This window comes from Puntigrus tetrazona, unplaced genomic scaffold (assembly GCF_018831695.1).
Source record: "Puntigrus tetrazona isolate hp1 unplaced genomic scaffold, ASM1883169v1 S000000716, whole genome shotgun sequence".
NCBI lineage: Eukaryota > Metazoa > Chordata > Actinopteri > Cypriniformes > Cyprinidae > Puntigrus > Puntigrus tetrazona.
In genome coordinates, this window is record NW_025048328.1 from 58,163 (window position 1) to 130,251 (window position 72,089).

The following is a 72,089-nucleotide window of genomic DNA, read 5'->3' on the forward strand; positions in this document are numbered from 1 at the left end:
GAAAATCATGTTAGAAAATAAATATCTAGTCACAATGGCCACAAATATTGGTACCCTTTAGATATTCTAATGATTAATATATAGTATATAGTATTAATATATAAAGTATAGTCCCAATACCAAAATATAAATATTAAAAACTGAATATATATATATATATATATATATATATATATATATATATATATATATATATATATATATATATATATATATATATATATTCAGGGAGAGAGAGAGTTTATCTAATATTTAATATGACTAAATTGTGATATTATAGATCTCATTATGGATCTGCATTTAACCCTATGCACTGATACTATAGTGGTGCTAAACATCAGTAAAATAAAAATGAATTGAATCACTATTATCATGTTCATACTTGTTACTTCCTTTGTGATTTTGGGCATCACAATTTGTGCTCCTTCCTCACTGCAGTCTACAGAGGCGGAGTTTTTTTTTAGTACATAAATTCTGATCCCACTGTCCTGTGATATAATTTAAGCTTTACTGAACAGGGATACACAATGGAGATCTACACACCAACTGCATGTATGACAGCATGCATACTTTTTTCTGCATTACCTAGTATTTGTTGGATTTTTTTATTTATTTATTAAATCATTACTTTGTATTTTTTATTGCAGGTGTAGTGACAATCTTGTACATTTTTGCCACATCCTCTGCCCAAGGTAAGTGATGGAACATTATAATTATACTTTAGATGCTGGCATGCAATTATTATTATTAGTTTTATTTTACTTATTTAGACTAGTTATTTTTACGAGTGGATATTCAATAGTTAATTACGCGAGGCTAACTATTCTAAATAATATATGAGAAACTGGCTGTAAAGTAGATGGACAATCTTTTTTTTTAATGGAGGCGGAGATGTTTGACTCTTGAGTTTCCATTCGTCGAGCTCGCGCGTGAGAGCGTTCACGAGCTGTGCTCGTGCACTGTGCTTTTTCTCAATTTTGCTTGACGAGGTGCCTGGCCGTGAAGCGCAAAGCCCCAAAACTAAAAACTGCGTATGAGGTTTAAAAACTTCGGAGAACCTCTAATAAAGAAAATGTTAGAACAAAACACTGTTACACGCCCACCGACTGAATGCCGCTTTGAATGGGCGGCGAGGGACAGAGATGAGGAACTGTGGTAACCGTAGTTCTTCGGTATAACTCAATCTGGATCTTTTGTAATGAATTCCGTTTTGTTTTATTTCAATACATATTTTGTTTGGTTCGTTTGTTGATTACGATGAACGACTGTTTTAGGCAGTTCGTTACCACGTTGTTTTTGGTGGAGTGGGGGAAAACGCTATAAGGATTGTGTGATGTTTTTTTCTTCTTCTTCTTCTGTGAAACAGTAAAAAATGTGTTCAGAAGAGAGAGTAGTTTTAGTGATGTGATAAATGACCAGACATTTTTAATACCTGATGCTAATTTTTCAAATATAAAGTCAAAATATTTTAATAGTTAGATTACATTGAATTCAGTGATAAATAAATGATAAATGAGGGCAAGTTTTACTCCATAGAAAAAGTAATTCTAAAAATATAATTATAGTTTTATTAAATAACACATACTCCCTATCTACAGGCCCTACTGTCCTCATATCATATATCTGATTCGGCTTTTTTTCTTTTGATGTTTTACCCCACTCTGCCCATACCCATACATAACAAATACAGATCTGTTTTAAAAATATAAATAGCCTCTTAAAATATCAAAACCGCCTTTCTTCCAGAATTTAAGTCCTTTTATCTAGCCAGTTGGGAACTGTTAACTGTTAACATGTGCCTTTTTACACCCCATTTATCATAACAGCATCAACAAAAAAGCAAAGTCAGAGGCAGAAAAAGTTAATGCCTTTTGATTTTGAGATTACAATACATTTGCGCTGATAAATTTGCACCAAGACCAGGAACTTGCATGAAATCAATGTCATATTCATGTTGAGTTGCAAATAAGGCTAGATTCCACATTTCATAATAAATCATGTCTTTCTTTCTCAGGAATTTGCCATCATGACAGAGGGAACCAGTGAGTGACCTAACAAAGAACCTTAACGTTTCATAAAATATTTTATTATTTTTTTTTATTATTATTACATTTTATCATAGACCACTTAAATGTATACTAACAGAATGATTTGTAAAAATTAAATAAGAGTGATATGTCTTGATGTTATTAGAAAAGTAGGTTTCAGTGGAAGGATGGAAGGCCACCATCATCTGCACCGCTGTGGGAATGTGTCTTACAAAATCTCTGGAAGTTCCTGCTGTAATGGTAGGAGAGATTCTTGTAGCTGTGATACTGTGGTTGCTGAAGCACTAAAAGTAAAGAATGTGAATTGTAATGAGTTTAGGACATATATAAACAGATTTAAAACTTTTAGATTGTATTTCAATGTGTTGCAGATAATATCACTCTGGGATTAAGCCAGCTGGTGGCTGACTGCTGTGGTTCTGTAGCTTACAATCCCCTTAATGAGATTTGCTGTAGTGGCAGAATTCTGACTCAAAGCAGCACTAATGTGAAATGCTGTGGCAAAGGTAGCTGATTCACTTCATGTAACATCAACACCTTGTTCAGATTTGACATATTTTTGTTGAGGTTGACTGATCTTTATACCATTAGATCAAGAAAACTTCTCTTACACTCATTTACAGGCATGTACGTGACAACGACTCATGTTTGTTGTGGTGGCAACAATATATTACAACGGAAGGAAAATCATGCTTGTTGTGGCAAGGAAATGTTTGACGTGACAACCCACTGCTGCTGTGCTAACCCTGAACTAGAAGTAAAGCCTAAAAATGAAGCTTGCTGTCCAAAAGCAACAGGTGTGTGTAAACAGATCATATAATGATTAATAGATCGAATAATTAATAAATAATTTTAAGAAATGTGGTGCAAGTGGCCACTAAAAGTAAAGAATGTGAGTCATACCTACTATTGTCTTTCATGTGGTTTAGTCATACAGTAATAGATCTGTTTGTTTTAGTAGGTTATAATCAGATTTTGTTTTTTTTTGTTTTTTTCACAGATGAAGGAAAATTTCAGCAAGTCTCTCCTCACACTCGGTGAGTCAAACAGACAAGTAACAGCTACATTTATTCACAGCATTTCTTTCTCAGTGGCTAAACATTTTCATTTGACATAATTTTGTCTACATTTGAAAGTTACTTTGGATGAAAAGGTCGGCTAAATGCCTAATGCAAATATACATTCAGGTCCATTTAAATTGGGAAATTAACACAATGATTATAATAAGATTTGCAACCATTTTTATACACATTCATTTGCTGTTTGTTTGTATATATTTCAGCGTTTAGTTTTGTCTTCAGCATGTGAAATGCATGCTCAATGGGATTGAGATCAGGAGATTGACTTTTTTTACTTTCAAAAACTCCTGAGTTTTTGCTGTACGTTTTGGGTCATAGTCCATTTGTACTATGAAGTGTCGTCCAATCAACGTTGCTCAATTTGACTGTATCTGTGCAGACAGTATATTCCTGTACACTTCAGAATTCTTCTGGCTGCTTCTGTCCTCTGTAATATCATCAATAAACACCAGTAACCCAGTGCCGCTGTGATCCATGCATGCTCATGATCACACTTCTACACCATTTTTCACAGATGATGTTGTTTGCTTTGGATCATGATATGTTCCAAGCACTCTGGATACTTTTTTCCTTTTCTTTCTTTCTCAATTTCAGCCATCCAAAGAATGGTCTTTGCAAAGTCTGACCTGGCCTTGTTTGCACCTTATGGTGAACCCTCTGTATTTGCTCTTTTGAAGTCTTCTCTTGATTGTAGACTTGTGACATGTCTACCTCCTGGAGAGTGTTCTTCACTTGGCTGGAGGTAATGAAAGGTTATGAATGTTTTTTCTGTACCATGAAGAGGATCCTCTGATCATCCACCACTTTTGTACTTTGTGAGAACGTCAATGCTGAGCTCACCAGTGCATTCTATTTTTCTCAGAATGTACCAAACTGTTGATTTGGCTACTCCCATTGTTCCAGCTATATCTCTGATGGATTAAATTTGTTTTTAAGGCCTAGTAATTGTCTGTTTTGTCTGCATGGTGTCACGAATCTTCCAGGCTCTTCCACCAGCCAACCACCATCCAGCACACCCATCAGCCAACCGCAACGCAGAGTACTAATCAGTCACACATGCACATCATCATCACCATCATCAACCCCAGCATAAAAGCACACACCACAGTTTCCTCAGTGCCTGGTCTTGTTGCTACACAAAGAATACTGCTGAAGTGCTATTGAGTCTAAGTCTATTGACACATACCTCTTGTCGTCTCCTCCCGTCCAGTGCGTTCTGGTCTCAGTGTGTGGTGTGTGCTCCAGGTCCTTCGTGTCGAGATTCAAGCTCCTGTCAATACAGAAAGTCAAATCAAGTCATTGTCATTTGCAAATGAGACTTCCTAAAGGCTTTCCTTTCCTTTCCTTTCCTTTCCTTTATATGTATATATATGTTTGTCTGACCTCAGCAGTATCTGTTCCATGTAGACTACTGTTGAAAATATATATAACATATATAATATATAACAGTTTTTTTATGTTTGTATTTACGTGTCACTGGAAATCTCAAGCACAATCCCCAAAAACTCAGGTAAAGCACTTGGCATTCTCATTGTGTATTAATATTTTTACAAACCTCTCTTTGGTCAGATAATTATCTTTTGTCAGATTCAGTGTCTATTGATAGTGCGTTCAGTTTAAACTTGCTTAACCTGTCATGAATATTGGAAATTCTAGATATTAGTTACATACTTATAAAAGTTTATTAATTACTGTTGCAATATTGTTTTAATAATTATTGTTGCAATAATCTCACACTCATTCTGTTCTAGACTTGGATCAGTGTGGAACAGAAACCTACAATCCCCGTGAACAAATTTGTTGCTCAGGGAAGCCGCATAAAAAGGAATCATCACTCACTAAGGTATTGGCCTTATTTACCTGAAGCTTAAATATACATGGAGATTTATATAAACACTGGGATTTTCTGTAAAATGTGCTTATGAAGTATTTGGAGAAATGACAGTATATTCAAAAACTCTGCACACATCATTTTACAGTATTATGTATATCTGTGTCTTTCAGTGCTGTGGCGTAGATGCTTACACTCTGTCAGATGACAATGTGCTGTGCTGTAATGGAATCCTTCATATCAATGTTCCTGAGCACTCAGAGTGTGTTGGAGGTGTTATATATTCTCCAGAAAACACTACTTGCCAAATGTTGACCCGTCCTCGTCTTGGTGAACACTGCTGTGGAAGACAAACCTTCAATCCTCACACACATATTTGCTGTAATGGACACAGGTATGCCCACAGAGTACAAAGATTTCATGTGATTTAAAGGCAAACTTAGTGTCAGATTTAACAGTCTGAACTAGTGCAAACCTTCTTTTGCCATCAAAAAACTGCTGTCCAGATATACTAAAGACAGTGTGAAACTATAAAAAGGTGTAGACAGTTATTTTTTTCAGCTTATGGGCCATCTACAATTCCACATTTATTTTTTTCACAATGTAGAGCTACTTGTGATGTTTGATTCTGTAGATCCAGATGTAAGGGTCCCCCCTTTCCTGAAGAACGGGATCCAGAGGCCCTGGTCGAAGGTTAATGTGCATTCGGTCTTTTCCTTGCGTTTCTTTAAAAATCACTTATATTTATTAATCTTTTGCTTTTACAATTTAAATTTTGACCCTTCACATAATTTTATGTGAACTCCAATCTTTCGTGATTTTATTTATATTTAAATGTAACTGCTGATCCCTCTAGTTGTGATTAAATTTGGATCATTAACTATAATATTTCCTAGTTTCGACTTATCGTTCGTTAGGAGTCTGGGTCTCTTAGAGACCTTGTTTGGCCAGAACAGACTCACCACACATCTGGGCTAGTCCTTAGTCAGAGGCTACCCCGTAGATCGCTTACCTTAATGCAGCCATTTCCTCAATAGACTCAAAAAGAGTAATTTTTTATGCGTTCCCTAAGTAATAGCATGCTAAGCCAGTTTGGTGGCCAGAAGTCAAGATCTCAAAAATGTGCCCCCGGCTCCATCCATCGATTGTTGACTCACCCCAGCACGCCAACAATGTGGAAAACCTCAGAAGTCACAAACCTACTAAAATAATGATTTCAGATAATATTATAAATTAACCAAGATTAACGTTTATTTTGCCAGGTAAGAATATATTCAAAATTGGTTGAATTCATAAACATTTGTACAACTGATCAGCAGTACAGAAACAAAACAAAATAAAAAAATCTTGATCTTGAGAAAGTACATAGTGTGGTGTATGGAGACACCGATCTATGCTACATCTAGCTACGTCACGCCTTGTTAAGTTTTGTCACTTTCCTTATATACTCAGACCAGACAAAGCGATCCTAGATTCAGTTGTAAAAACCTTTTGGTGTTTAGGTTCCCGTGCTCCAGTGTCACACCTGGCTGGAACACGTTCAGAGACTCAGAAGGAGGACACACCTCCCTCTCAACAGAACACAGTTCTACCAAGTTCTTAATCTATTCCATAATATAAGTGATGATATTATGAAATAGAGACCAATTTACCAATCACACAGAGACCTTTCAAATGAGACCAAACATGAGAGTGAAGAACAATAGACACATGACATGTAATGTTTTTAATGAATTATTCTTAATGAATCTTAAGCCAACTCTTTGGGCAGAAGGAGGGGAAGCAGGAAGAGCAGAAGTGGAGAGGGTGTCGTAAAAAAACAGGGAGAGATGACAAAAAACAGGGGTGTCGTTTACCTAAGTCCTTTTGTTCCTTTGGATATCCCTTCTCAGAATAGTTTTATTGCATTGCAGGTTTTTGAATTTGCTCCTTACACAGAATAATTACAAGTATGGGATACACGGGCTATGATGACCAACCGACCCTTGACCCTTGACTCTTAATCTTAACAGCATAACCATCATGATGGGATGATGTGTCTTATGTAGACCATATTTGTCACAAGTATATATGTGACCCTCGACCACAAAATGTAAAAAAATGTAAATTAGCTTAGATAAAACCATTTGAAAATAAGGATAAATAACCTTTAAAGTTGTCCAAGTTATGTCTTAGCAATGCATATTACTAATGAAACAAAAAAACAAACAAAAAAAGTTTTAATATATTTACAGTAGGAAATTTACAAACTAACTTAATGAAACATGATTTTTACCCAATACCCTAATGACTTTTGGCAAAATTTTAATCAATAATAATTTTAATCAATAGTTTTGTTACTCACTGTTCTTTCTTTGCATGTTTCAAACAGGAAAAACTGGTCAGGAAATAGGAATACCTCTGTGAATCTCAGAAAATCTAGTAGCTTTAGGAAAAATATGATTTCATGAAGTCTCTAACCACACTGTCTTGACAAATGAGGCTTTTTCTGTAACTGAGAAATCAAATGTTATATGCTGAGACTCCATAGAAATGTGCTTTCTGGCACTGCATTTTCTGCAGAAGATTATCGGTTAAACTCTCAGTTAAACTCCACCAGATAAATTCTCAAGACAAGCTGCCCAGTGCAGTTTCTGTGTTGGTTGACTTTTCTATTCTTCTGTTTAGCCACAGCAAGAAGAATGGCAAATTCTGTTGTGGTTCAGAAGTCTATGATCACCGCAAGAAGTTCTTGAGATGCTGCTCAGGTCATCTCTACAACCTAACCCATTTACATGAAAAAGCAGAGTGCTGTGGAAACCTATTGCTGCAATATAACAACAATCAGACTTGCTGTTCTTCCGCAACCAATTCCATCATTTATGAAACCAAACCAAACCACCATTGTTGTGGGCATTACTACTACAACACTTCCCTGTGGAGCTGCTGTGCTGAACATCTCAAACCAACACCAAAACCTAACAGCTCTCCTGCAGAATACAGACTTAAACCACTAATGGACCTGATCCCTGAAATGTGCAAAGAAACAGGTGATGTTCTTGAACATTTATAGAGGTTCAAACTAAAATAGCATTTTTTGGGAAGCAGACTAAATAAGATCTTCTTTTTGTGTGTGTGTTTCTAGTGTTCTTTGGCAAAGTGGAAAGTGTGGCACTTAAAAACGATCAACGTCATGTTGTGTTGAAAGTTGTTGGGCAGGTCGATGTAAAATCAGAAAAGGTCATCAAAGACCCTTGGCTTCATGTGTCCCTGGATCACTGCAGCTCTCCTGCTACAGAAAACAACATGACCTACCTTTGGGAGCAAAACCACAATGGAAAGTACAAGCTTCTCTCTCACCCTGTTGACCTAACCTCTGACATTCACATGTTCTATTTTGTATGTTACCAAAAGAAGGGATAGACATGGATTGGGATCTATTTCCTATGGTTTCCAAAGCATGCTGGTTTTCATAGTATTTCTGTTCTGAAGAGAATTTGTATCCTAACACTACTTTATCATTAATGCTAAATGACTCTAGTATGTGAATGGCCACTGTATTTGAAAGCTAAGAACTTTTATCCCTTTAAGACAAGTCCAAAGTCTCTACTGTGTGCAGTGTTAAAGCAGAGGCATCACATATCTGTGAATTTTGCATCGTTGGTTAATTTTATTTCAACCTAATAATGGATTAACACTGTATGGAGTGTGCAAAAGGGATAGTTTTCCCAAAATAGAAAAAGTACTGCTAATTTACTAATTTACTCTGCATTACATCTTAACCATTTAATTCTACAAAAGAGTCACCTATATCTTGGATGGCTTGAGAGCGAGTAAATTAACAGCAAATTTTCAGTTTCGGGTTAACTATTTCATTAAGCTATTTGGCTAAATGTGTCTGCCAAATTAAGAAATATATTAAATGAATAAATGTAATCAATTTTAGTTTTTAGGTTTGTGTAGTTAACAGGAAAATGTGAAAATTAGAATCAAACAGAAAACTTTTTTCATTTAACCTTTAAAACTTGTTTAAATCTAAATTGCTGTGCAAGGCCAGTATTACTAAACAGGGCAAATTAGTCATTCCTAAATATCTCAGATGGGCGTGGGAATTTCTGTGGGTGATTTACTAACAATGCGCAAATTATCATCTCGTTTACATATTGACCAACACAATACACCAAGCGCAATACAAATTAGCATAGTAACAAATAAATTAAAAATAACATGGGTTGGCAAACAATATGTTCAGATAATGCGCTTTCTTGGCATTCCAAATAATTATTTTTGTTGCTGTTACGTGACGTAGTGGTGTCTGACTAGGTGATGACATCATTTCGCAAAATATTGATTGGCTGTCCAAATTAAACTGCAAGAGTGTCGTTTTCAGATTTATACACTCTGGGACGCAGTAAAAAAATTGGTTTCATTCTCCCAAAACGCTCGATCTTTGTGGATGAAACGCCAATACACATCTCCATGTAGATGAAGTCTATGACACGCTCTTTTGGGGCATGAAATAATGGGGCAAATACCAGTAATTTGACGAGCACAAACATTAGTAAATCGTGTTCCTTATTCAGTAAGGTCAGGCAAATGTACTTGCCTTTTAAACACGCATTCTACACTGCTTGTTTTTAGTGAATCCTGACAGTTCTTTTTTAACGCCAAAAAATTGTTGTTCATAAAGCAGGCCTGTAATTTTATATGTTAAAACACACTGCATCACTTAATAAGCATTTTTTGTACTGTATTTAGATTTTTTTTAAAATCTCAGGTCTATTTCAATTTCTGTTCCAGGTTTTAATATTATTTTTGCATGAAGCAGGGCCTTTATATACTATAGATGAAAGGTGCTTTTAACATCTAATAGTGATTGTTGGTTTAAAAACAACATCAGCTCAAATATAAGCTTAAATTATGTATTTTTATTATTAGTATTTTTATTTCTTTTCATGAATGACAAATATATATGTTTGTTACATTCATTACAAATGCTCAATCTGTGTGTTAAATCTGCATAGAAATATTTTAAGCATGGTTTTACACATTTGCACTAAAATTTGCACTGTTCTGTCTCTGTGAAAAAAAAAATAATAAAAGAAAATATATATATACAATATATATTATATATATATATATATTATTTATATATATATATATAATAAAGGTAGCCTATATATATGCATTTGTGATTGTATATGAATTATATTGACAGTATCAAACACATCTTAAAAAAGGTTCTATATAGCAAATGCATTTCTTTGGTCATATGTAATGACATAGGAAACACTTTTAGTGCTATTTCTATCGATAGCACCAAAAGGTGTTATATAGCACCTTTAGGGAAACAATTTTAGTATATAGAACTACATTGCAGTGGTTCCTTGGCTTGTTATCATAGTGGAACCTTTTTGGTACTTTATAGAACATATTCTTAAAAATAAATATAATTTATAATTCATAATTTGGTATATTTCTGTCAAAAACAGAACCATTGATGTATTATAAATGACTATCATAGATGAGCCAGTATGTTTCTAAATGTGCATTCTGCAACCAGATTTCATAATTGGTTAGAAATTTGAAAACTTTTTAAATTAATAATACACAACAAACTGCAAACTAAGTGGCATACACTGAAGTACAGCAGTGTCTTTCACTCTTTTTACTGTCACCAGCATATTAACATCAGCAGCATTGTAAGACCTTCAGGATTTAAAAAACAATATAAACTGCAAGTAAACCTGAAGGAGGCCGAGAAATAGAGACTATTGACTTTCAGTGACAGGAAGTAATGTAAGTTTGTGAATGAATGTTCAGTGTAGAGTCAGTCAGAGCGCATAATGAAGTGCAAAACCGCTGCTTTAGGATACTGGATTCAAACACAAAATACAAACACAGGAGGAGGGGTCCCAGCGCCATCAAAATATTTTCGGCTCTACTCTCTGATTAACTGTCTATCCAACCTGTGGTCATAATGAACGAGATAACCCTGGGTCCTCTTTAAACAGAGCAGGCATGAACATAATAGATGCTTCCAACTGCAAGGGTCCAGCCCTGTCTGAAAGAATTGAATCCAGGGGCCCTGGTCGAAAGACTTAATGCGCATTCGTCCAAATTTAGTTTTGATTTTGATCTTGCTCCGTGCTTAATCTCCACTTTCATGTGATTGTTAATTTTAGTTACCATTCATATTTACAAATTGTGAAATTTTTTTATATTTGAATTATTATAGAAAACCCATCATTTTAGTCATCTTTTCATTACGGAGCCAGTGTCGCTTAGGAATTCAGGCGGCTGTTTAACTGAACCCTCGACATGGCTGGACAGTTCTAACATTACTCAGAGGATGAAGGGTGGTTATAATGTCTTAAGTGAACTACCCACTGGCATGTTCTAAACAAAGAGGACATTAGCGCTCGCCATACCATGGGTTAATTATGCTCTGTCCTGCCACTATACCGTGGACACACTGGACTGCACATTAATCTAATTTCAGAGATTCAGAATAAATAAAATATAACAGTCTTATTATTAGTCAGGTAAGGTTGTATCATGACAATTACACAAACATTTAGAAGCCAATTTAGAGTTAAATTTATGTCAGTACAAAAATTCTCAAAGATAAAAGTACAGTAAATAATGCATACCTGACCTTTAGAAAGTGTATGGAGATACACATACACTACTGGGCCCGCACAGTTAAACATTGGCTACAGAATCACTCTCCTTATATACTCAGACCAGACAAAGAGATCTTAAGATCAAGACCTTTTGGTGTTTAGGTTCTAGTACTTCAGGGTTTCACCTGGCTGGAACATTTTCACTGGCTGGAACAGTTTCTTCCCACAAGCCATCAGACTGCTCAATAACCACACCTGAATGGACTTCCTGTTCCATGAGCATTCTTGCACGTCATATTTATTGTTGTGCACTTCTTATTTATTGTTATTTGTATTCTGTGTTCTTGCACTAATTTTGTATTTGCACTGTTTGCACTAGTTTGCATATTGGGTTTGCACTCTAATCCCCTGCTGTTTGCACTAGTCTGCACACTTTCACTGTCTTAGGTCAATATGTGAGTTCTTTTGTATTGTGTTGTAAGTGTGACTTCATGTAGCACAAGTTCCTGGAGAAATGTTGTCTCATTTCACTATGTACTGCACAGCTATATGTAGTTGAAATGACAATAAAAAGCCACTTGAATTGACTTGACTTCAGAGACCCTAAAGGATGGAGACCAATTTCCCAATCACGCTGGGACCTTTCAAATGAGACCAACCATGAAGGAAGACACATGGTATATAATGCCTTATTCTTTTGGGAGGAAGAGGCAGGAAGGGCACATTGTCCCCTTTGGGAGTGAGGCAGGAAGGGCACAGGGTGAACAGGGGTGTCGAAAAACAACGGGGAGAAAGGGTGTTGTTTGCTCTTTTTGAAGTCTTTTGTTTCTTTGGAGATCCCTTTTCAGATTAGTTTTATTGCATGACAGGGTTTTGGTTTAATAACCAAATAAATAAATTTGTTCCTTTCACAACTGTAGACCTTTAACAAGGTATGAAATCAGTGATGATTTAATTACCTCATTAGTTTAACATAACATGATTGATCATTTTTCTTTGTATTCTATTACTGTGTGTAAGACACAATGCAGGAAAGAAGACAGGTATGATCCTAGGCAGATAGGTAGGGTGTGTCAGTGATGATTTAATTACCTGTTTTCAGTCCTTTTATTTGGCCCTTGGAACTATTATTATTTTGTTAATATATATCCCGTCACAATATATATATATATATATATATATATATATATATATATATATATAATCTGATGTACAATTAGTAATTTAAGTTTAAATTACTGTAATTACAAAATTAAAATTACAATCTAACAATTGTCACGTCCACACACAGAAGAGAAGAAGAGGGGATAAGGTTTATGGTATTTATTTCAGTGCACAATATATACAATGGTGAATTCGGTGAGTACTTCTTCTTTGCCCATCCTCGAAGGAGGACGTGTTTTCCTTCCCTCTCCCTACCCATGACCTTGCCTGCTTGTGCTTCTTAGTCTTGTCTTGCGTCTACTTTTCTCCACTTGAGAGACTCTCTCTGCCCTGCTCTCCAGCTAAAAACATGGAATCGATCAACTGGTCTCTCAAAGCAATTGACACCATCTTCTCGAAGAGAAGCATGGGTTCGGGGGAACCCGATTGTCCTGCCGGGACGATGGCATCCGGGTTTTCGATGGACGTGTGGGAGAAGTGGCGTCTTGTGTGCTTGGCGCCTCTTTCCATGGAGGATATTGAAGATATCTTTCTTTTCGGAGCCTTGATTACGGGGCTATTGCTGATCAGATCGGGCATAGCCCTGGTATATCGACAAAATGAGAGAACGAGGGCAGCTGTCCACAGCCCCACATAGCTGCCTGGGAATATTGATGCGGTGGGCAGAGCTGTCGGGACTCAGACTGTGGTTGTAAACCGCACTTTGGATAACATCATGGGGAAGCTCGAGGCTTTGCATCGGAAATGGATCAATTTGGGGACCAGAATGGACAATAGAGTAGTTCGGGTAAATTTCTTACAACTACTCGCACCAAGCCTAAACAAATTCCATTCTTATCTGGTTTTGACTCCCTCTACCATGCACTGGCCTCGGCCAAGGCCACTGCTGGAAAAACAACTCCCCCGGCAGATCACAGCAGTGAAGACGCTCTCGCACTCCTCACCCCCACCTTTCCGCCTGCCTGGCAGACGGGTCTGGATCAAGCGCTGCATCGACGGCTGCCAGAGAAGGATGGCTGCTCGCCAGTGGAGGACCCCAACAAACCCAGACTTACCTTGTCCTACATGTTGTCAAATTGTCTAAACTATGTGCTTCTATTGCTGAGGTGTTTTTTTCCCGTTACCACACTGTGGTCCCTTAGGAGCACAGTCTGCGTTGGCTTTTTTTTTCTCACCTCACCTCTCCTCATGTAATGCTGTGTACTTCTTTATTTCTGTCATCCCGTCCTGTCTACCCCCATCTTTGTATCTGTATGTGGATGGGATGATGGCCAAAGCATCTCGCTACACGTTGTACTACGTATGTCTGTGTATGTGACAAATAAACGTGATTTGACTTTTGACTTGACTGAGTAGTGAACAGTTGAACATCTGCATCCACAGGAACATCAGGTCGCATTATTACATTCACAGGCAAACGGGGTACACATCCTTGGAGCACAGGGAAACAAGTGAAGAAGTGAAGTGAAGAAGAAGTGTCCATGTAACTTCAATTCCAGCCAAGGATGGAATGGCAGAGGTGAGTAGATATAGGGTGTGGTGATTGTGGTTGCAGGTGATTGTGATTAGAACTCAGGTGAAGGTTCACGTGTGAGTTGAGTGGGAGATTGTGTGGGCGATGCTTGATCCTGGGAACTGGGACTGGTGTCACGTGACGCATGTGTGACATTACCCCACCTCCACCTCCTGGCAACCGAGAGCGGCAACAGGGATGACCATGACCTCTGGGAGCTGGTCAGTCCGGATGCTGCTCGTGGAACTTTGCAAGAAAAGTGGGATCTAGTATGTCGTCTCAGGGAACCCAGGATCTTTCCTCGGGACCTAACCCCTCCCACTCGATTAAATATTATAGTTGTCCATTCCGCCGCCTGGAGTTAAAGATTTCCTGGATCTGGTAGATGGTGTCTCCACAGACTTCGGGTTGTTCTGGAGGAGGCGGCTCTGAGTCTGTAGAGGGAGGAAATACTGGTTTAATGTGACGTTTGAGTAGGGAGACATGGAAGGTTGGAGAAATCCGGTATTGCGGTGGAATGTTCAAAACGTAAGTGACAGGATTGATTTGAGAGTAAATGAGAGCCCTATGTAGCAGGGACTCAGCTTTTTATAGGGCAGCCAGAGGCAAATATCACAGGTGGAGAGCCATACCTTATCTCCTGGTAAATAAGTGGGATGAGGTAACCTATGACGATTGGCTTTGTCAGTATACCTCCGGACTGCCCGTTGTAGGTGCTAAATCCCACACCCTCTCGCTCTCCTGCAACCAGTGATTCACTGCGGGCACCTCCGAAGCTTCTCCAGATCATGGGAACAGGGCTGGTTGATATCCTAAAACACATTGGAAAGGGGTTAGACCAGTGGAAGTTTGTCGTAAGGAATTCTGTACATACTCTGCCCACAGTAAATACTGGCTCCAGGACTCCTGATGTTGTGAGCAAAAGGTAGCAGGTGATTTCCTGAATCTTCTGCTCAGTCTGGCCATTGGTTTGAGGGTGATATCCAGAGGATAGACTGAAGTTACTAGTAACTGGAAGAAGGCTCGCCAGACCCTGGAGATGAACTGTGGCCCCCGATTGGATACAATGTCCTCTGGGAGTCCAAAGTTGCAAAACATGTGGGTGAATAATGCCTCTCGAGAGCTGTGGGAAGACCTTTTAGAGGGATTAATTTACAGGCTTTAGAAAAGTGGTCAACTACAACTAGGATCGTGGTATACCCTTTAGAAGAAGGTAGATCCGTGGCAAAGTCGACTCCTGTGTGTGTCCAGGGCCAGCGAGGAATCTGTAAAGGTTGAAGTTTACCTTCTGGTAGATGTTGTGGTGTGGTGGTAATGGCACAGACCGAGCATACTTTAACTTTAGCAGGCAACATTGTGGGCCATGTCTGGCCACCAGTACCTATGCTGGAGGAGCGAGAGGGTTCGCCTGCTGCCAGGGTGTCCAGATCCAGGTGAAGTGTGTATACTATCTAGCAGTGGTAATCTAAGGCTTGTGGGAACATATGTTCTGGTGGAACTTCTGGTGGAGCAGGTTCCTCAAGGGCAGCCGTGTTGATTTCCTCGTCCAGTTCTCAGAGGATAGGTGCGATGAACATGGATGTAGGCAAGATGGATTCAGGAAGGTCCACTGTAGGGTAGGGTGAGTACATTCGGGATAGAGCATCAGCTTTGAGGTTTTTGTGACCGGGTTGATATGTGATCTTGAAATTGAATCTGGAGAAGAATAGGGATCAACGAGCCTAAAGGGAAAATTGGGAAATAAAGGGAAATTGAGCTTCCTCTAACCAATGCCTCCATTCTTCGAGGGCAAGCTTGATGGCTAAGAGCCGCGGTCGCCTATGCCATAGTTATGTTCAGCTGGGGATAGTTTACAGGAGTATTATGCACACGGATGTAGAGCTCGAGATTCATCAGACAATTGAGAAAGGACAGATCCTACGCCTAAGTCTGCAGCATCTACCTCCACGACAAAGGGTTTGGTGAGGTTTGGATGACAAAGAATTGGGGGTTTGGTGAAGAGCCATTTTAAGGGTTGATGCGCTTCGGGAGTCCAGGAGAGGGTGCATCATCCTCCTTTAAGAAGTGAGGTTAGTGGTGCGGATTGGAGACTGTAATTCTTTATAAACCAGCGGTAAAAGTTGGCAAACCCCAAGAAGCATTGTAGTTTCTTCACGGTGTGAGGTTCTGCCCATCCGCCAAACCGCTTCTACCTTCTCAGGCTCCATGCAAACCCCTTCGGCTGAAATCACGTACCCGAGGAAAGAGATGGAAGTTTGAGGGAATTCACATTTTTCAGTTTTGAGTTAAAGTTTTGTCATCTGAGGCGTTGAAGGACGTGAGAGTAAATGATGGTGAATTTGTGAAGTTAGTCACGGAAGATGTCGTTCATAAAGTTTTGGAATATAGAGGGGCTATTGGCAAGTCCATACAGCATGACCTGATATTCATGTCCGGCCGGAGTGATAAAGGCGGTTTTCCATTCATTGCCTTCTCGGATACGGATGAGGTAGTAGGCACTGTGCAAGTCTAGTTTAGAGAAGATTCTGCAATTAAGCTCTTCAAGAGTTCTGGAATAAGCAAAAGGGTAAGCAAACTTTACCGTGGCATCATTTAGAACTCGGTAATTAATGCATGGGCCTAGGCCCCCATCCTTCTTAGCAATGAAGAAGAAGCTAGATGCCGCTGGGGATGTAGAAGGTCTGATGAATTGGATGTAAGCCTCCATGGCTTCATGTTCGGGATGTGAGAGAGGGTAAATCTTTCCGTGGGGCAATTTAGCGTCTGGCAGCAGGTCGATGCTACAGTCCCAAGGCCAGTGAGGTGGTAATTGGGTAGCTCATTTCTTTGCTGAAAACAAAAAGAAAATGACTGATAGATGGATGGGATGGTGGCGAGAGCAACGTGGGTAGTACACTCTCCCCAACTTCCTGCTGCTCTGGATGTGCAGAGAGGGACATAATGATTCTGAACATGGTGACGGAGGGTGATAGCCGTGACTCTTACATAGGGAACTCCACTACCTGAGAGCTACCTGATTCCAACTGCTGGGGGTGGCTAGAATGTGGAAACAGAGGGTATACTCATGAATGTTTGAGGATTCTTGTCTTAGATTGATCTATCAGTCATCATGTACCTCTCTGTTTATGTGGGGGTGAATTTTATGCGACTCTAAAGGCACATCTTTAAAATGATCTCCTTTTGGCTACTGTTGGAATATGAAGAAAATACTTGGCTTTTAGCATTCCATAAACCCACCGCCCATTGCAAAATGCGTCCAGTGAGAAGAGAGATTATAAAGGCAATCTTGGAAATTTCATTCCGGAAGTTATGGGAGTTCTTCGATATAGAGCGAACATTGTAGGAGGAAGCCATGACAGCTATTCGGATCAACAGAGTAAGGAGCAGGGCGTGAGATGGGTGAGCCATGCGGTGGGGCAGTGGTAGCTTTGGCTACTGGAGTTAGCGTGGGTAAAGTCTGTCAGAGATGGTAGAGGTGAGTAGATATAGGGTGTGGTGATTGCAGTTGCAGGTGATCGTGATTAGAACTCAGGTGAAGGTTCACGTGTGCGTTGAGTGGGATTGTGTGGCTGGTGCTTGATCCTGGGAACTGGGACTGGTGTCTCGTGACTCAGGTGTGACAACAATTTGTAAATTGTTTAATTTTCTGCAATTAGTAAATATTAATACATTTTAGTCAAAGTTTAATGTTCTGCAATAACAAAAGTTTAAGTAATGAAGTGAGGTGTGCTACGATAACCCATATTTGGAATTTGTGTTTTGAATTAATCCCATCCAAGTGCAAAAACAGAGAAAAGAAAAAACTAATGATTAATGGCTCAACCAGCCACCGGGTAAATGACAGTAAACGCAAGCGCCACTTACCCTTCCTGGTGGCTTTATATGGCCGGCATATTACCAGCTAAATTACACCTTTGCAACCCCAAAGAGCAAGCATTTAATCCGCTGCTGTGTTCTCCACCACTGTGGCAGAGGAGCCAGACATGGAAACAATGCAAGATCAGTCTGAGATTATTATTAAAATGGTATCCCCTAAATACAAAATATATAGACTGCATGTGCGCAAATAAAGGGGAAAAGAAGAAAAGTAAAAAGAAAATTATGGTTGAGGAAATGTTTAGGAAGACAGGAGGGCAGAGTGTGTTCCACAACTCCTCCCCAACTTCCTGCTGCTCTGGATGTTTGCTCTCTCATTGGCTGTAGGAAATGTCAGAACACGGCAGAGTGGCATGATTTTGAACGGCCGACAGGTTCAGATATTTAACATGACAAATATAATCTGTGATTCTCCCAGATCACTAATCACTAGCATGCACGGGGTAAATCAAAATCAGGGCTAAAATCGTGCAGTCTGAACAAGGCATAACTTGTTGCAACTGTCTCTTATCTCTTAATTATTAGCCATCATCCTATCAGTCATCTCTCGAACACACACTCTCTGTTTATGTGGTGAGTGAAATTTTATGTACTGTAACGGGGTGATGGTGACAATAAAGAGGAGCGGCAACCATATCTCCTTTCACACTACATACAACTTGCGATTCTTCTTCTGTGCCTTTTCGAACGGATTTGCTATTTGAGCACATCCTTAAACTTTAACAGGTAAAAATATGAATGATAAAGTGGTAAATGACAGAATTACAGCATAGAAACAATAGAATATATATATTTTTGCTGTTTTCTGTGATAAAAATAGAAAAGTGATTGTAGTATCTGATTATACAATCCTTAAAACTGTCAATTGTAATAAATAAAAAAAATACAAAAGGCAAATGATTTGTTATTGTCTAACTGTGTATTTTATGTCTTAGCCAGTTAAAAATGAGAAAAGAAAAGCTTTTTTCTGTCAACTATATGTTCATACATGTATACGTATTGTTTAGTATTTATAATTATACTAATTACTACTATTATTACATTTATAATTTCTTTCTACCTCACTTCTAAAATTGTTTCTATACTCCGCTGGCCTGTAACATAACTGAATATAAAACTTTAGATATACGTTTTATGTCTATTTGAGGATCAAATATTTTGTGGCTCCATGTGGATTTTTTTCAGCTAAAGGGTCCAACATGGCCCATTTGAGGTAGTAGGTTGTAAACCCTTGACATATACCACAAAAGTTTAGTTGAACTTTTTATTTTGTCTAAAATTTGCCTTCCAGTAACTTTGTTCTACATTATTGACTCTTTAGCCCTACCCATTGATGTGCACACATAGTAGCAAGAGAGGAAATACCAGATATGCAACCGCAGGATTGCTCTATCAACAAAACCATAGAGGTGCCTTCAAGCATTACAAGATCCTATCTAGTATAAGTAAAAAGCAACAACTGTTTGAATTGCCTTCTTTGTGATCCCAGCACACACGAGCATTGTTGAATTCTCTGTCATATCAGAAGCAGTGCACACTCTGTCATAGCAATCTGTGCCATATACAGTGTAGACCTAATCACTAATTATTATGAGTAATAATAATATTATTATTATTGTCTTTAGTTATGTTGTCCTGCTTATGTCCAATGTAGACATGAAATAATAAAATTTGCTTTACTGTGGGTTTGTTTTTAAATGAGACAGTTCCACACAGGCTTTTCAGAGAGACTGAAAGTACTTCCTCATATACTTCCTTATAATTCATTATTGTTTTGTTATGAACATTAGAAAATGGTGCATATCACAGCTGATATAAAGGTGAAATTAAATGTTACTGTTGGATCAAATATATTCTGGAAGAGCCTGGAGAGCAGAAATTGCAGACGGTTGCAGTCTGGAAAAACTGGAAAAGGAGATACATGAACAGGAAAGGATCTTTGTGGAAAGGATTTTTGTCGTCTCTGTCTGTAGTCTGGAAACATCTCTTTTTTAACATGGAAAAGTTGAAAAGTTGCTTTAACAGCAGACGCTGCTATTAGTCTACTGTACAGACATAACTAACAGGATGCAGCTGCTATAGTCTGAGAATCCAGACATTTGGGACAAAACTATATTGATTTGAGACACCATGAAATGCCTCGTGCATATCATGTATCAATCCTGCTTTTGACCTTAGTGAACAGTGTGTGTGTGTCATTAATCTAGTAAAGCACAATAATCTAAGAATTTCTACCCGTTTTGGCCAAGGTCTAAATATTTTCCATAATGCACTTATTATTAGGCGTTGGCTCTTCTTTCATTTTGTGTTTTATATCCTGTTAAGGATGTGCTGAGATCCAAATGTAAGCATCACAGGATGGAGAACAGAAAGTTCCTGTGGACTGTTCACACAAATACTCAGGAAAGCCATTTTGATTTTTAGAAGTATTGTGGTTTATTTTATCTGGCACTGCTCCAATCGTTTTAGAAAGGCGACAATTGGCGACAATTCATAATAACTGCATGATATGATCATTAGGTAAGCATTCATAAAATAGTAAATAGTCATTTCATCCTTTGATGAGCATTATTCCATTAATATTCATTATCAGGAAAAAATAACACAGAATGATACAGAACTAATAATTTCAAGGCGCAAAAAAATATGAAATTGCAGAGTTTTGCTTTTCATTTATCAATGTGCGTAGTTATGCGTTTTAAAGTTTCTGGATTTTGAAAATAAAAATTTCTGTGTTCTGTATTGTGTTTGTTTAACTAAAAGGAAACACTTGTTAACTATTAACTATGATATTTCCCTCATTAAATGTTTAATTGCTAAGTTCAGGTATTGGGTAGGGTTAGGTATGTAGAATAAGGCATGAATATGTGATAGCTCTAATAAATTGCTAATATTCTAGTAATATGCATGTTAATAAGCAACTAATATGTGTAACCATGAAATGAAGTGTTACCAACTTTTCTGTTTAGAGGATAAATGAGCTATTAAATAAGTATTACCAGCCACAAAAGCAGATGGCTGGAAGTTTCTAAATGGTTTAAACTACCTGACTTAATCATGAATTACAGCAGGAGTGCGTGTTAATAAATCACTTCTTAAAACACTGACCGAGTATTATCATGTGTCTAAATAATAAGATTGATCAATTATTTAAATGTATATTTGCAAATCGTTTACTTAGACTTTCTAAGTGATCTTATTAAACACTGACAACTCCTAAATAGCTGCTTTGTAAATAACTTAATAATTTAGAAAGGATAAATTCAATTCAATTCAATGATTAAACATATGCTCAAGAACAAGGCATTTATAGCTGCACTTGTAAACTGCTCACTAATGCATACGTGGAACAATGGTTTATAAAGGATGAACTGAGTAGATGCTAATGCTTATTAGTGTGCAGTTATTATAAAGTATTACTCATTCATTCATTCATTCATTCATTCGATTCTTTGTTTGTGATTCTCAAACAGAGTAAAAGCATCCGTCTAAATGTAGGGCAGGGCCTATAACAGCTCCTTAGATATCTTACACCCCTTTATTACGTTTTCTCTTCTCTCCTCCCAGTTGTTCTTGTTTTTTTCCTTTGGTACATTTTGATGCAATTATATTAATTTTATTTTTATTCTTATCGCAGGAGAAGAACTGCGTGCGTACCTCAAGGCAGTCGTCGCAAAATTTGAACCTGCTTTTCCAATATTTCATTAGGAAGACACTAGGTTTTGTTCAAGTAAGTCATGCAAAATTCTGTTTCTGTTTTAATGTTTCACTTTGTGTTCTTGAAAACCTTGTGTTGTGTTATTTAGTAACAGCTTGATGCACTTTGATGTACAACAACCTATTTTACACACCCATTTCAACACACATTTCAAATTCACATTTCCATGACTAACTAGCATAAAATCTTACTAAATTTTAGAAGCCTGCAAATGTCTAACCAGTGAGTCATATGAAAATTTTATTTATAACACTATTTCTATTCCAGTGCCTGGTTTCTTTTGTATGATTCATGACAACATTTACATATATTGTCTTACAGTTATGCCCAACTAACAATAAGAAATAAGAAATTGTGTAAGTGAGAGGAGAGAGTGTAAACATCGACAGTCGGTGTCCATTGGGTTTAAAAATGTGTTGGAAGAGCTTTCATAGTTTCTTTTGGGTTTTGTTAAATGCTAGCCAGACAGATGTAGAAATACTGGCAATACCCAATTTTTTTTAAGTTATACATCTGTTAACTGTTTTTCTGTCCTCTGGAATGTTGTCTGGGTATTTGGGTGGATTCAACTTTTATTTATTCTTATAAAGGTGGAGACTGCATGAAATTACTTGGAATGTCTGAAATAGCTGGCCAACTCTGCAATACAGAGAGGAAAAAATGGTCCTTCAGAAATGTGGCTGATTGTTGGAAAAACAAAAACCAGCACGGTAACACTAGTTCAGAATAGTTCAGATTTTCATTTAAAACAGCAGTTATCTTCATTCTGTCAAAGTGAAGTCGTTGCAGGGCATATATTACATGGGGACACAGGGAGTTCTCGCCCCTTACTTTTAATACCACATAAATTCATTCCTCACACTTACAATAGAGGTTTTTAAGAGCCGGTGAGAGTAAATGTAGATTTAGAGAGACAGTATAGTTTGTGCATGACCTGATATTTTATTAAAAATAAGGCAAGATGATCATCGAGGAGAGCTGAACTCTCATTAGATGTTTCATTCATATTTCAAATGTATTGTGACGGAGTGAAGAAACACACAGCAAGGACGGCTCAAATCAAAACCCCGGAGGGTGGGTTTATTTAACAAAAACAAGTCAAAAATACGGGTGAAGGTAAAAGTTCAGGTGCTCAGGGGTGCCCTGTGTGCTGTGTGCTTTCTCTTTCTGCCTTCCTCCTGGTGCAGTGTGTATCCGTGCCGTGGGGTGCAGGCTGATCGGGCTAGTCGCTGCTTTCTATAGGGGACAAAAGAAGAGCTGTTAGTGTCGGCTATCATGGAGGTGAATGCTCGAAGGCCTTTTTGCCACTTTGCTGATGAGGGATAGCTGGGACAGATCAGCCTGTGACAGGCGGCGTCGCTGATGGTGGCTCGGGACGCTCATCACATTATGTATGAAAATAGTTGTTTTCAAAGAAAAACAGAAATGTTTTGAAAAAGGACATTAAACGTCGAGTAAGACCTGGAAAATATATGGTTTATTTCCAGCTTTAATACTGTAAAGCATCTGTAACTGTGACTATATATAGTATAGTAGTGTCTATGCCAATACAGTGACTAATTCCGAGTTCAGACGATTTTAGCCTTGATTTTGAATCACTGACAAGTGTTGAGAAATTGCAGACAAATGCCAGAAATTACAGACAACTGTTAACTGTTGTTAATTATCTTCATTACCTTCCCCTTATAAGTGATTCTTTTCAGTGTCAGTTTGTCTGTTAACGTCTAAACTACATCAATGTATAATGTGTGGTTTCTACCCTTCATTTTCCATCTGGAAATGTGTTATTGTGGATTAATAAAAGTATGTTAACTGTTGACCGTGACATGACCATGACATTACAGTTAATAACTGGCAACAGTGGTTTCAGTTAATCACTGTACAGTACCACACATGCTTAGGGTAAAATACAGCATGTACATTTATTGAATTTATAATGCATTACTTATTCTGGTACTCTATATGAAGCATTTATTTATGTTACGTTTACAAAAAGAGAGAAATGAGAGAAGAAGAAAAAACCTTTGGTCCTTCATGACAGAACTTAAACTTCAACTTAAAATATACTGTTACGTTCGCCAGCTGGAGTGCCCACAAACTCATCTTCGAAGTGTTTCAATGTCAGTAGGATGGCTGATATGGCAGTATTATTATTGCTTGCTGATACAGCTTCATTTTTCTAAGGACAGCCTTGACCTCTGCATTCCAGTCATGTTTTTGAAAGTAGTTCACAATCCGGATGCATTTTCCATTCTGGCATTCACTCAGATGTCAACTTCTTTTGGGGCAAAATTCCCATATGGCTGCAACAACAGTTCTTAATGTAAAGTAATTATTTCTCAATGGTAGTGTAAAAAAACACCTGTCAAAATCTGCTTTATTTTCATCAAACCATTAGGAATGTTAGATCTGGTGCAGATCTGGCATTAATTTGCAGAAATTGTGTTATTTATTAGTGTGTAGACACATCTTGTTGTGTTTAGAGTCTTTCTGTTTCGGACATCTGTGGGTGTACAATGAGTTTTGCTTGGAATGTCTGCTTATTAGCAAGCATCAGGAGTCCTATGGTCCACATCCATCCTAACTGGTGCTGATAAATTTTTAAGCATGGCATTTTTGTGTCATTTGTTTAGACTGCATCTAAGATTTTAAATATGTAGGATCAATTAAATGCAGCAATTCATGGATTTGGTGTGCCTTAGTGTTGGTGCATTGTAAAATGGGAGCATCTTCTAATTCTTGGTAACACTATACATTAAAGTTCTATTGAGTGACTGAAGTTGACGCCTTCACTCTGAGTATGTCAGAAGTGTACACTGTAACTGTACACTCCTCTATCAATAAAAAAATATTTGCTAAAGACTAAAATCTAGAAATCCGCACCAGTAGGCCCACTTTAAGAAGGTGTGATTTCAGTAACCGCAGTAGTGTTGTGGCTGCCTTATCGTGGAGAACCCTATGTGTTTCTATGCAAAAGCAAAAGCACTTTATTTTATTAGCTCATGTGTTTAGCGATCAGGTATGAGTGAGATCCAAATGAGACTATGGTTTACACATAAAAAATCTGTGTCCCTCATTGGCCTCAAGTAGCATAACCACATGGGTGGTTTCATCTTTTTAGGTTGATTAAGGAGAACTCTGGGGACTGGGGACTGCACATTTCTCTCAGGGTATTTGCTTAACCTCAAGACGGCTACCTCCTCTGTTATTCTCCTGGGCCTGCTACACATGGGACCCCTCTAGTATTGGATCAGATTGGTTCAACCTTTCACTTGTTTCTATCAGGCGTTCAGTTGAGAATGGCTTCCAGGAGCAAGGTAGTCAAAACTTGGGATGGGGTGCTTTATATAATGGCTAGCACAAGCAACGCCTACATATTTTTTTATATGGCAGCCAGACCTGATTGTTATGTTCCTAAGAGAAGCTTGGAGACATATGGGACTTATTTGGTACCCTAAGGGCTCTCCTTTTTTGAGCCAGTTCATATGGCTGAACTGCAGCTTTTGTTGATCAAACCTACTCTGATTTTGGCCGTGGCAACAGCCAAGCAAGTAGGTTACTGTCAGTGCTTTGTGTCTTGAATTTGGGCCAAAAGACTGCATGGTCATTCTCCAACTGTAAAGCAGTTACATACCTAAGGTGCTCTCAATTCCGTTCAGAGCTCAGGTTATTTCCTTTTTAGCTCTCCCTATGGTGGATGGTAAGCAGGGTCCCAACTTGTGAGACCCGAATCAGAGTAAGCACTGAGTGCTCTGGGTTGTTAATCAGAGCAGCTTTTGATGTGCTTTGGATGCCGCTCAAAGGGGCTGACAGTTACAAAGCAGAGAATCACTAGATAGTAGATGACATAGGCCTGTCTGGTTTCTCCCGAAGTTGACTTGCAATGCCAATGACTTGCAAGTTCAATGAGAGCCCATTAGTGGATTTCTAAGTTGCCTAATATTACCAGGTGTTGGTTGTTTTACCCCTTCATTAATAGATCACTGTATGACAATGACGTATGTACAATGTATGACAATTGTAAGTACCACGAGAGTGATTCAAAAGCATGGGGCCATCTCTCTATAGCTCTTTGATGTCATATAATGTCCCCAGGATGTGCCACGTCTGGTCACATTATGTTATATACAGTAAAACACAACCCCACCCAAACCCCTCCACCTCTCTGGGGACACACCATAACTGTGCACAGGTGTTTTCTATTTTGCTATTTTGCTTTTTACATTAAACATTACATCTCCGTTGATTGTAATTATATTCTATGCAACAAAAACATCAAAAGAAAGGGTGGGAGTCTATTCTTCTTTTTTTTCTTCTCTCATTGCTTTGATCATCATCACTTGATATCACAGAGAATTTTGTAATAAAAATAAAGCTGGCAACCACATGACTAGCATGTGGTCATGCATTCTGTGTGAAATCGTTTGGGGTATTCTTGAATTTCCCATGTTTTACAACAGCAGCATAAAGTGTTTCTTTATAACATAAATATTTTAAGTAAATGCACCATGAAATCACTAGGTTATAGATAAAATCAGATTTCTGCTCAGATTTCATTTGAGCTAGTAATAACTTGGCATATTGCCATATCTCTTCGAGGGTGAGGATGTGATACTTCACCATAAAGTGAAGGAGTGCTGTTAATTTACTAACCTTCAGGCTGTCTATGATGTAAGTGTTTTTGTTGTTTTTTTCCAGTTGAACAATAGAGTTCTTGTTCATTCATTAAATGTTAATCTCTTTGAGAGTCAGAATAGCACAAGCCCATACAGGCAACTCAGGCAGGCAGAACATAAACCACAAGTATGTAACCTCGACGATCGGACAAACTGAATACAAACACACAGGACTTAAATATACAACATAATTGACTAAATTAACAAGAGACAGCTGAAGACAATAATTACAATAATTAATAGGAACGGAAGGTAGGGCACAGAGAGCACATGACAAGATAAAAACGACAACAAAAAAGTCCAAAGACGTGACACTAGCATAGAGCATTGAATGCCATTAGATCAGTAGGATTGCGTTAAAAGAACCATACTTTTATATTTAAAACTTGACTCTTCTATGGTTATATCATGTACTAAGAGAAAGAAAATGAAAATTTGCCGTTGTCTAGGCTGATATGATTAGGAACTTTACTTCCATTCCCGCCCTAATAATCAAAGTTTGCTCTCGCACCATGGCCGCAACAGGATATCACTCCAATGATATCACACAGTGCCAGAAAACAGCCAGACTCTCTTGCTTGCAGAGGGAGCGTGTATTGCAAGCTGAGGACTATTTTCCACAGTATCCTTCATTATTACGTCAGAATGAGAGTATAGTTCCTAATATAATATATATATAGTGACGGAGGAGCCACCGACAGACACAGTGGGCGTGGCGTCAGGCCTCGGAGAGGCTTTTTATTAACAAAACAAATACAAAATAATGTGTCCAGGGGGAAAGTGTCCAAATAAAAGGGGAACTGGTGTCCTCATCGTGCTGCAAGGGAAGTGCAGGGCAGGTAGTGCTCCAGGGGGCAGGGTCCAGGTAAGGGGCGGCGTCCTGCGGCCGCACGCGCTCCCCTCTCGGATCCGGGGCATGAGGGGCGGCGGCTTCTTCCGCGGCATCTCCGTCGCTTCTTTCCTCCAGTCGGCAGAGATTAAGGGGATAAAAGGGCTCGGCATCCTGGCCCGTCAGCGGTACACGGGTGCGGTCGTCGCCTGGACTATACAGGGGTCATCGCCTGGACTACGTGGTCCCACGCGCGCTTCTCCAGTGGCGGGGCGAGATCCTTCACGCACCTTTCCTGGACCCACGAGGACACCAGCGTGCATGCATGGGGGAAGAGACCAGTCTCTCTAGGAGAGGCGCGTTCGGTATTTAACGGCGGCGGTGACGAGGTCTAATTCACTCCAGGTGTGCCTCGTCACACGCCGCCAGACCTGACCAATACCACGCCCCTCCTCTCGGACACGCCCACTCCCGTCGGGAGCCTGGTGAAGGGCGGTGAATAAAGGACGGGTGATGATGACAATAAAGGGGAGGGGCAGCCAACTCGTCACAATATATATATATAGTGGTTACAGGTGCACTGCATCTGCAAGAAATTATTTGAATTAATTGAAATTGAAACTCTATCGCTGGGTATAACAGCTTAAAATAAATACCTAACCTCCAGTGTACTGAGGCCTGAATGACCAGAGTACTGTTCAGAGAAGGCCATTGTCATAAATTTTAGACTAAATTGAAATTGAAATTAAAATTTAATCTAAAACTAAATTTTAATTGAAAAATAACTTTAACCCAAAAAGTGATAAAAGCATCAAATCATAATAAAATTATAGTGGGAACACTTCAGGTCTAAACAGGTTACTGTAGGTCAAAACAATTAACTCTATCAGTGGCACCTAAATATTTACTTTAAAACCTGTTGAAAGCTCATCTTAGTGATTTCTGGCATGTTTTTTGAATTATACCTCGGAATTTGAATGCCTTTCATTAGCCAAAATACGGGTTATTAGTACTCAGAAAGATGCACACACACTTACATTAATACTGTGTAGACACAATCAGTCTTTATCCAGTGGTAAAATTTCTATTTAAAATCCATTCAGTTCTTTCTCAAACTGGTGAGTATTTGTCTAGCATTTAGCACTCTCCTAGTGTTAGCTACTCTACGGAGCCACTTCCTATTTCATAGCTTTTCCTTGTTCGATTTTTCTGTATTCTGATTTCTGATATCTTCTATATTCCTATTTGCCATTGTCTGATCCTGCCTGCTGTTGACCCTGTTTTTGAATAAATCTTTCTGAATAGATCCACATGTCTTTTGTACAACCCTGTCTAGACATGCCACTTCCCAGGGACATGTTCTGCACAGGATTTCTAAATTGCCTAAAATGACCAGGTTTTGGTTGTTTTACCTACTGAACTGATAGGTAATTGTATTAGAATAATGTATGTACAGTGTATGACAATTGTAAGTATCACAAGAGTGATTCAAAAGCATGGAGCCATCTCCATGATGGACTGCTGCTTTTTAATAGTTTGCTTGTTGCTTCATAATCACTTAGATCCAGTAAGTTAAAGGATTTATCTTGAATTCTGTCACGGAAATTATGTATAAACCGTAGCAAAACTATTTAATAATTATTAATGTACAATTACTTTGTGCTTGTGCTGTATTATGCCATGGACGAGTGATTTGTAAAATGAATGAATGGAGGATTCAGCTGTGTGCGATTCTCTAGCATTTGAGTGGACATGGGTTGAACCCTAGTGTGACCATACAAGAGAGCACCAACACCATAGCCTGAGGCACCACAGGAGAGTATTGTGCTGTGATTGGGGTTGAATAGAGAAAGAGGACTATCCACGATTGCTCATTTCACTTCATCAAAACTTGTGCTTCAGTAGTCTGAATAAATTCACAGTTTTTGCAAAACAAGGCTCTCATTGGCTCTTTCAAGGGTAGTGTAAACAGGCAAAAATGTTTTATATGTTAAACTCACCAGCAACAATCTTTCCGTAGTATTTCACATTCAGTGTCAGGTAACTACACATTTTTATTTTAGCTGTACTTTTGTTGAAGACAGAACACATGAACTGGAGTATACTTTGAAGATCTACAACAAGATCCTTAGGCCAGTTAGCTGTATATACAGGATTCTGGAAGACATAAAGAAAGAATACACATATTTTCTAAAATGAAATGAGAGAAGGAGCTCAAGATATCTCGTGAGAATTGGGCAGTGTAATCCGGAAGGTGACTAAGTGTTATTTTTGAACACCCCAAATCATCAAATCAAATTTAATTCTAGTTAATCCAGTGCCTGTTGGAGGGAGTGTGCAGAACAAGTAGCAACTCATACACACATCTTTCATTTTTGGGAATGCCCTATTCTAGTTCTTTACTGCATAAATATGTTTAGTTTCATTAATACATTAAACCCTCTACGGTTCCTTTAATAGCTATCATTGTCACGGATCTGCTAGGTTCTGCCACCTCCCAATCACAGCAATCTCCCTCATCTGAGATCTAACTAGCCACACCTGCACCTCATCATCACATTTATCTAGAACACTATATAAGCACACACAGTTCAGTCAGTGTCCGGGTTAGTATGCACGAAGTGGACTCTCTCCTACGAAGTATTGGTGAATGACTTACCTTGCTACTTACCTCGTGTTTCTCCTTCAGTCCCAGTTGTCTCCAGTGTCTCTATCAGCATTCTCTGTGGTTGTGGGGAGTGCTCCAAGGATGTCCTTTCTCTCCTCTGTACTCCTGGTTCCTAGAAAAGATAAGAACTCTGCTCAGTAACCCTGTGATTCCAAGGGACTATTTACTCAGCCAATTCCTCTACCATAGACTTTCCATGCTCATCTGTGCAAATAAACTTTGTTATCATTTTACCTACCTCCTGTGTACCTCCCTTTGTTGAAGATGCCCGGACCAACACTGCCAGCACAGCATGAGCACTAACGATCCATTCTAGGAACTCATTGACAACCTTCAGCGAGTTCTTCTACACCCACCACCTGCAGCTTCAGTTAACCCTCCTGTCACCTCTCCCTCGCCAATCACCATCAGCTCTTCTTTGCCTCTGGTCATATCTATCCAAGAATATTCCTTAAAAATGTATCTATTGTGGCACTTCAGAGCATTTCACTACATTCGTGGATGCCCCCATCATTCTCCACATCCCGTGGTGAGTGTGATTGAACCCTCTCTCGTAAAGATGCAGCCATTATCTATATCTGCGACAGTCACAGCCCTCCTCAAATCTGGGTTAGTGGGAAACTTCATTGCAGGAACCCTCTGCCGGCGGCTCAAGTTACAGACCTCCACCATCGGCACAGTCTACCAAGTCCAATCCATAACGGGAAAACTGTTGAGCAGAAGGAATGTTCAACATCAAGTTGGACCTCTGAAACAATTACATATCTGTTTTCTGGTTCCGGTGGGCTCTATTACAGAGGTACATTATAGGGCGCTCATGGTTGGTAAAGCATAATCCCATCCTCTCTTGGAAGTCTGGAGAAGTCCTAAAGTGGGATGAGCACTATCATCCAGGATGTTTTCCCTGTTTGCCATTAACTGTTCCTCAAGGCCGACAGATCAATTCCACTTCCATTGAAAGTCCCCTGGATCAGACTGTGGACACACACCTGCGCTACACCCCCTTTGGGGACGTATTCTGCCCCAATAGAGTAGTCACCACACCAGCCATGAGACTGTGCCATCAACCTTATAACGAGTGAGCCAGTGCACCATAGGAAAATTTACCCACTCTCGCTTCCTGAATGTACGGCCATGGAGGAGTATGTAAAGGAGGCACTTGAACAGGGTCACATCCACTCTTGTACTTCCCCTTCTGCTTCCAGGTTTTGCTTTGTGGACAAGAAAGACGGAGGCTGCAGCCTTGCATTGAGTACAGATCTCTCAGTAACATAATAGTTAAATTGTGATGGTGCCACCATCTTTATTAAGCTAGACTTCCGCAGTATTTATTTAATTACAATTCATGAAGATGATGAAGGGAAGACAGCTTTTGTTACCGCTACAGGCCAATATGAGTACCTCGTGATGCTGTATGGTCTAGTCAGCGCACCTTCAGTTTTCCATGACTATATGCACAAGGTACTCAGTCCAAGTCTTTGTCCTGGACTCCAGCAGCATCTCAAGTTTTTGCCATACTAAAGCAAGCATTAACCAATGCACCTCTTCTGGTACACCCTGATCCGACTTCCTTTTGTCTTTTTACCTACCTCCTGTATGAGTCTGCTCCCGTTACAATCTAGTTAAGACAGATTTAATAAAATGTGAGAAGCCTCCTCTTTAATTTAATTTGAAAATAATGTTATTTTTTATATACTGTAAATACAATTTATTACATATTTTTTTCAATAGTAATGTCAATCAATCATTTCAATCATTTTTATTTATATAGCGCTTTTAACAACACAGGTTGCATCAAAGCACTGTACAGTATAATGTAGAAGAGTACAATGACAGGGATGTATAATGACGAGAGTGACCAATTTCTTATTAAATGCACAGATGTCTCTGTAATCAATTCGACGATAATCACTAAAAGTTAAGTGTCCCCAACAAAGCAAGCCAGAGGCGACAGCAGCAAGGAAACAAAACCCCATCCATACAGAATGGAGAAAAAAAAACCTTGGGAGAAACCAGACTCAGTTGGGTTCAGTTCTCCTCTGACTGGACGCCCAGTACTTAACTTCCAGTTCAATTTTAAATGCAGCTGTGTCAGATAGTGTAAATGACTTAGTGTGTGTGTGAGAGCATCAGGATCTGGTGATCTGTCCACGGGCGCATCTAGGTTTTCTGGTCTCTGATGAACATAATCTCTGGGTGCTGATCCACCATCTAGTCTGGATAAAAACTGTGAAAACAGATTGAGAAAGTGACAGGACTGATATTAGCGTAGACAGTCACAAGTACATCTTATTTTAGGAGTAGTGTTCCCGGTTCCAGCAAATCTAAGTAATGCAGCCTAAAAATCCTTTAACGGATTTGAATAATAAAAAGTATGTTGGGGTGTTATGTGTAGGCTAAGTAAAAAAGATGTGTCTTTAATCTAGATTTAAACTGGCAGAGTGTGTCTGCTTCCCGAACAGAGTTAGGGAGATTGTTCCAGAGTTTAGGTGCTAGATAGGAAAAGGATCTGCCGCCCGCAGTTTATTTTGATATTCTAGGTATTATCAAATGGCCTGAGTTTTGAGAACGCAGCGGACGGGCAGGACTAAATTATGACAAGAGCTTGCTCAAGTATTGAGAAGCTAAACCATTCAGGGCTTTATAGGTAATTAATAAGATTTTAGAATCTATCCGATGTTTGATAGGGAGCCAGTGCAGTGTTGACAGAACCGGGCTAATGTGATCATACTTCCTAGTTCTAGTAAGGACTCTAGCTGCTGCATTTTGGACTAGCTGAAGTTTGTTTATCAAGCGTGCAGAACAACCACCCAATAAAGCATTACAATAATCTAACCTTGAGGTCATAAACGCATGAATTAATATTTCTGCATTAGAGGTTGAAAGCATAGAAACATGGTTTTCGAAGGAAAGATTGCTGTCAAACAGCACACCTAGGTTCTTAACTGATGATGAAGAATTAACAGAGCAGCCATCAAGTGTTAGACTGTGTTCTAGATTAATATATGTGGGGTTTTTAGGTCCAATTATTAGCACCTCTGTTTTTTCAGAATTTAGCATTAAGAAGTTAATCATCATCCAGTTTTTTTATATCGACTATGCATTCTGTTAGATTCTCAATTTGGTGTGTATCACCAGGCTGCGCTGAAATATAGAGCTGAGTATCATCAGCATAGCAGTAAGAAAGCTCACACCATGACTCCTGATAATATCTCCCAGAGGTAACATGTACAGGTTGAAAAGTAACTGTCCTAGCACTGAGCCTTGAGGAATTCCATATTTCACTTTTGAGCGATATGATACCTCCTCATTTAATGCTACAAACTGATAGCGGTCAGATAGATATGATTTAAACCACGCTAAGGCGCTTCCTCTAATGCCAAGATAGTTTTCTAGTCTATCCAAGAGAATGTTGTGATCGATAGTTTCGAATGCTGCGCTAAGATCTAATAGCACTAATAACGAGATAAAACCATGATCCGATGATAGAATCAGGTCATTAGTAACTCTAATGAGAGCAGTCTCAGTACTATGGTACGGTCTAAAACCTGATTGGAAATCCTCACAGACACCATTTTTTTCTAAAAAGGAATACAGTTGTGAGGATACTACCTTTTCTAGTATCTTTGACAGAAAAGGGAGATTAGAGATTGGTCTGTAATTTACAAAGTCTTTGGGATCAAGATGTGTTTTGTTAATGAGAGGCTTAACTACAGCCAGTTTAAAGGTTTTGGGAACATATCCTAATGACAATGATGAATTAATAATGTTCAAAATAGGATCTATGACTTCTGGAAGCAAATCTTTTATTAGTTTAGATGAAATAGGGTCTAACATGTTGCTGGTTTAGATGATTTAACAAGTTTGTACAAGTCTTCTCCTATAGTAGAGAAAGAGTGTAATTTTTCCTCAGGGGATCTAAAGCTCACTATCTGATGTGAAACTGTAGTTGACGGCTGCATAGTTACAATTTTATCTCTGATGGTATCAATCTTAGAAGTAAAGAAATTCATGAAGTCATTGCTGCTATACTCTTGGGGAATATTAGCACCTCTTGACGTTTTATTTTTTGTTAATTTAGTTACTGTACTGAATAAATACCGGGGGTTGTGTTTGTTTTCTTCTAAAAGGGATGAAAAATAATCAGATCTTGCCATTTTTAATGCTTTTCTGTATGACAAGATACCCTCCAGCCAGGCAATACGAAATACTTCTAATTTAGTTTTTCTCCACCTGCGCTCCATTTTCCGGGCTGCTCTCTTTAGCGTGCGTGTGTTGTCATGGAGTCAGATTGTTTTCTTTCATCTTTTTTAAGTGCAAAAGAGGAACTGTATCTAAAATGCTAGAAAAAAGAGAGTGCATAGTTTCTATTATATCATCAGGTTTTGCGTTATATTGGATGTGCTAAGGAATTGTAACATACTACCATACTTGTAATAAGTTGCAGATAATTGTACAGATTGTAATAATGTGTCCCAAATCTTTGACTAGTACTGTATACATTGAAGCACTCATTAAATCAAGCAATCATTGAAGCAAATAACAACAACAAAAACACTTCTACACACTCTTGTTTAAAATGCAGCAACTTTTTGTACTGTAAATCTTTTTTTTAATTACATATGTTAAACAATCACTTAAAAAGTGGACAAATAATTGCACAATATTTAAAAAATATTATTTTACTGATTTTACTATTATTTGGCATTTATATTGTGATGTTTAGTTATCTATCTATCTATTAGTAATTATGAATAGGTCTATTATTAATCTAATATTAATCTAAAACTAATAATAATCTAACTAAGGTTAGGTTTAGGTGTAAACACATGGCCAAGACAAAAATTTTTGATTAAAATGTTATTCCAGAGTCAACAAAATATGTATAGAGAACTACTGGGTAAGTGAATATATGGTGTGCATTAGTGACCTTAATCACCCTAGGCACAAAAGACCAAACACCACATAGTAAAATGAAAAGTTAAAAACTCTTCTTTGTATAAAACTTGGTTCTATTATTATTCAAATAATTACCTAACAAATATATAAATAAAAAGAAAATCCACACCTAAAATATTCTGGGTAACGTATCCTTTTAGAAAACCAAAAGCATTTTCTTATTGTTGTGTTCATATAGTTTACAAATGAGCATGTGTTTGAGTTGGGTTTAGGAACCATCAGTGGCTGAACCAAGACATATTTTTCCTGTAGTAACAGATACAATACAATAATATTCACAAAGGCACCTGGTGCAAGACTCTACAATGACATCAAAAGTTTGACAAAACTTGTAAAAGCACCAAACAGACATCAAAGAACCAGCAACATCAAAAGCCAATTATATAGTTTCCTTATATTGCTTTAGTTTGGTCCACAACACAAATATTACAGCCAGAAGGCAAATAGTATGTTCTACATCTGCATGAAAGGGAATAACTCTGCATACCAAGTAAATATAAAAATCAAAAATAAACACACACAACACACACAGCAATCTTGCTCACCAAATCACATTTGGATTTGATGAAAAAAGTCAATTGAAGAGTGAAAAACAGTCAGTTAGAGTCATCTTCCTGACAGACAGCTGAATTAAAATGCTCTGACATTCCTCAAAAAGTCACCATCCATTGTCATGGTATCATTGGTACCATGACAACGGGACAACTATGTGGAATGCAAAAACTAAGCCAAATAGGCTCAGCATCAGCGTTGACCAATGGCAAATTGACAGCCTGATATGTATGAAGGACCAAACCTATAGAAATAGTAAATAAATAAATGTATGAATAAATATATATACATAATAAAGCAAAAATGTAATGACAGAAAAATAAATGATTTGATAAAATAAACTATTTGTAATAATATTTAATTCTGAATTTTTTGTATTTATTTTTCAGTTATTTGACATTTATTTGTTCCCACATGTATTATTTTCTACCATCTAGATTCTTCCTCACAGCATCATTAGCAGAATCATCGCCAATGTCATCAGATTGAGGCTGATGACACCCAGTGGACGGTAATGTTTCTATGCTAGGGGCTCTGTATCTGGACTTGTTCAACAGAGTTTGTCAATAACTGATCATTATAGGTGTTGTTTCTTTGAAGGCGTTCGATCAGACTTTTCTCCACACGGTGGTTGTATTCAGCTGCAAGGCGGATCTGTTTAGCTTGCTCTTTCAATCTTTTCTCCATACGTCAGTCATGTTCACAACCCTCCAGCAGTATTTCACGGATGAAGCATTGCTTATTTGCCGGTAAAGCTTGATCGGTAGTCAAGTGGAGCCTCAACAGGATCAAGTTCAACACCCTGGCGGTTAGTAGCTGTTTTGCGTATCAGACTGTCCGCAGCAGATATCAAATCTTGATTGTCTATCTCAGCCACAAAATGCTCAACATTTATAGTGCTTGAAGGTTTGTCTGACACCTCAGTCCTTGTTACGACCTCTGGATCTTTTGGTACCACAGCATCGTCACACGCATCCCAGCCCCTGATCAAGGCATCGTCCCAGATAGCAACATTGCCCAGAGAACTTACCACGTTTGTACTGTAGAGATCTATGGATAAATAAACAGATAATAACAACATTAAAGCATAATAATTAAATACCTTAACAAAAAAAAATACAGACTGATTCAAGGGTGACGTCGGTCTACAGTGTGTAGGGTTCTGTAATTTGGGCCTTTTAGTGCTAAGCCTTGAGATAACAACCTTTGTTAATGAACTTTTGAGCCGAAGGTCGAGGTCATTTAGCAACACTGCAGCCTTTTAACACTGGTTGTCTCTGTTCTAAACTGCTCAATGCTATTGGTTCTGTAAGGCCTTATTATTCTGGATAGGAAACCCTGGCTGGGTAATCAATTCAGCAACATCAACAGCTAATGATTATGTAAACAACAAGAAAATATATACATTTTTTTTATTACATTAAAGAAGATCAGTCCTGATTTGGTTACTGCAGGACCAACAATTCTGTTCTGGATAGGACACCCCGACCGGGAAACTAACCCAGAAACATCATCAGCTAAAGATTCTGTAAACAACAAAATGCTTTTTTCAAAGGTATAAGTATGTTAGGTTGTTAGAATGTTAGAAGGATGTGCATCATGATATTATGCAACACACCTAATAGCAAGAACCACAGCTATTGTTAGCAGGCCGGGGATCCAAGTTGTTAATCAGCGGAGTTTTAACTAACCAAAAATAAGTAAATTAACAGAACAAAAATTTAAACACCCATCAATTTTTTTTACTATGATATAAATATAAAACAGATATAAAAATAGTACTTACATAGCAGGTATACATGATCAAATGCAGTCTGGGCCTTAAAGTATTATGAATTGTACGCGCACACAATTTAAAAAGCCTGTGAAATATTAAAGCTAAACGGCAATAGAAAAGTCTTTTTTACATATTTGTCACGTGATGTCATCTGTAGGCGTAACAGATAAATCTACATAAAATCACACCTCCCAGACATTCAGACCAATGGGATACCTGTTTTAATTCAATGGCTAACCAATGTAAAGCACTCTCCAAAAACTACAAACTTATCTTATATAACTTACTAGATATGCTAGTAATTAAACTGAGATGCGTTAACCAGAATTATATGAAGCCACAATTACTGTCAAAATCCTTAGTGATATTCGGGGGAAACTATGCATGTACCACCATTACATCCAGAAGAATCGCAAAAAATTCATGGTTAGAATCTAAGGGTACAGTTTTATTTTCAAAACACTATGTAGAAAAGTCTTAGCTTATTTATCACCATCTAAATATATATCAAGCTTGATTTTATTTTAAATTTGTATTTATTTTTTTATTTCTCAATCCTTAAAAATAAACACCATCATGTAAAAATAAAATGTAGATGTATGAAGGATGAGCAATTTTAACCATGTTATATGTAAAACAACTGCATACAAAGTGTGGCCATTACACTGTCAAGGCTTCATCCACCACAATGACATAAAAAGTCAAACTCTTAAAATCAAAATTTAGCCTAGATCAAGTAGAAGTGCCCTACCACCTTACTGTACCTTTCTCAGAAGTTGAGAGACATTAGCATACAACCTATAGATCAAGCCATAGTGAGGTTTCCGCATAAACACTTTTACAAACCCTCTCAGGAAGAACGAAGTCTCCTTCTGTCAGCATCCCACTCCCTGCAGTTATTCTCCATGCCTCTAGAGGCCCCTGTGTTTCCCCCTGCCTTAGTTCTTCCTCGTGTGTCCTTGTTTAGCGATATCTAGTTCACCTGTGCCTTGTTTACCATTGAGTATTTAAGTTGTGATTTTCTCCTTTGTTCTTCATTCGGTTTTTGAGTCGTTACTCTGAGTTGCTGCCTTGTGTTTCCTAGTTCCTCAAGCTACCTCTCTAGTTAGTTGTTCGGGCACTTTTTCTTTGTTGAGTTCACCGAATTGTTTTCTCCCCCCGTGGAGTTTTTATTTTCCAAGTACTCCTTTCTGTTGTTTGCGCTGTTATCTTTACCTTGGTCCGAGAAGAACTTTTTTTTTGGAATTCTTTTTTTTTTTTTTTTTTTTTTTTTTTTGTGAAAAGATTTATTTTTATTAAATCTGCATTGCTTGGAGCCCTGCCTGAAGTGTCTCATTTGGGTAGAATACTACTCCCCTTGTGGCTTACTGTAAATCGCTTGACCTCCACACCAGAGACCTGAGTTCAAGCCTGGGTCGTGACACCCTCAAATAGCTCCTTTCATTTTAGATGAATGGTAATAAACAAACCATGTTACAGGAACATCTTGCAACTTATTGGCAAAAAAAATGCATGAAAAAAACACACGGACAGCTGCACATCTGTTGGCCTTAAATCATAAATCTGGCACTCTGCCCCTTATGCATTCTCTCAGGAAATAGAACTAGGAACAGAGCTTATGGTGAACCAGATCCTACCAGTTTCCTTTTCCGGATAACGTCAGGATTTGTGTTTTTACATTCACATAATTGTTTTTAAATATCCGGTAAATAAGGGCATTTAATTGTTACGAGAGCTTTCTCATAAGCTGTTCTAAATTGCTTTGATTTATTGGTGCTTACTGCTTATGGTCTTGTGAGAAGTGGAAGATTTGGATAGACTTTTTTATAGACTATTGTAATGTTAATTTAAATATGTTTGGGTGACTTTATTTCATTTTGATAATGATCATAAGTAGTGTGTGTGCAGGCATGCTTGAACACAAATCAATAAAAAATACATTTTTGGTCGTACAGAAAAGAGTATGAGTTTTCAGCTGTTGTTTAAAGATTGTCAGGCATTCAGCTTTCTTTGTAAATGAGAATGTTCTGGAAAGTGATTTTGAGCCTCTCTGTGATGGTACCATGATGTTCATTAGCTGATCTTCTGGAGGGGATGCAGATTCATAATAGTGAGGAATTTGGTTTGATTGAATTTGGTGAGATTGTTTGGAGAAGGTGAGATGAGATAGGATCCAGGGGGCATGTTGGATGGTTGGAGAGGAGAAGTTTGGATACTTCTGTCTCAGCGATTGGGCAGAAGGAAAAGAGGGATGTTTTAGTAATGGATGTGGTTGGTTGGAGTTTCTGTGATTGTTCTGGTTTTATCTGTGAAGAATATGGCAAATCATTAACTGTTATAGATGTGGTGAAGTGGGATGGAGGAGAGAATGAAATGTGAAAGATGAAAGCAAAGACCCCCTGCTGAGGTCTGATGGATCTTTTGATTTACGGCATTTTCTTTCTGCTGTCCAATGCTTTTTTTTTAATTAATATTGAAGTCAAAAAGACTAAGAATGGATTGCCATCCTCCTTGAAAGAGGACAGTAGCCCATCTAGCTCCTTCAAGAAGGGGCCTAAAATGAATGTAATAACTAAAGGTATATAAATAAAAGGAATTTGTTCCTTTTACTTCAATATTTGCTCCTAATTGGTTGAGCAAAAGTAAATAAATGTAAAAATAAATAGTGAATAAATAATAAAGACAAAAGATAATACAGAATTATCTTTAATTACAAATTAATTATATTTGTTTTATCTAATAATTTATCGCACAGAATAACAAAAAGACCCATATTGTACAGATTACAACCAGACCAGATTAAGGAACACTGTACCATGCAATATACTTAACTTCAATAAGTATAGCAAAACATACTAAATACATGCTAATAAACATTTCAGGTAATTTCCAGAGGTCATATTTTTGACCAACATCAGCTTTCATAAATTCTAAATTGCTCTAATTTATTGGTGCTTACTGCAGATACCTACAGATTTGGAAAAAAAAAATATTTGAACCTTTTATATGTTTGGGTTACTGTATTTTATTTTAAAAATGAGCTATGTGAAACAAAAATACATTTTTAATTGTATAGAAAAGCATATGATATATTTTAAAACTATATATAATAACAAGAACAGGGACGAAACCAAATATGGGCACAGAAGAAGAAAACAACAAACATTCCACAGGGGTGCTTTACCTTGTACTTACCTCTTGTGTTTCTCTCTATATTCCAGTTGTCTCCAGGGTCTCTATCAGTGTCCTCTGTGGTTGTGGTGTGGACTCCAAGGATCTCCTTTCTACTTCTCCGTACTCCTGATTCCTGGAAAAGAACTGTGCTCAATGGCTTTCTAAGGACTATATACTAACCTGATTCCTCTGCCATGCTCTCCATGCTCATCTGTGCAAATAAACCTGTTCTCTCGACTGACAATGTTGTTCTGATCAATGCTGTGGACGACATGTGACCAAACTAAACGAGAGGACCAACCTCTACGCTCAGCAACCGGACAGTACAAGCACTGTGGGAGGACAGCGTTCGTGGCCATCATTCTTGGAGAGATAACAACTGTACCCAAGAGTGCACAGCAGAAACGGCATCTTAAAAAATATACAAAACGACTGTTCACAGAAATTGCTCTTTTAAGTGAGACACCCATGGGAATAGCAGGAACACGACAATACAGCAGATCGTATCATCGACGCCACCCAGAACGGCTTTTGCTTCAGCTTTAGTGTTTACACATCTAGCCTATTTATACCCGCATGATGGGCAGGGGCTCAAGAATAAGACTGGCCAAATTTCATTGGCGTTTTCTCTTATCAGAGCTAATAAGTTCTCCAAGCAAGACCCCAATCTGTAGTCACGTCATAACTCGACAGAAAGGGAAAGTGTGCTCCATCTTGTTTGGACATCCAAGATCAAAATCAAAGGCATTTTCAAGAAGGCCTGTAAGAGTACAAACAAACACATACATTCCAAAAACATTTTGGTTCGATTATTTAGTGGACACACTTCCTTCAGTTGTGTTGTTAGCTGCAGCTACTTTTGTTATTTGACTGCAGGGCATCAGGCATGTGGTGATTGATTGGTTATTTGTGAGTTTAGATGTGTTGGCAAGTCTTGCATTTACAAATAAAAACTGCAAATAATGTTATCTGCATCTAATTTTGTGGATTGCAACCACACTTGCTTATGTTTTAGGTTAGACATTGTTGTGTTTGAACAAGCTGCAGAGGGGACATGGGGTGAGTTGTGTCCCGGGGTATTGCGCTCTCATTCTTTCTTTTATGTACTCTAGTGCGGCAGCCAAATGCATTCTCAGACACATGATATAATGTGCATTGGTAGTACTGATAAGCGGCAACCAACGTTCACGGGCACTGTTAAATACATCACGGCTTTAATTAAAACTGTCTAACAAATGCAATATAGAGATGTTTAATAAAAAAATGCCTTAACCCCAATGAAAAGACACACATTTGAAATTGTATTCAAAACATATGGCAAATGTCTTTGTGTACAGTATTTATACAGTTTTTGCACTGATTCTGTGCTCAGTAGGTGTTAGGTGTAAATTTAGACTGTTTTTAGCAGAACCCAGACAGACACACTTTTCAGAATCATTAAGGAGTCTAAGAATCAGTGTCATCCAATGATGTTCTGTGTACTAACAAACACTAACAATATAAAAGAAGAAAACACATTGCATACATTTTTTTGTATCAACAGTACATAAGAAGAGTGGAAACAAATACAAGAAAAAAGGTACTTTCAGTGAATAGCCATGTGAAAAATCTATATAAATAAATAAATTAATAATAATAATAATAATAATAATGAATTATTAAATAGGATAAAAAGGACAACATTTAAAATGTTTTTCTCACATGTTCCAAGGAAGACAAAAACAAACAAAAAAAGGTTTGGTACAACATGGTGGGTGGATTCTAACAATTTTCATTCTGACCCTTTGAAAGATAACATTAAATATTCGCAATCCCTTTCTTCATAACATAACATTTTTAAGAAGGGCAATTTTTGAAGGGGACACAAAGATTCTGTCACCTAACCATTTGATGTATTGGACAGCAATTTGGTAGTAATTTTGGATTTTAGGATGTAGGAAAGTTACAAAACATATTTTTCAGTTAAATATGATATCAGAAATAGATTAATCTAAGTTTTAAAAATATTTTTTTTGTACACACACACACACACACACACACACATATATATTTTCCTGTGTTTCATTCTCTCAGCTAATTAAGTTTATTAGTCCCAGCCCTGTCTAGTAAGCTTCCCTATTTAAGTGGCTCCCTTTTTGTCATTTGTGCTCGGATATTTTTGCTTGCTGGTGCCCCTTTGGCTTATCTGTAAGTTCTCTTGAAATTTTTTTTCCCATGATTTCTGATACTTTTGTCTATTCTTGAGAGAATTTATTTTGCCTCATGTAGTACTTTTCTATTTGGACTGTTATTTTTGCCCTGGGAATAAAAGACTCTCACATGTGTCTCGCATTTAGGATCAACACTTCTCTGGGTACTGTGGTAGAGAATTTGACTACATCACTAGAGACCCATGTTCAAGTCCTGGGTCTGAGAGAATAACCAAGCCAGACTATGGACCCAGCCAAACCTCCAATAAGGATCTAGTAGGAGTGGTGGCTCTGCATGATGCCACTTTCAAGCGCCACAAGGAAGCTCTGTCACAGCAAGAGTCACTCATGGAGAAACACTCCCAGCTACTTCCTGATCTCATGACCTCAATACACCACCTGTTTGACAGGCTGCCCCAAACCCCAGGCCCAGCTCCAGGTCCTACACCTGTCATTCTTCCTGTTGGTGCTATTCCCCCACTAGCTGAACTGCTTCTACCTCCTCCACAATGGTTTTCAGGTGATCCTGAAGCCTGTGAGGGATTTTTAACCCAATGTTCCCGTACATTTTAGCTGCAGCCTTCCACCTTTCCCTCTGATCTGTCCAAGATTCCCTATGTCCTTACTCTTCTGGCGGGCAAGGCCCTGGCTTGGGCCACGGCTGTGGAGTAACCCAGTTAGTCTGTTCAGTAAACATGGGTCTTTTTCTGCCAGTCACACTCAAGAACGGGGATAAGTCACACCTGTTGCAAGCTTTAGTTGATTCTGGGGCTGCTAGGAATTTTATGGACATTACTGTTGCTTCCTGTCTCCAATTACCTGTACCCCTTATCCTCCCCTCTGCAAATCATTGCCTTAGATGGCAGGCCCACTGCCCCTGGAGCTGTTACCAAAATCACTGATCCTCTCACGGTCTCTGTGTTTCATCACATTGAGAGGATAGCCTCTAATTTGCTCCCCTGAGTTGCCTTTAATGTTAGGACACCCCTGGCGCACACATCACAATTCCCACATCAACTGTCCCCCAACGCAAAATCTCCCCGCTCAAATACTGTCAAAACTTGTTTCTTAAGAGCACTATGAATGATCTTGAGGACTTCAAATCCACAGATCTCTCCTGAGTTCTCTCTGAGTTTCATCATTTTGCAGACGTGTTCTGCAAAAAAAGAGCCACTGTCTTGCCCCCCCCCAGACCTTATGATTGTGCTATCGAGTTGCTGCCTGGTTCATATCTGCCTCGAGGTTGTGTATTCTCCCTGTCTCCACCTAAGCAGAAAGCCATGGAAAGCCAATTATATTAATGAGTCTCTTGCTGCTGGGATCATTCGGCTGTCCACATCACCCGCAGGAGCAGGTTTTTTTTTGTTTAGTTTTTTTTTTTGTTGAGAAAAAGGATGGTGGACTCAGGCCCTGAATTGACTATAGGCCCCTCAACCTTTTTACAGTACGTAATCGCTACCCCCTCCCTCTCATGACTTGAGTTCTTTTGAGCTGCTTCAAGATGCCAAGATCTTTTCTAAACTTGACTTGCATAATGCATACCACCTTGTACGTATTAGGCCAGGGGATGAGTGGAAAACTGCCTTTAACACCCCTACAGGACGAGTACCTCGTTATGCCCTTTGGCCTCACTAATCCTCCCGGCTGTTTTTCAGGCCCTTATTAATGACGTGCTCCGAGACATGCTCAACAAGTTTATTTGTGTACCTCGATGACATTTACATTTTTTCAGGGTCCCTCCAAGAGCATGTGAGTCATGTCAGAAAGGTCTTGGGATGTCTCCTAGAGAACCACCTCTGTTGAGAAATGTGAGTTCCACACTACGAACACTCAGTTCCTGGGTTTTGTCATTAAGCCGGGGCAGCTTCAGATGGACACCAAGAAAGTGTGTGTTGTATTGGACTGGCCAGTCCCTACCTCTGTTAAGGAGGTATAAAGGTTTATACCCAATAAAGGTAGGTGCCAATTTTTACAGAAGGTTTATGCGGAACTTCCGCTCGGTGGTGGCCCCTCTCACTGCCCTTACTAGAAGTAGTCACCAAATTTAATTGGAATTCTGAGGCCGAGGCAGCCTTTCTAAAACTCAAATGTTGCTTCATGTCTGCTCCTGTTCTGTCCATTCCTGACCCTGAACTGCCCTTTATCGTTGAAGTAGATGCATCAGATGTTTGCGTTGGAGCTGTTCTTCCTCATTTTCCTGTCATCCTGGGATCTCACGCACAGTTGAGTTTCTGCCAAGGCGCTTCTGGTGGCCTACTGTTAAGACTAACGTTACGACCTTTGTCAAGGCCTGTCCCGTGTGCAGTCTCCTATACCCTCTGCCTATTCCTCATCGTCCTTGGTCACATCTCTCTCTCGATTTTATAACCGGTCTGCCCCCATCTCAAGGCAATACTACCATCTTTGTAATTGTCAACCACTTCTCCAAGGCCACCTGGTTCATTCCCCTACCTAAACTCCTATCTGCCAAAGAGACTGCTGAACTTATTATTAGCCATGTGTTTCGAGTATTTGGCATCCCTCAGGACATTGTGTCTGACTGGGGACCCCAGTTTTCATCCCGGTTCTGGCGAGCATTCTGTCAGTCTCTGGGGGCTAAAGTTAATTTATCTCCAGGATCTTGAGTCTACCTTGAGGTGTATGGTACGCAGCAATCCCTCATCCTGGTCCTCTTACCTGATATGGGCTGAGTATGCTCATAATACCCTCCGCTCATCGTCTACTGGCCATTCACCTTTGGAGTGCCAGTTTGGCTATATCGCTACTTTATTCCCTCAGCAAGAAATGGAAGTGGCTGTGCCCTCAGTCCAGACTCCTATCAGATGGTGTAGAAGGGTCTGGGGAACTGTCCGGGCTAAACTTCTCTGTTATCCCTGTTAAAACCTGTGTTGTGTTCTCTTATTGTTATCCCAGATAAAGCTCCTCCCCCTCCTCGGGTCATTGGGGGCCGGGCCGCGTTTACAGTCCACAGGATACAGTCCTTATTTTCGCAACTTGATGGCGCCAATAGAGACCCATGTTCAAGTCCCGGGTCTGACACCATGTTATGCATGGGTATATAATAAGCCTGTCATTAATCTGTCTGGATGCTGTTCTTAGTTCTTGTCACTGTGGGATATATTAGCTTTAGTTAATGTTTGGGAATCAAATTGAGGATTTTGTTCTTGATTCTGAGCAGGGTAGCTTTAGGATCTGGGAAAGTTAACAATACACCGCACACAAGAAAATGATTACTTATAATGAAACAATAGTTTATTCGAGGTATTCTATACTTCGCACATGACTAATCTACCAAACACACAGTTTGGAAGGTGAGAGGTATTTTGATTTAACTGAAAGTTAAAGTCTAGTACTTGATACTAGTTTCTAAAATCCAAACCTAAGATAATTCACCAAAGCTTTGCTATGCAATAGGTCTAGAGCCATACCTGTATATAATTATATTTAAACATTTACCATGGTATAAAGCTATAGTAATAATTGATCACTAAAATAAGATTTTTCACTGTGTGGACATGGTTTTCAAGGCAAATTTTTTAAAGAAAAATTTACAAGATTACATTTTGTTGTTTTCACCCTAAAAAAGCTGCCACCATTTTAAAAACAAAACAGTAATTTCATTACACAGCAAAAACTACCTAGGTAAAAAATAAATATATTTGTTTTTTTTAGACATACTTGATGTATTTAAATTTTACTATTTTTTAAGTATATTTAGTGCAATTTAAGTGTATTTCTTACAATACATTAATAATGCACTTTTAGTACATTAATTATATCGCTAACTATATCAAATATTGTGATAATACATCGTGTCCAAAAAGGCTTGAGTCCGAGTTAAGTCCGAGTAAAAATGCTTCCAAGTCTGTGGCAAATCTGAGTTTAAAAACTGTACTCGAGGCTGGAATCCAACTCCAAAAATTGAGGTTTATTTGTGTTACCGACTGCTGGAAGGCTGAAGTCCCTATTGGCTTGTCTGAAAGAATCCAGATGCTTCTGATTGACTGGCAATCCTAGTTTCATTAATAGAGCAAAACACAGACAGCTCACATGTTGACGTCTGTGTCGTCTTGATTTGTGGTCCTTGAGAATGGACATTGGTCTTCTTGGTCTGGGCATCCAACACACTGAAGCTGCATTCATGGATAAGCATTTACTGTGAGCATATGAACATGACATTGATTTCACCTCTCTTTGCTGAAAAGAAGGGCACTCTATGCCGCTACCCACAGAGTGCCAGCCAGGCTTGTGCCCTCATTGCGAGTGACTGCTGCTGTGAGTGCTTCGCTCCCGGAAGGCTCTCTTTGCAGAGGGAGCCTTTACTAGTGTTCACTGTGCCTCTGATCCTACTAACGTCAGACATCAAAACAGTACACCCTGACGTTTCTCTGCAGGGTTATTCCACTCCACCCTGAAGGTTTACATGGCGGCAAATATCGGCCTACGCATTCTTGCTTTCGCACATGGAACCTGGCTGTGGTGCTAGAGGCTCTCTGTGTGCCTCCTTTTGAGCCCATTGAGGAAATCTCAGATCGGTATCTGACCCTTAAGACCACATTGCTGTTAGAACTGTCCTCTTTGAAGAGGGTAGGAGACCTTCAGACCTTCATTTGCAATGCTGCGAGGTGGTCCACGCCCTTTACCTTTGCCCATTTCTACGGGTTTGACCACTCCAGGCTTCGCTGTTCTCTCACCTTAGATGTGCAGGACACACACTAAGCAAGTGTTTGAAATTCTGGTGGCGTGTTCCCCAAAAGTATTGTATCGAAGTTTCCAAAGAGGAACGTCTCCAGGTTACGTATATAACCATTGTTCCTCAAGGGAAAGAGGTAATTCATGTCTGCATATTTTATGTATTTGAGGTCTGACACAGGAGAGACGTAAGCGAGTGAGGGCTAGCTATCATGTTTAGGAATCTATACTCTAATAATGACAATAATAACACTTATTGCCGTTATTTATGTGTTAATATACTGCACAAAAAAGGTGTTATTGAGAAAGGCCAAAAAGGGCAGAGCTTTGGCACAATTCAAACTTTTTACTGTTACTGCACTTTTCACAATATTTTATTATTTTACTGCTGGTTTATTTTAGGAAAAGTATAGTGGATAAGAGACCTTCAAAAGACCAACATTTGTGGTCGTCCACAGTATCAAGTTTTTGTCATGTATGTGGATATACTGTTAAGCCAGGCTAGCAGAGAGAGCTCTCGCCTCTGTGTGAACTGTGATCGCTTCCTCTGCTACTACTTCCTGTTTGGAGACTATATATACTGAAGCAGACCTTTTCCTAGCATGAAGCAATATTGTTAGCATATACCTTGTTCTTTCTCGCCTTGTTTTTTTTCCCAGTTGATATTCTTTGACCCTGCCTGTCTTTTGGTTTTATGATCGTTTGCTGCCTGACCCGACCTCTGCCTACTTTTGGATTTTGTTGTTGTTGCCGCCTTGCCTCTTATATTTCTGCTTGCTGTGCTTCGACGTCTGCCTGCTTTGACCATGCCTTTTCCAAAAAAAAATTCATAAAAGATACGTTGAATATGCTATGGTTTCTTACAATCTGGAATTGTGTTGGACGTGATTATTCAAATTATATTTCAAAATATAAATACTTGACTCATTGATTTTCCTTCTTCTCTTCTCTATAACACACGTAAACATAATTAAAATTAGCTTACGAAACCAAACAGAATAGTTCCAAAAAATTATTTAAACATATTTTTTATTGAACTTTGTATAGAGAGAGGGACTTCCCAGGGGATTACAGTGAAGTCATAAAAATGGCTCACAGAAGATGCTATGCCTCAGGCTGTATGTCTTTCTGCATCCTTCGAGAGCTGCTCTGCCTCACACTGGTGCAACTCTTAATAGAGAGATAGGTAGAGAAAGGGGTTTGAGCAATAAATAATCAAGTCTAAGTTGATTAAAATGTATTTAATGTTATGCGTTTTACATTTTATATGCAGCAATATTTTATGATACGTCTGGTCATTGACTTTTAAATTCATCCCCATAGAAAAATATGTGATTTTCACGTATTTCTCATTTTAGTCTCAACAGTGTGTCAGATGTTACTTCTAAAATCCTTAGGAGAAATAAAAGTAGACAATTGAAATATTAGAAAGATCTGTATGAAAGGAATCCAAAATGACAATGAGAGAGTGTGAGAAGCATGGTAGATTATTTTCTACCATTTTATTTTCTTGCTGTAATCACTTGCTGTAATCTCTTGTTATTTACACTTTTCTGTTTTGATTGCCAGTCATCTGATGATTTCTTGTTTTGACAGTGACCTTTTGGTATGTACACCTACAAGTGTGTCCTTGTGCAAGTATGATTATTTCTTCCCACATTTCCATCATAAGATGAATGTCACAGGTTTTCTTTAAAATGCACTCGTAATCTTTTATCCAGACACTTTTTTTTTATAGCAGGGCTGAGCTGCAATCCTCCTCCACACTTCCTGCTAATCATCTCCCTACCGCTTCCTCTTCATAAACTAACTGTAAATCTTTCAGTTAGAGCCTTCCCAGTTTCATTCAAAAGGAATTGTTCGATTCCGGTCTAGTGAAATCATACAGTCACTTTTAAAGGTCCCATATTATACACCTTTTTGGAGTTTTATTTTAGCTGTTGATGTTCTTAAGAATGTATATTTGTGTTATAAGTAACAAAAAAACATTTCATCTTATTTCTGGCTATTAATATATAAATAAATAATATGTTGACACATATCCTGTAATGTTAACTGAAATTTACGAATATTAAATAAATTGTAACAACAGCTGATTTTATAGTCCTTTTAAAAATTAACTGCCAGATAAACTAATAACATGTATGAATATTATATAAAATCTGGTCACATTCATTATCAATGTGATGCATGTAACATTACTAAACATACATCACTTTTGGTAAAGATGGCGTTGTGCTGATCACTGATCACAGTAACTTTAATTAGCCAGATTCAAAACAGATTTCACTGACTTTTTTGCAGCTCGCATTAAATTTAAGCCACTGATTCTTGCTTATATAAGGGCATTTTTATCTAACTTTAATAAATGTATGCATAATCTTTATAAAAAAGTCTTAATATAATAATAATAATATAATTATTATTACCAATCATATTACCAATGTTAATTATCAATTATATGAAAGCAGCATCTACATTCACCAGTAGGTATTTGTAAGTAGTAGTAGAAAGTGACTATTTTAATGAATTGAAATGAATGAAAGCAAGTGCCTGAATAGACCACTGAATCAATCATTCAAATGATTCAAACTTCAAAAACGTGAATCATTCATTAACAAAACACAGCTGTTCTGTGTGTTGCGATCTTTGTTTTTGCTCCATTTGGTTAATAAAAATAGTTCCAAACAGTCAATAATATCCTTTAATTAAATTCAAATACTAAACTAAAATGTACATTAACTACTAATTTTAACGATTCTATATAATGTCAAATTTGCAATCAAGGCTGTATATAAATAAAAATGTGCAGTTGCGTTCAATTGTTTTGATTCCTCCACGAGATTCTCTTACTTAGAGATTCTGACTATGACTGTATGAAGTTCTCTCTCTGAACTGATCACATTAACAGTTCAATGTAAAATGTAATTTATAAATAAAAAAAATAATATAATGGTGGTGTAGAAAATGGTTAGTATTATCATACTTTTTATTCATATTTTATATGTTTATAGTCATTTTATTTATATATTTTAATAACAAAAAAAATATTTTCTGATTAGAAATGTAAGGGACTACTCTAGGTTAAAAATGAAAATTCAAACTGAGTTTCCGTGTCGCAATCTGTAAAGCCCTTAATAATAAAGATCACCCCGCTGCCGGAGGAACAACCAACGCTTCTGGTGGCTGGGTCCACTATCCGGAGGAAGGATTTCAAAAACATGTCTCACAGTCCCTGATGTCCATCAAAGAATTCCCACAACAGAACAAAAACAGCAGTGATCGTGTGAAAGTTTCAAAATATGATGCACATGAAGTAAGCATGTTTTTCTTCTCATACATTGTCAGTTTTCCACTCAAGACTCCCTTCTTCAGACTCTTTTCCCTTCTCCATTATTACTCAGTATGATTACTCTCACCTATTTGGAGGTGGGTTTAAGCTATGGCATATCTAATCATTAGATATAAGACAAGTTTTACTGTACCCAAAATGTTTTCCCCTGTGTATTTCTAACAAACTTTTTCGCTATGCAGCAGTAACAGTATAGAAAGCTATTGAACACCATCCCCAAATTAGAAAGGAGTGAATAAATACAAATGAAAACAAACAGAATATAATAAATACTTATAACCCTATCACTCAAAGATAATTTTTTTATAGGGTTACAGATGTAATATGTCCATTTAAACTGTAACAACCATCATGAACCCACATTTCAACAGATAATGTTGGCCATGCAGATATATAAAACAACCAACACTTAAAAAGCAATGTATCCCTTTAAATGTGTAGCAGTTTTCAACCCCGTAACACCTTGTCACATTAAAGGGATAGTTCGACAAAAAATGAAAATTCTGTCATTAATTACTCAACCCATATAACCTTGGTTCACAAATTAACAGGTATTTGTTTTATCCAAAACCTTCCATGTAGACAACAAGGGTACCACGAGCAAGACAATAAAGCACGTTACAAATGAATCATTTGTTACATCCAGTTGGGGCATAATTACTGATTATCATGACTTAGTACTGTCTTTTTACGCGTCACATTGCATCACACCGTGTAAACCTAACAACGTGATCGAAGAAATGCCAAACTACAACAGCACTACCGTTTACTGCTCAATACTCATGTTTAAATAGTAAGTAGCATATTGTTTTAATAAAGAAACGTAACGCTCACTGTGTTTATTTTCCTTATTTTGCAAATACACACAAAAAGTACCTAAAAGATTTGAATGGTGTATAACACTTATTTGCGTGACTTATTAGGTTACTCCCAGGTTCAGGAAATAGTCCTCCGCAAATGCACTGAACACACTCTAATGTTTGGGTTGAGCTGTTCTGGAACAGTGTTGTAAATACTTCACAATGAAACATTTCTTTATTGTGTTTTTTTGGACTTTAGTCCCCATCACACATTGTTTTGACAGTCAAGTCTCCTTTCATCCAGCTGTGTTTCATTTGCTTGTTAAATTATCCTCATATAATCCTGGTTTTCTTGTTTTCTATCATGTGTTTCATCATGCTCTATTTTGCTCTGATTTGGCTTATTCTTTGTTTTGGGATTTTTTCCATCTCTTTATTCCATCTTTTTTAAGTTTTTGATCTGTCAGCACATTAGAATGAAGCATTCACGAGAGCCTTTACAATTACATGCAATTTCATCATCTGAACATGAGGGAAGGTTAGAGTCTGAGCAGTGCTGTATTTTGCAGTACATAATTATGACCTCTAGATGACTCTGATTCACCTAAAGATCATAGCTGATGACATCATGAAGTCAAATGCTGGTCAGAGCCTCACTCCCAAGCACATGCAGATCTGTGACGTAGATTCAGAAATTCCCAGGGCTCGTGTATGAAGGGTATTCCTCGTGCATGTGAGTTTTTGCAGACATGTGTGTGTTTTCTCTTGTGCTCACGTCACAGCTCCAGCTGCTCTAGATTCTTTCCGAACGGCGTTTCCCACATTCCTACTTTCATATGGTTCAAATCAACTCTTATGTTAAAAACATCAGAATTGATTAGAGATTTAACTAGCGTGAACTCCATTTGATGTTTTAAACCCTGCCTAGCTAGTTTTTTGTGAATCTTATTTAGTTGTATAGTTTTATTTGTTGTATAATTAAATGTAGTGTAAATGTTCAGTTAGAGAAACCTTAGAGAAACCGTCATAATGACAGGAAGTTTCCTTATGCATGATCTGCCTGTGGAAAGTTTGAAAAGTAGATCTTGTTTTAGTGTTAGGGTTCTATAGGTCTCATTTTTTGTGCCTCCATCTTTTACTGTCTTTCTTGAGGAGACAGTAAGACGTGAGTGTGACGAAAGGGAAGAACTAACTGCAGCCCCTACCCTGGCTGAAGAACAATTGCTGGAACTCAAACACTCACAAAATCACAAAACCACTTGAAACCTAGACACACAGCCAACTCTCAAGACTTACAGGATCTTCCCTGCTAACACCCACCCTGCCCAAAATCAGCTGAAAGGGTCGCTTCAGTGAATGACTTGTGAGGGGCAGATGGGACAAATACTGATTCTTACTGAGTCCTATAGATTGTGTATTTCTAGGTCAGAGGCTGAACTGATAGCAACACCAAGGAAGAGTAATTACAAAAATAAAATGCAGAAGTGTATATATGGTGGAGAAAGAATACCCAACAACTCCCTAACCCTACACACAACTCTTAGCCTCCACCCGGTTACACTTCCAGTTGGAGCTGTAAGTCATTTGTTTCTGCAGTGAATACCTCTTGTTTCTAGTGTCTGCTTAAAACAAATTTTTGAACCAGTATATTAGCTAGCACTACTATTTTAATCCCTATTAATAACATTCAAAACATTTCTCCAAGAAATATAAATACTCATTGCACTGAGGCTGTTAACCCTTAATGATACTTTAAGTAGATTTTACACATAAATTCTTTGAGGTCAGGCAGAACCTGAATTTTGCTGAGTTTGATTTTGTTTTTATGTTTCTAGGTCAACATCTTTGTTAACCCTGGAACAACATTGTGGTAAACCAGTCAGATTTGTAGAACTAGTTTAGGCTTACAATCAGCGTTTGGTGTACATCAGTGTCATTAATCTATTTCTATTTAAATCTAATTAATCTTATTAAATCTGTGTTAAATTGCATTAAATGTGTGTTTGAGTGCACGAGAATATTTTGAATTAGCATTTGTGCTCTAGATCCATGCCTTTAACAAACACAACTTTTCAACTTGAAAAGTAGTGAAGATATACAAGAAAATGGTAAAACGGTAAAATAAATACTTTTTATTATTTTGAACAATAAAGTTTTTTTTACTAACAATTTGATTGTCAGTTAATTATTTCTCTTGTTTTGTTAGTGACTGCTTGTGTTTCGTCTGTGTAAAGCTTTATACATCAAATTTTTGGACAATCGTTATTATCCACATCTACCATCATAAGTTGAACTTCACATACTCTCTTTCAAATGCACACTTTTAACCAGAGACTGCTTTCTTGAGAGAGCTGGATGGCCTGGGGTCATTTCCCGACCTTCCTGCTCATCTTGGCTTTGTTACAAAAAACATTGTAGACCTATTGATACCAATGGACCTACGATCCACTTAACAATGCTTTTCCCATATGAAGCTGTACAACACAGCAGCTTCCTGCCTTCTGTGTTGTTGCTGTGCCAATGTTTCTAGTAAAAATATACAAATAAATACAAGAACTATGTGAACGGCCACTCATTTGGCATTCAATGAAAATCTCCATATGGGAAAAGCATTGTTAACCCAGGAGGAACATTTTTGTATACCTCTGATCTTTATTGGAACACTAAAAATAACACATATAGTAATCACTGTGGCCCAGTCAGAGATGAAAATGAAAGCTCATAACTGTCAGTAACACTTTTTAATACCTGCACACTATGAATCATTAATTAAATTTTAGCAAGTCAGTGTATCCTTTATAAAATATTGTTCCTGTAACAAAGTTACAATTATCCAATCAGGGTAAAAACAGTATCCAAGACAGCAGGCAGAAAGAGAGTCCAGATACCAGGCATTAAAATGGAACAGGGAAACTGTTCAGTTTCTATCTCTAGCAGAGGGAAAAATACTAACAATACTCTGCGTGAAACAGAAGGAGAAACTGTTATTTAAGGTGTGTGAGTGATTGAACAGGTGTGTGACGAGTGCAAGCAAGTGTGTGTGTGTGTGTGTGAGCCATCAGTGCAGTGGATGATGGGAAATGTAGTTCAGGGTGCAACAGTTTATGTGGTGTGAAAAATGAGTGTATGTAGTAAAAAATATTAGAAAAAACTGTAAAAACACAAGACAACAGCAAGATTCAGAACTGCATATTAAAGACTGACACAAAACAACAAAAACAAGTGCAAAAAATGTGTTCTTTGCTCTGTATCAAAAAAATAAAAATACATTTTTTAACTGCCTGACTTGATCAAAAAGTAATGGGGATGATGAGACGAGATGTGCAGATCCATGTGCAAGCTTTTATTAAAAGGCATGGTCATAAATTCAGGCAAGGTTTGAAAGGAGCAAACAGATATGGCACAGGCAAAACACACGAATAATCCTGGGAACAAGCGAGGGCCAGTCGATGGCAAACAGAATCCAACAGGATAAATCCAGAGAGATAATCCAGATACACCAGCAAAGATCAAAAGGGGGGTAAACAGAGTCCAAAAGGTAAAAATGAGAGAGATATCCAAAAATATACAGGCGAAGATCAAAACACGGGAAGAGCAGACAAGGCAAGACTAGCACAGAGCACAGAATGGCTCTGTAAAGCAGCTAAGACTAGGAGAGTGCTGAACGCAGATCAATACATGGCAGCTTGAACGAATGGATTTTAAATGAATGGATTTTAAGTAGAAAGAATAACGAGGTAATAAGGGGGAGGAGCTAATCGATTACTACATAAACTAACAAGGTGGGGAAAGGAACAAGGCACAGGAAGTCATAGACTGAAGAACTCACTGGTGATGGAGACGACCCCCTACCTACTGCAGTTAAGAGCAATCAACGTTACGTTACCACCTAAAAACATGCTCTACTTTCTCTGTCACATTAATTAATGCTTTTGAGAAATATTTATGATTGCTCAATGAATTTAGGCACAGTGGATCTATTCATGTTTATGAGTCATATTTTTCAATTACATGGTCTGAATGGCTTTCTGAACATTTTCAAAAATGAAACCTATAGATTTCCTGCATACCAAAAATATAAACATATGTTGTTACAATGGACTGTGATTGATGATTCTCTACCTCTGCTTGTTGTGATTTATATCAGTGTGCAATGTACAGTATGGAAAAAAAAAAACAAAATTTTTAGAAACATCACATGCAATTGCTATAGAGAGAATTCTCTTTTATTTAACCTCCTCTAGGAAGAAAGGTCAATTTAATATGCTTTTCATGTAAACCTACATTTTATTATATAATATCTTTTAAAATATTCGGGCTGCTGGTGTTCTCAAATAAACTTGCAGGAAATAGAATAACTGAATAAACAACAACAATCACAGCGACAGACAAACACTTTACTGTATATCAAATAGAATACTAAACACAAGATATGAATTGGAAGATAATCAAAAGATAATGGACAGTTTTGGTCCTAAATAAATTAACAACCCCATGAAGTGTGCCTCCATGGTGTTTGGATTGGAAATAATTTGTTATGAATCTGTGACAAATCCAACCTCTTGTAATTGAAAGACTAAAAAGTAAACAGCTCACTCCCTTGTCACTGTCACAACAAAATCAAACTTGAAATGTCTTGAAAACAATAAATCGTATGAATGCAGGATTTTAGAGAATACATTTACATTGAAATTTGGTAAATGTACTTGCACAGTATACAAACATAATATTAGGAAGGGACTTGATGCATTCATGAATTGAACTTTACTGCAAAGTGTTACTGATCTTTTCCATAGCAGATTTTCAAGCTTAGTTCATTTGGGTGTTGGTTTTTGGCATGCATTCATGGGAATTTTGTATATCCTGTAGAGGATGAGATAAGAGGCTGTGACTGAAACGTGAACTTTCCCAGTGAAATTATGCTTGATTTATTATAATTTTATTGTGGAGTACAAAATATGGTAATTGGTAGGGGGATGAAGAGCAGACAGACACTGTGGAAAGTTCTGTAGCTCTCAGAAAACCTGTTTGAAATGTGTTTGGTAAATTCATCAAATCTTTTTCTTTTCTATTAAGGGTTTCATTTGGTTTTATCTGTGTATGTTTTTTTCTTTTGTCTCTCAAAGCTTTGAAGCATTTGGTGTCCACTCACTGCCATTTTATGACTCACAGACTGCAACAGTTTGAGTTAAATATCTAGTGTTCTAATGAAAAAACGAAGTCACCTACGTCTTTGATGCCCTGGGGGTAAGCTATTAAACTTCAGATTTTAATTTTGGACAATGTATTCCTTTAAGAAGCAAATGTAGCCAAATCCAGCTCAAGATTAGGTCATTACATAAAGCATACAAGGGTATGCCCCTCAGGTACATAGACATGCTAAATTACTTTTTTTGGTAATTTACAGATAAACCCAGAGACACATACTGTACTGTCTTTTGGAATAATGCCACTCAGCCACTTAGATCTATGCAGTTTACGGTGTATGCACAGTTGAAGATATCCTATAGCAGTTATAGGTAAATTCACCCATAACTAAATTGATATTATTGGCATGAGATACTTAAAACAGCCAAGACATAATGTCATTATGATAATACCAATAGTAATAATACCATTCATTGTAATACTTAAACCTCTAAATAAATAAATTATATATATATATATAGAGAGAGAGAGAGAGATAGTGAAGGGAGGAGCCAACGACAGACACAGTGGGCGTGGCGTCAGGCCTCGGAGAGGTTTTTTTTTTATTAAACAAAATAAAAACCAAATAAAGTGTCCAGGGAAAAAGCGTCCAAATAAAAGGGGGAACTGGTGCCCTCGTTGTGCTGCAGGGGAAGTGCAAGGTAAGGTAGTGTTCCAGGGGGCAGGGTCCAGGTAAGGGGCGGAGTCCGGCGGCAGCACGCGCTCCCCTCTCCTGTTCGGGGGCGCGAGGGGCGGCGGCTTCTTCCGCGGCATCTCCGTCGCTTCTTTCCTCCGGTCGTCAGAGATTAAGGGGATCAACGGCTCGGCATCCTGGCCCGTCAGCCGTACCCGGGTGCGGTCGTCGCCTGGACTATACAGGGGTCATCGCCTGGACTACGTGGTCCCACAACGCGCTTCTCTAGCTGCGGGGCGAGCTCCTTCACGCACCCTTCCTGGACCCACGAGGACACCAGCGTGCATGCACGGGGGAAGAGACCGGTCTCTCGAGGAGAGGCGCGTACGGTATTTAACGGCGACGGTAACGAGGCTAAATTCACTTCAGGTGTGCCTCGTCACACGCCGCCAGACCTGACCAATACCACGCCCCTCCTCTTGAACACACCCACTTCCGTCGGGAGCCTGGTGAAGGGCGGCGAATAAAGGACGGGGTGATGATGACTATAATGAGGAGGGACAGCCGACTCCGTCACATTATATATATATAATGTCAATGTCTAACCTCACTTGTAGCATAAAAAAAGCAGAATTTCTTTATTAAAACTACAGTACAGTAGCAGTAGAGTACAGCATTTTAATATGAGACATTATCTTGAATTATTGTATTATTGAATTCTAATATTGATGCATTGCTATTTATCTTGAGCTAGACCAGACTAAAGACCAATGTGAGGCTTATTCCGTGCTCGTCATCCATAATAATGTAATTTAATAATTTTCATTCTGCATTTTCTTGATTTTAAATTGAGAACATTTATTAAACTAATAAGATTTCTAAAATCCCATGTATCCCATGAAGTTCGCAAACAGTGTATAAACAACCCTCATAAGGTAGGGCAGGGCTTACATTGCTCCTTAGTTCTCTTGCGCTTTTTTTCCCGTATTCCCTCCCCTCTCCTCCTCGTTTCTTCAGATGAATTTGACAATATATGCCAGTCTTTGGTATCTGCTGCAGAAGAAGAACTGCATATCACAAGCCATCCCAAAATCACAGCCTGCGTTTCAGAGACTTTATTTAAGAAAACACCAGGTTTACTGAAGTAAGTCTTGCAGAATGCAATTTTTGTATGAATGTTTTACATTGTGTCTTTGTAGTCCTTGTCTTGTGCTATTTAGTTACAGAATAATGCTAAATATCATTTGCTTAGGTAGTTTATGATGAAGTCAGATTATGCACCAAGAAAACTGTATGGTTTTTATTTTTTCCTTTAAAAAAATCTTTCTGAAGGAAAAATGTAAATTTTCTAAAAATGAAAACACCACATATTTTACAGTCCTCCCACAAAACATTAGATTATAAATAAATTGAATACATAAATAAATAAATAACATGAAACAATGCATCAAAACAAACATTCAGTGAGAGCAAAACTGTACAGACAGACATCCTGTGTCTTAACATTTCTGTGGGTCTAACATTTGCTGGACAACCTTTAGTGGTTTCCAGATAAACTGACTGAGCGCTTATTTAATGCCAGCCAGATAAGAGTAGAAATAACTATTTACAAATGACTATTTTATGTAAATTTTCTTAACAAAATTTGAATGGTGCTTGCCATATCAAAACATGGCACTACCCTGTTGAACAATCCAGCATATCCTGGTTTGCATATGCTATGACCAGCTCTAACCAGTAAACATGCTTCAAAACATACCTGCATATGCCGTGTTTTATTTTTTACAACAGAGTAGGCTATAATAGTAACCCTGCTAATATACACAACCATTGGTGGTTATGATTTTAGAAATTTAACCATTCAATTTATCTGAGGATATTCATAAATATAAAATTAAAATGATGCAACAATTAGATATTAGACTACACATAAACTGCTTAGGTTTGTGCCAAAACCTTTTTTTATGCTTAAGCCAATTCTTAGAAACATCAGCAATGTATATAGACTGGGCTTGAAATGAAACATTTCCCAACCAGGACACAGCACAATGTGTTCAGCAGCATGCTCCCTCTACCCGCATGGATTTGCGTCACTATTGCCAAATTGCAAAAAGTATTGTATTCAAGGTAAACATGCCTATAGCTTTTATTTTTTATTTAGTTATTTATTAACTTTTGAACATGATCTGCAAATTACAAAAATAGATAGATAAATAAATAGACGTACGTAAGTGGGAGTCAAAATCCTCTGAGTCGCATTTACCAGAATCCTACGTGTTGCCAGATGTTGAGTGGGTCCATATGCAGCACAAACTTGTTGGTAGCGCTATGTAATTTTTTTTCAGTTTAAAAACTGCTAAATGTATATAATGCATGAGTACATCACGAATTCATCCTCCAAACGTCCAAATTTTATAAGCAGTTTCTACACCTAGAAAGACACTGTTGTCTATGCGCAAAGGCTATTTCTTAAAAAAAAAAAACATTGGTAAAAATTGGTAATGCTTTAAATTACAGCCCGCAATGTACCACATATATTTTGCACCTCCACGGTATACTACTGTAAGGAGCTGAATCAAAACATGTAAATGCAATAAGACTAATCTGAGAAGGGATATCCAAAGGAACAAAAAGTCTTCAAAAAGAGAGTAAACAGTTCCATCAGCAGTTACATTTAAATAAATATAACTAAAACCACGAAAGATTGGAGTCAGATAAAGAAGAGAGAACTCATTACCCGTTTTTCGCCTTTTATTTAGAATCCAAAGTCTTCCCACCAAAGTTGTCTCTGATAGAGGACCTCAATTCATTTAGCAATTCTGGAGAGAACTAACAGACATATGAATCAGACACTGGGACATCTGTTGCACACCTTGGCATCCCAGAACCAAGCTTCTTGGTCTGATCAACTTGGCTGGGCCGAATATGCTTACAATTTGCTCCCTGCTTCATCCACCGGGTTATGTACATTCCAATACTGTCTATGCTAACAACCCCCGCTTTTCCCCCCGCTCAGGAGACTGTGTTCTGAACCGCTAATTGTCACCGTTCAGCAGCACCCAAATACATGTGCGGTCAAAGGGTGTAGTTATCGACTGGCAACCTGCCACTCCAATCCCAATCACAAAAACTTGCTCCTAAATTCATTGGGCTTTTGTCTATTGTTAAGGTCCTGGTTACCATTCACCTTAGGATGCACTCATTGTAAGTGGGGAGGTAGTCTGTCTTCCATGTCTTGTGTATCAAACCAGTAGTCCATAGGCCGATTATACATTGCCCTCCTTCTCCCGTCGTCATCTCGGGTCCTCCTATTTCCAAGTTAGGAGACTACTGGCAGTCTGCCCTTGAGGAAGAGGTTTTGAATATTTGGGCCAGGTTTGTCATGAGCTGTCACTTTTCTTTCCCTTGTCTTTCCTCACTATTCTGATTATTGCTGCAGTTGACAGTTATAATATTTAGTGTTTGTGCTAAATGGTGTGGGCACTTTTTCTTTGATTCACTGCCCTGTTTCCTTTTTGGAGGAAAGGTCTTTTGCCGGATTATTGTGTTATGTGTGTGAGCACACTGCTCAGAGAACTAAACCTGTTTTCTGTGACCTCAGAGATCTCCACTCCAACTCCTGTGCCTCAGTCTGTGTCTTCGCCCTAATCTCCACGTCCGCTGCATTCTCAAAACTCTGGCCATTTGATGATACCTAGAATATCAAAATCAACTGCGGGCGGCAGATCCTTTTCCTATCTAGCACCTAAACTCTGGAACAATCTCCCTAACTCTGTTCGTGAAGCAGACACACTCTGCCAGTTTAAATCTAGATTAAAGAAACATCTTTTTAACTTAGCCTACACATAACACCCCAACATACTTTTTATTATTCAAATCCGTTAAAGGATTTTTAGGCTGCATTACTTGATCCGAGAACACTACTCCTAAAATACGATGTACTTGTGACATCGTAAAAAGAATGGCATCTACGCTAATATTAGTCCTGTTTCTTTCTCAAGCTGTTTTCACAGTTTGTATCCAGACTAGATGGTGGATCAGCACTCAGAGACTATGTTCATCAGAGACCAGAAAACCTAGATGCGCCCGTGGACAGATCACCAGATCCTGATGCACACACACACACACACGCACACACTTAGTCATTTACACTATCTGACACAGCTGCGTTTAAAATTGAACTGGAAGTTAAGTGCTGGGCGTCCGGTCAGAGGAGAACTGACCCCAACTGAGTCTGGTTTCTCCCAAGGTTTTTTTTTCTCCATTCTGTATGCATGGGGTTTTGTTTCCTTGCCACTGTCGCCTCTGGCTTGCTTTGTTGGGGACACTTAACTTCTAGTGATTTAACGTTGAATTGATTACAGAGACCGTCTCTGCATTTAATAAGAAATTGGTCACTCTCGTCATTATACATCCCTGTCATTGTACTCTTCTACATTATACTGTACAGTGCTTTGATGCAACCTGTGTTGTTAAAAGCGCTATATAAGTAAAAATGATTGATTGATTGATTGATAGGCTCGACCCTATCGCTTGCTTCGCTGTCGCCCACAAACAGCGAACTAGCTGCTTGTTGCCAGAGGGCACGGGACTCCACCATTCTGCCTGACAATCTACCTCTCCTGAGGAGCAAGTCAGTGTTTATGTTTCCACAAGTTTTTTATTTTTTCCGAGGAGACAGCTTTTCTGCCTCCTTGGACATAGGGGCAGAGGTTTCTCTTGTTTATTTTTGTGGACACTAAACAGACTGATTATTGCATTTTCACCTCAATCTCTCTTTGTCTCAGAAATCATCATATCTCTGACAATTTGCATTAGTAATGTAAGAGAGATGGTATATTAATACCCAGCACCTAGTGTTAAAATATACTGCATCATATATTTTGTTATTGTTATAACACCAGAATATTTACACTACAAGTTTTTGATAAGTGTGTCGTACATGCCACGTAATTTTAAAATAAGTCCCCTTTAGTTATAAAATACCTTTATACATTATATTACATTCCCAAACATCACAATTTGTTCTCTTATACTTATGAGTAGGTACTGTGGAAGTACTCTATAGGTACAAAATAGGTACACTGTGAGTTGTGAATTGTGAGTAATTACGCTGTAGATTGCATGTTGTAATTTAAAGCACTATCATAAATTCTGAATTCTGAAAATATGCAAGTATATTCTGTAAGTATGTTTTTTATTTGTTTATGGATTTGCTACTGACTATTGAATGTTTTGAAAGACTACATATTCTGTTACACCAAATACACAAATCTTTAAAATAGCTTCGTATGACCCCTTCAATCAAAATACTGTCTTGTTTCATTGGATTGAGCTGCACAGAATTCAAGGTCAAGAGATCTGACAATTGTTTATTTTTGTTAAGCACTTTTACTTTTTTTAAACAAAAAAAAAAATCATGATATTATTGTCTACAAATTTCATGGATAATACTGAATCCAATTTTTTATGACAAATGTTTTGACTTATGGTCACAGTATATATCATTGACAGCTTACACTGAAGTTATCTGAGGCATTTAAAGTGAAATGTATGGTTATGTAGATAATTCATTTTGTGTGTTAACAGATGTCTTGGTTAAAGGGTTATTTCATCTAAAAAGGAAGCGTCTGTCATTAATTACTCACCCTCATGTTCTCCTAAAAACTTGTAAGGCCTTTGTTCATCATCAGAACACAAATTAAGATGTTTTGGATTTAACCAGAGAGCTTTCTGATTCTCTCATAGACAGCAATGGTCCATGTACACATTCAAGGCTCAGAAAGTATGAATTTTATGAAGCAATGAGAATACTGTTTGGGTGAAACAGTCTTCTCTTTGGGAAGCATGTTCACGAGAGAGCTATGACACATACATACGGTGCTGCTGACATATTATCCGGTGTGCCACGCATTGTGTTTCAACAGAAAGAAAGACTTGCATTTTTTGCCCAGACATACTTATTTGAACCAGAAGCACCTCTCAAACAGAAGAAAATGTTAAATAAAGCAAGTAATTAAGCAATATATTTTTTCCCCCTCACTACTCTAAAGTTGACTGCACCTAGCTATGTTAGCTGAATATTGTCATTGGCTAACATGCTAATCAGTTTTCATTAGCTAACTATATGCTACTTTAGCAGCTAAGTTAACTTAGCATTCTGATTATTTAGAGTTAACTAGTGATAGAAGTGCCAATGAAGCTTTATTAATGCAAATATTGCCCTTAATGGAAAAGTCAGTTACTGCTATTGATTACCAAAATATATTCTATTATAATGGCTATTTAATATTTCTCCTAAATTTGCATTGGCACACTGGGTGTTGTTTTCTTAAGGGACCTCAAAGCATTGTTACTCCATAATTGTTAGGGCCAGAATAATGACTCAGTTCCTTGCTGAGAGTGACATTTCCTAGGGTGATGAATACAGGCATGCTGGTGTAACAGGAAGGACGATCTGCTGTTATCTTAAGCATGATCAGATTGCCCTAAAACTTATTATGACTTTATCTCACAATAACTTGTAATTAAAATACATTGTATATATTGTCAAATTTAATGAAAATGATAAATTACTGTTTTATGCCAAAAATAAATAGTATATAAAGTAAAAATCATTTTGTAAATTTTCTAACATTAATATATTCATTTTTTGATTAGAAATATGTATTGATGAGGACTTCATTTGCACGGCTTTAAATATTGTCTTAAATATTGTCTAAACAACCAAAAAGCTTATTTTAACTTTGACATCTATAAATCTCAACGATGAAATCATTTGACCCTTATCACTAGTTTTGTGGTCCAGGGTCACAAATGTTTTAATGTTTATTTTAATGTTTAATTGCAAATGTTACGGATATTATGTTGTTTGTGACGTATACCCTGATCTTCCATGATATGAGAAGACACATAACAAACAAATAAACATCACTTACAATGATGTGTTGGCTAGGCTTGAGAAATAATACTTTCACTATATTACATTGTTGCAGGCTTGAAATTTGTAAGCACAGCTTTGTTTCCTGGTGGAAGTCTCAAGGCAGGCAGACAATAGAGTTGTCCATTCACAAATCCTGTTTGGGGCCTCTTATCCATTTGGTACCTTCCGATTATATTGACTTTCCCATGCTCCATTTCATGTATTACATTTCCACCTTTGGCCAGTAACACACTGGCCTCCACCATTTAACACAGAGTATTGTAAGCACTTATTACTTATTACTACCATAGTTGATACTAGATACTTTACGGAGCCTGCTCAAATTTTCTCAGTATAGTCTAGTCGTAGCTCTGTTTAAGTATTCCTAGTCTAGTCATAGTCTTGTCTTGCTTGTTTTCCTGTGTCCTGATTTTTGTCTGTGTTTTTCAGATTATCCATTCATCTTGCCATTCGGATACCTTTATGTATACCTTTCCTGGACTACTATCCTGGACGTGTTTTTTGGATTACCCCTCTTGTCTAGCCCTATTGGATATTGTTTGCTGATTGTTGGATCATCTGTTTTTGGACTGTTCTTGTTTTGCAACTGTTATGCCTGTTTCCTGTGTATCGACCCAATCCTGTATTGGACCACATCTTGGAATGAAGTTCTGCAGATGCATCTGCATGTTTCCTGTGTTCATTCTGTAACAGTTCCACAAGGTGTTATATCTGAGGGAATGACTAGATTAGTAAAAGGTCAGAGTGACTGGCATATCAGTGGAAAAATATATAATTAAAGCAGGATATATCTTATAATGAATTACTAGCACTGTATTCCACCCTCAAATGACTCTATCATTTTTTAAAATGTTTTAAAGGCATTGATAATGTTTAGCAACTCAATGGTAAAGTTTCCAGTGTTAACATTTTTAAAACGTTCCATTAACAACTCAATGGTAAAGTTTCTACTGCTAATGTTTTTAGAACGTTTATGAATGGCAGATAACATTAAGGAAACATTCTAACATAATGCGAAAACATTTTTTGATAACTTTGAGAGAACTTTTAGAAAATGTTAGCCAAAATTACGAGAAAGTTCCCTATTAGCTGGGAGCATATAGGCTACAGATTGTGTAGGTAACTTTTTACTCTGCTCCTCTCCCAGTTTGCTTACTTATACGTGTTTCAGGAGAAAAGATGTTGTAAATCTCACCGCTCGGATTCAGCACAAACTAACATGGCTGCGCCCATCACCTGGTAGATCAACTAACTAACTAACACGGTCATTATAAAACTACCAAATACATACTGTGGGCTTAGCTAGAATATTTTAAACTGTGAAAGGGTTAAAACAATAGATGATACACAATACATATTTTAAAAAAAGGAAGCAGTATTAGCTGTTATGCTAGGACATGTCAGGAAAATAACTAATGTAATTTTTTTGAGTTTTCTATCCCTTTAAGGAACAAAAACAGTTTCACCAATGTGTTTGGCACCAACCAACATAAAATTTTCCTAATGTTCAGAAAGACTGCTGATGCAAGACTCTGCAATAACTTTTTGTTGTTTACAACTCATAAATTTTATTGACAACAGACACACCAAATACATCAAGAAGCAACAATAACAAAGGTTCACTAGGCTGAACATCCAAATAGTGATATTTTTCACAGATATTCTTCTTCAACCAAGAAGCCCTGTCCAGTTAGCACTAATCATAAGGAACACATAAAAAGGCTGAATAGGCTCAGTGCCAGCTCAACCTTTTGACTAGTAACCAACTGATGATTTGCCACTGCCTCAAGCAGTATTTTGCATACATTTTGCTTACACTGTTGTATATCTAAGTTTTTTTTATTTTAAAACATAACATGTTTATGTAAACATTTATATTAAAATAAGCTAAACATGTTTATTGCACAACATATGTTTAACATATATATGTATATATATAAAAAATTAGGGTTAGGGTTAAAGACCGTGCAGAGAAACAAGACATGAATACTGGCATGGTAGATGACCAGGACTGTTTAGCAATGGTGGACCTGGGCAGTGGAACAGTGCTGGGCCAGGGCCATGGAGCAGTGGTAGACTGTGGAACAGTGGAGGACCTAAGCTGTGGAGCAGTGGCAGAAAGTAGAACAGTGGAGTTCCTGAGACATTGATCAGTCCCCAAGGAGGATGGAACCACTGCGGTACAGACAGAGCAGGGCGTCAGAGTGGTGCCAACGAAGCATACAAAAGGAATTTACACCCAATCTCCATGGGAACCTTGGCAAAAAGAGGTTGCAAAAAGTAGTGAATAAAAATGGCATGATTAATTGTGGTCAATGTGTGTTCGAGAAGAACAAGATTTCTCTTCCATTTTACATTTTTTTTCTCCAATGAAAGGTTAGAATTTCAACTATACTATACAATATATATATATATATATATATATATATATATAGAATATGTATTGATTATTAAGAAAAGATGGTCTGCACAGTATTTTATAAATACTTTATAAAGTATATACAAAGTAAATATAACCAAATTTGGTATTAAAAAAATACATGTGGTCATGTGGTATTAAAAAATCCAGAAATATGTATTGTGCCAAGAAGGTTGTCTGTTCGTTAACACAGGCACGAACTTACTAGCAGCTGTATTTAGTGGAGTCTTAGCCGATTACTCCAATTGATCAAAGCGGCACAGTTGTTTGTGAGTGACCTCACCTACCAATACAAACACGCCCCCTAGTATTGTCCCGCCCCATCACTTTGATTGACAGCGTTGATGTAGACATTGGAAATTCAAATACAAAAGGAATTGCAATTACATTTGAGTTTTGACAGGTTACATGCACAACGCAGAGAAAAAGCTAAATATTTCAGGCTCATAGCTTGTAAGACATGGAAAATGCAGCTGCAAATGGACTTGCACTCGCAAAATGAAAATGCAAACGGTAATGCAAGATTTGCTATTGCATTTGGATTATTTCCCAATTTATGCGTCCACATAATAAAAATGCAATTGAAAATACAATTTTCAATTCCATTTGAAAATATTTTGGAAAATCCTTCCATATTTCAGCATCATTACTCTAGTCTATTAAAAGCAATACAATTGTATTTAATCATATTAGCACTTATACGATTTATGAGGGTAGATTAATATTGCAGTATACAATAAATACTATTTATTGGAATTGTCTTCCTTTATAAACCTAACAGGAGCATTTTGAGCTAGATTAATTGGAGTTTTTAGAGTGATCAACATTTCGCTCTCTGACCTTCTACAGATAAACATATAATAAACATATAAACATATAATATTTCTAACTTTTCCAGCACATTACCACATTGTTTTTTTCTGGACAAATAATCTCCATAATATAGCCTATCAGGGTGGAACTTTAAAAGTGGGACAAGAAGGACAGCATTTCAAAAGCAAAAAAGGTATGACTGAGTGGTGACATTTACCTCAATTTGAACTGTTAAATTCCAGCTGAAAAAATTAAACAATATTACGTGCTGAAAATGATCTCAGTGGAATTTCGGTTCTCAGTCAATTTCGGGAATTCTAACATTTTTGACTCTATACAGCACCACAATAGATTTGAAATGAAATAAACAAAAGATGTGCTTTAACTGCAGACTGTCAACTTTAATTCGAGGGTATTTACATCCAAATCAGGTGAACGATGTAGGAATTACAATGCGCCTCCCACTTGTTAAGGAACCAAAAGTAATGGGACAGAATATTAATCATAAATCAAAATCTCACTTTTTTATACTTGGTTGCAAATCCTTTGCGGTCAGTTACAGCCTGAAGTCTGGAATGCATTACCAGACGTTGGGTTTCATCCCTGGTGGTGCTCTGCCAGCCTGCCAACTGTTTTCAGTTCCTGCTTGTTCTTGGGGCATTAACCCTTCAGTTTTGTCTTCAGAAAGTGAAATGCATGCTCAATCGGATTCAGGTCTGGTGATTGACTTGGCTATTTCATAACATTTCGCTTCTTTCCCTTCAAAAACGCTTTTGCAGTTTTGCAGAGTCATTGTCCATCTGCACTGTGAAGCGCCGTCCAATGAGTTCTGAAGTATTTGGCAAAAATGTTAGAATTGTGTCGATGTCCCATTGTTTATGGACCTGACTGTACATCATAACAGGGTGGGTAATAATTGGGTAATAAATTAAGAAAATTGTAAAAAAGATTAATAAAAGATTAATACTTAATTACTTTGCACCGAGGACATGATCATATGATCAGAATATTTTTAATGTCTATTAAAGCATATTTAATATACAAAATTAATTTAAGCAATTTCTTAGGAATATGTGACTATTTTAGAGAAAATAAGAGTAAGTCATGAAGAAAGAAAAGTCACTGCATAACAGGAATTATCTAATTATCTGTCTTATCTAATGTTACTAAAGTGTGATATTATGGAGCTCAGAAAACTGTGCATTTCATTATTTAACCCTATGCACTGATACTATAGTGGTGCTAAACATCAGTAAAATAAAAATGAATTGAATCACTATTATCATGTTCATACTTGTTACTTCCTTTGTGATTTTGGGCATCACAATTTGTGCTCCTTCCTCACTGCAGTCTACAGAGGCGGAGTTTTTTTTTAGTACATAAATTCTGATCCCACTGTCCTGTGATATAATTTAAGCTTTACTGAACAGGGATACACAATGGAGATCTACACACCAACTGCATGTATGACAGCATGCATACTTTTTTCTGCATTACCTAGTATTTGTTGGATTTTTTTTTATTTATTAAATCATTACTTTGTATTTTTATTGCAGGTGTAGTGACAATCTTGTACATTTTTGCCACATCCTCTGCCCAAGGTAAGTGATGGAACATTATAATTATACTTTAGATGCTGGCATGCAATTATTATTATTAGTTTTATTTTACTTATTTAGACTAGTTATTTTTACGAGTGGATATTCAATGGTTAATTACGCGAGGCTAACTATTCTAAATAATATATGAGAAACTGGCTGTAAAGTAGATGGACAATCTTTTTTTTTTTTTTTTTTTTTGAATGGAGGCGGAGATGTTTGACTCCAGCCTCAGCGAGCTCGCGCTTGAGTTTCCATTCGTCGAGCTCGCGCGTGAGCGTTCACGAGCTGTGCTCGTGCACTGTGCTTTTTCTCAATTTTGCTTGACGAGGTGCCTGGCCGTGAAGCGCAAAGCCCCAAAACTAAAAACTGCGTATGAGGTTTAAAAACTTCGGAGAACCTCTAATAAAGAAAATGATAGAACAAAACACTGTTACACGCCCACCGACTGAATACCGCTTTGAATGGGCGGCGAGGGACAGAGATGAGGAACTGTGGTAACCGTAGTTCTTCGGTATAACTCAATCTGGATGTTTTGTAATGAATTCCGTTGTTTTGTTGCGACAGGTATTTCGTTTGTTTGGTCTGTTGATTGTGCGTGAGCTAGTGTTTGTTTAACTGTGTTTCTGGGAGTGACACATATGTGTTCCAAACCAGAATGGAGCCAGTTGGGAGGAGAAAGGTTAAAAACTGTAATCATATACCCTATTGCACCCAATGTATCATAACAGCATTAACAAAAAAGCAAAGTTATTCTTCAGAGGCAGAAGAAGTTAATGCATTTTAATTTGAGATTACAATAAATTTGCGCGGATAAGACCAGAGACTTTATTAAATAAATAGCATATTCATGTTGACTTTAATATAGCATTCAGAGATACCTTACCCAAATAAGATTATATTCCACATTTCATAATAAATCATGTCTTTCTTTCTCAGAAATCTGCCATCATGACAGAGGGAACCAGTGAGTGACCTAACAAAGAACCTTAACGCTGAGTCTCAACTGTTTTATAAAATTATTATTATTGTTATTGTTGTTGCTATTACTACTGCTACATTTCATCTCTTAAATCTATATTCACAGAATGATTTGTAAAAGTTAAATAACATCTTGATGTTAGCTGCAAAGTAGGTTTCAGTGGAAGGATGGAAAGCTGCCATCATCTGCACCGCTGTGGGAATGTGTCTTACAAAATCTCTGGAAGTTCCTGCTGTAATGGTAGGAGAGATTCTTGCAGCTGTGATACTGTGGTTGCTGAAGCTCTAAAAGTATAGATGTGAATCGTTTTGGGGGGCATATACCATGGCTGTCCAAAATCAATACTGGAGGTCCAGTTTCCAGGCATAGTTTGGCTCTATTTAGCCTCAACACATCTGCATGGAAGTTTCCAACATGCCTAGAGCTTGTTTAGCTGCTTCGTGTGTGTTTAATTAGGGTTGTAGCTAAACTCTACCAGGACCAAGTTTGAACAGCCCTGATATATACAAAGAGATGTTTTTTTGTTTGCCTTTCAATATGTTGCAGATAATATCACTCTGGGATTAAGCCAGCTGGTGGCTGACTGCTGTGGTTCTGTAGCTTACAATCCCCTTAATGAGATTTGCTGTAATGGCAGAATTCTGACTCGAAGCAGCACTAATGTGAAATGCTGTGGCAAAGGTAGCTGATTCACTTCATGTAACATCAACACCTTGTTCAGATTTGACATATTTTTGTTGAGGTTGACTGATCTTTATACCATTAGATCAAGAAAACCTCTTTTATAATGAGTTTTCTCTTACACTCATTTACAGACATGTACTTGACAACGACTCATGTTTGTTGTGGTGGCAACAATATATTACAACGGAAGGAAAATCATGCTTGTTGTGGCAAGGAAATGTTTGACGTGACAACCCACTGCTGCTGTGCTAACCCTGAACTAGAAGTAAAGCCTAAAAATGAAGCTTGCTGTCCAAAAGCAACAGGTGAGTGTAAATATATAATGATTAATAGATCGAATAATTAATAAATAATTTTAAGAAATGTGGTGCAAGTGGCCACTAAAAGTAAAGAATGTGAGTCATACCTACTATTGTCTTTCATGTGGTTTAGTCATACAGTAATAGATCTGTTTGTTTTAGTAGGTTATAATCAGATTTTGTTTTTTTTTGTTTTTTTCACAGATGAAGGAAAATTTCAGCAAGTCTCTCCTCACACTCGGTGAGTCAAACAGACAAGTAACAGCTACATTTATTCACAGCATTTCTTTCTCAGTGGCTAAACATTTTCATTTGACATAATTTTGTCTACATTTGAAAGTTACTTTGGATGAAAAGGTCGGCTAAATGCCTAATGCAAATATACATTCAGGTCCATTTAAATTGGGAAATTAACACAATGATTATAATAAGATTTGCAACCATTTTTATACACATTCATTTGCTGTTTGTTTGTATATATTTCAGCGTTTAGTTTTGTCTTCAGCATGTGAAATGCATGCTCAATGGGATTGAGATCAGGAGATTGACTTTTTTTACTTTCAAAAACTCCTGAGTTTTTGCTGTACGTTTTGGGTCATAGTCCATTTGTACTATGAAGTGTCGTCCAATCAACGTTGCTCAATTTGACTGTATCTGTGCAGACAGTATATTCCTGTACACTTCAGAATTCTTCTGGCTGCTTCTGTCCTCTGTAATATCATCAATAAACACCAGTAATCCAGTGCCGCTGTGATCCATGCATGCTCATGATCACACTTCTACACCATTTTTCACAGATGATGTTGTTTGCTTTGGATCATGATATGTTCCAAGCACTCTGGATACTTTTTTCTTTTTCTTTCTTTCTCAATTTCAGCCATCCAAAGATCGTGACCGCACGATGTAGAAATAGCTTCTAAATGCAAATGGCACTCTAGACCTTGTACCTGCTTAACTAATGTAGAATAATGAAGGAATAACCCACATCTGTCCTTAAAATTACTTTTATCTAGTCTTTTCATGTTTGT

The 72,089-nt window shown here is 37.8% G+C and overlaps 2 protein-coding genes across 10 annotated transcripts in view; both read left to right on the forward strand.

Moving 5' to 3' along the window:
* The first annotated feature begins 508 nt into the window (after positions 1-508).
* Positions 509-9,349, forward strand: LOC122335094 (galaxin-like). 2 transcript variants are annotated; one of them, XM_043232852.1, is made up of 12 exons: positions 509-552; positions 648-692; positions 2,015-2,042; positions 2,194-2,288; positions 2,420-2,554; positions 2,672-2,845; positions 3,049-3,085; positions 4,618-4,637; positions 4,879-4,970; positions 5,132-5,352; positions 7,626-7,987; positions 8,083-9,349. In XM_043232852.1, exons 1-12 carry the CDS (start codon positions 528-530, stop codon positions 8,358-8,360), a joined length of 1,512 nt encoding a protein of 503 aa, XP_043088787.1. In that variant the 5' UTR covers positions 509-527; the 3' UTR covers positions 8,361-9,349. The 2 variants fall into 2 exon arrangements, with proteins under 2 accessions (XP_043088787.1, XP_043088788.1); XM_043232853.1 differs by lacking the exons at positions 509-552; positions 648-692 and adding an exon at positions 1,072-1,172.
* Positions 9,350-68,907: 59,558 nt separating this feature from the next.
* Positions 68,908-72,089, forward strand: part of LOC122335103 (galaxin-2-like) — a 20,508-nt gene continuing 17,326 nt past the window's right edge. For 3 of the 8 annotated variants that reach the window (XR_006248923.1, XR_006248924.1, XM_043232878.1), the window contains exons 1-7: positions 68,908-68,962; positions 69,055-69,099; positions 70,036-70,063; positions 70,221-70,318; positions 70,625-70,759; positions 70,894-71,067; positions 71,266-71,302. Coding sequence is in view for 6 of the 8 variants with exons in the window: in XM_043232878.1 (XP_043088813.1) it covers positions 68,938-68,962; positions 69,055-69,099; positions 70,036-70,063; positions 70,221-70,318; positions 70,625-70,759; positions 70,894-71,067; positions 71,266-71,302 (542 nt within the window). In the remaining 2 variants the exon portion in view is untranslated. Of the gene's footprint in view, positions 68,963-69,054; positions 69,100-69,394; positions 69,664-70,035; positions 70,319-70,624; positions 70,760-70,893; positions 71,068-71,265; positions 71,303-72,089 lie in introns of those variants that run through there. The other 5 variants (XM_043232872.1, XM_043232873.1, XM_043232877.1 and 2 more) reach the window with 5 other exon arrangements.

Bases quoted from the DNA above. Each gene is read 5' to 3' on its own strand.
- LOC122335094 (XM_043232852.1), top strand. From the start codon at position 528: ATGGAGATCTACACACCAACTGCAT. The intron at 553-647 runs GTATGACAGCAT...TTTTTATTGCAG, and splicing joins GATCTACACACCAACTGCAT to GTGTAGTGACAATCTTGTAC. The intron at 2,555-2,671 runs GTAGCTGATTCA...ACTCATTTACAG, and splicing joins TGTGAAATGCTGTGGCAAAG to GCATGTACGTGACAACGACT.